Here is a 71029-nt window from a genome sequence, read left to right as displayed (position 1 = left end):
AAGTTCTGCTGCTAATACTCACTCATGATCAAAGTCTGGGAGAGGAGGCTGTTTATCTAACTTATTAAAAAAATGAAAATAACTCAAGCTGCCTTTTTTTTTTTCTTCCTTCCCCTTGGAGGTTATTTATTGGTCTCATTGGATACTTGGTGTCAGTGAGGGTGAGACTGATATGTGAAGGAGACGGTACGCTGACCTGTGTTTGTCTGCGCCCACAGGTTCACGAGAAAGACGTAATCGGTATCGCTCACCACCCACACGAGAATCTGATTGCCACGTACAGCGAGGACGGCCTGCTCAGGCTATGGAAACCCTGAGATGTCAGCTTCACCTTCATGAGGAGGACCCAGAGGGACGCCCACATGGTTATAAAGCAGTTTGTTCAGTTCTTTGTTTTGTTTTTTTTGTTGGTATGCAATAACAAATATCAATTCAAACAAAAAAGACATGTACAAATACATTAATTAGTATATCATATTCTACTTTACAAACTAAATGAGGTTGATTTCGATTGTTGTGGAGCTTCTGATTATATCTGGATTTTCCAAGTTCAGCGACATGGTCATGGTTGGTTTCTATCGTTCTCGTTGATCTATGGCACAGCTCAGTCATCCCTACAGCAGACACAGTTAGAAGTTATTATAACGCACGTTGTTAGAGGCGAAGACAGGAGTCACAGAAAACTGTTGTGTAAATTTCATCGATATGGTTATTTTATATTGTGTTTCCCTCTCCTTAAGCAGGTAATTCCGACTTGTAAGCCCCACCAAAGGACTGTCTTGTTTTAAACCGTTAAGTTTTTCTAAAGTGAACCACCTTATTTTGAGACGTAACTAATCAAATGGGATTATTTTTAAAACTGACAAATGCTCAGTGGGCCTATAGTAACATTTCATGTTAAGGTCTCCTATTTAAAACAAGCAGGGGCGAACGCCAATTAAATGGAGAGTGAGAAGAAAACAAAGTGGCGGTGGAATCTGTGATTGAAATTTGAAAGTTACGTGCACAAACGTCCAAATTCTGGACGTACAAAATTCTCTAAGAACACAAAAAGGTTCACAAAATGTGAAAGAGGAAAGGGATGGAGCTGTGCCAAAAGAAAGAAACTAATAAAACAAAACAAGGATGACCTCATTTAATTAAAAAAAAATAAATCAAAGCAGAACCTTAAAACTTACAGATAAAAAAAAGACATTTCACATAAATGCACCGAAGGTACAAAATGAATAATGAGATATTTCTTAGAAGAAAACTATCTGAGTGCTGAATTTACCAGGTACCTCCAAACTTACCTCATCTGCAAACCTCCCACCATAAACATTTACTTCAAACAGTTTTAAACAACAACAAAGACCAAAATCAGGTCTTGAGGTCTTGTTTTTGTCGGGGAGCTGGAGGATGTTTGGTATCCATGGTAACCACAGCAGTGAGGTAATGAGGGATTAATTAGGGCTTAATTAATGAGACGGAGGAGACCAACCAACGGCCACACGGATCAACGTGATTTGAAGGTGGTGTCAAACTACACCATCTTCACAAGTAGTTGGATTTCACTGACTTATGTATTTTGTGGTTTGGAGATGTTTGTTTTTATTTATGATATTCATAAACTCAGGCTGATTTTACTTCATCTTCCAATCGGACTTGTATTCAAATAAAATCCCAAACTCTTCCGGTAAAATGAAGAAATTAGACCTAAATATATCGTGGCTTCAATAACTGTTGTAGCATTCTCTGGGTCCTTCACACTGTAAAAACTCTTTCCTCATGGATCCAACTTCACCTGTGCAGTTTAAATCCCCATTTTCATCTCTTCTGTCTTGATTAGACATGAAAATGCATGATGGTGAACTGTCGTGAAAATATTGATACTAGCAGCTGCCTCTTGTTTGGGCATAAACAAACAAAATCAGGTATATGATTTGTCAGCTTCGGTTTATAAATGATGCTTTTGTATCTTCGATTTGAAGAATCTGGTTCAGGTGTATTGATTTGTTTTGTTGTCTGTGCGCCCTGCATGCTACCTCAGTACTGTATAAATGTGGTTCGACCATACTTTTAGTACCTTAAAATATGCATGAAGTCTAATAATGAACCTCAATGGAGGCCCAGTGACACAATCTGTACCTTGTGCGTTTAAATATATGTGGTCGCATGCGTGACACAGCAGCTCCCTCTACCAGTGTTTACAATTGGTACTGTTGCGCACCTTCATCTGTCCCTGTACGATCAACTATCTGCCGCTCCACAATGTTTCATCATTGTTCTCTATTTTTGGTATCTTCATTATCATATAATGGATACATAATTATCAATAAATTGAAAGACTTCCACAGCTGCTAGTGTTTGTGTGCTCTTTCCCACCCCCCCCTCGACCAATAGTATCACATTAACTGGAGCTGCCAGGGAGGTCGTGAAAAGAAAGAGCTCAGTGAAGATTCATGGATGTAACGCCTCCGACTAAAGAGCAAACAAACAAATAACTCACCCACATCGACACAACTTTGAAAGTTGAAATGACATTTAATTAGAAAACATGACCACAAATAGGTAGATTCTTGGTCCAGACACAGATAAAGTTAAAAGTAAGACCATAACAACACATATGAGTTGAAATTTGCATTGGACTCCCCTGATGTCATTAAGACTCAAATGTTTGCATCACTTCACAAGAAGTGTCCTATTTTTCATTTTTTTTATTTTTTAAATGTAACCCCTCTGATGTGAGCATGCTTAAATTTTGCATCATTAAAGGCAATAAACAGAAATTAAAAACAAAAACTGCATTATGAAGTCACTTCAAGTTATGATAAGGCCTTGAAAATAGGCAGACGCTTCACTGAGGTATGAAGTTTGCAGATCTTCACCCCTACAGCCCATTTGGCATTTGAAAAGGACGACACATATGGGAAGGAGACACTCAATGGTTGCCAACAACAGTGAAATACAACAATTTGAAATAAGAGTGAGTCTTAAAACAAAAAGGGAAAAAAACCCCGACTAAAGTTCTAATGATTTTAAAATCACACAACTAAAATAAATTCAAAAACAATCTAAAATGGATTCTCTCCTCTTCAGAGAGAATAGGTGCAATATTGCACTTTATAAGCCAGTAGGATCGTTTGACCATGAAGCGCTACAAGATAGAACAACATCAAATGTACTTAATTAGCCCCGTTGGTTTTGTCCATAATTTAAATGACTTCAGTACATTTCACCCCAGTTTGACTTCAATAATAAAATCGTTCATATCTTGCAAGGATGCGAGAGGGAAAACATGCCAAGATGGAATAAGAGCTTTTCACATAAACATGTGGGAATCAAATGACGAAAGGTTGCCCTCAAAGACAAGCGCGTGTCTGTACATCTGACACGACAACAGGTATTACCACACATGAATGACTGCAGATTCACAAGGAAAAGATCATTAAAATTAAGTATTAGTTAATAATAATTTGGAATTTGGTGGCATGAATCCAAATCCTTTCCCTGCCAGACTCGAGGTCTCCATATTTACCTGCCATTGTATTTTAAATGAAAAATAAAAAATAGCCCTTGATAAGGGTGAAAAAAAAAAAAGCCTGAATGCTGGAACTCAGGGTTCACTAAACAACATCCTTGACCAACATCTGAACACTGGACCCTCACAATGAACAAGTGATTCACAACACTATTGAAAAATCTTCTTTTAGTTAGTTAAGGTTGGCATTAAGCTTCTTTTTCTTTAGGCCAACAATAGAAACAGGCAGGCAGTCATTGATTAGACAAACGTGTTTCTTCACCTTCCGAAGCCTCTTGTGACACCAGCCCTGATCTCGACTCACAGTGGAATGAAAACATTAGTAGATCAAAATAAGGTGCCGGAAGAAGACAAAGAATCCCATTCAGCAGGATCCGACTTCCAAGTCCTGGAGCTTAAAACACACGTTCATCTGGAAAATAGTATCATACAACAGGTCTGAGACACAGTTGTAAATGAGCCCGACTCAAAGAAACTAAATCATTTTAAGGAATGAAAAAGGGTGAAGAAAAAAATTAAAATAAAATAAAGGTGCTTTGTATTAGAGAAGAAGATTTAGGTCTCTGGTACAAGCAGTCGTCAGCTGTGGTTTACGACGTCTGACACTGGACATCGCCGGTACTGGCGTAGTCGTCTTCGTCCACATAGTAATACTGAGGCCTGTGTCTCCTCCTGTTCTCCAAGTCGCAGTCCTCCAGGTCGGCGTAAATGTAGAGGTCGTCGTCCATGCTCTCCGACTGTTCGGCGTTCATCTTCTCAGGGAGGTAACTCTCCAGCTCCCTCAGCTTACTCTCGGGGAGGAAGTTGGCTCGGGGAAACACGACCTGGTGGCAACAACCATCAACGCTTTCACGACTGCATCGAAACCGTTCAGGTATATCAGAACGTACACAGTTAATAGGCCATATAGGCATTCAGCAGCGCTGTCAGGTTGGAAGTTTTCAATTAGTGAATTGCACAGTTTGTGTGTGTTAATGTAGTGAAGTAATTCTAAAGTAAATAGTTGCCTCATATATTTAACAGAAAAAAAAGTTTGTGTTCACAAGAAATGTCCAAACCAATAGCGGTCGACCTCAGTGTGAGAAATCTAGACTCAGATTTATTTACTGAAATCTAAATTCAAATCTACACCATTTGCAAACAAAAACTGGGAATTTATTTCATTTTCAAACAGAAACGGAGAAGAAATTAAGCAGATTTCTGAAAGGGATCATTTGTTACTGGGTCTGTGTGGAAATGGCTGTAATAACAATAAGTGTTGGTCCTTTTCCTCTGAAGCTGCTACAGTGGGAAATGAGCATCTATGGTGATACGGGCACTTTGGAGGGACAAAAAAAAAAAAGAAAGACAAAGAATCTATTTTTCTTCTGTGTGTCCAGTTGAGATCCCAAATAAAAAACAATTGTATTAACTTATCCTGCTGAAATAATAAAGCATTATGCTGACAGTTCAAAGATTTACTCATTTGCTGGTAATATAAGCACGGAGGAATTTTAACAGAGCATAAACCACGTAAGTTTTTCATCATAAAGACAGAGAAAAGAATCCAATGTTAGTATTTGCCAACAGGGAACACAAAGTTCCAAGTGTGTGTTTGTGACTGCAACACAGGAGATCAAGCATGCGTGTAAACAAATCACCCCGATGAGTTTCTTTACTGAATTCATGTGTAAAATACAATATAACTGAGACGTAGAAGGGGTTAAGAGATAAAAACTGGATATTGATGTATTTCTTACTGAAAAGTGAATGATGAGGCGTCCTTTTTCAAAAGGTCTGCGATAAGTGGGCATCCCTTCATTCAGGACACACTTCGTATCTCCGGGCTTGATCAATTCCCCTGTGATTGGAACAAAAGTTAGTGATCAGAGAATTGGAAACTGGAAGTAGAGTTTACAGACGCTGCGGTGATATGTTATTAATTTACATCCTCTGTTCAAGGAAAAAAAGTATCGGTTCACTAGTAATAAATCAAACCGACGCGGTACAAATTTTCATGAACATACGCCACTTAATGTATGAAACAACTTATACACACATTTCACATAAATTCATTTGAAAGTAACAAGATCTACATAATTTGCAAATGTACACAAGCTATTTGTTGGAGCACTGACTGGAGCATAAAGAACATGAACAGTGAAATACACTTGGAAAATTTATTTACTCTCTAAAACCGCCTGGCAAATAATATTTTATTAAACCCTCTGGGGAAATGATTTCTCTGCAATCAAACCGTCCTTATCTATAGTCAACCTTAACTACACACATTAGCAGAATCAGGGGCCGCTGGGGTGCAGTGCCTTGCTCGGGATTTGTGAAGAAATTGTTTTTCAAATGTTTGTATCTTTTAAATGAAACGAAACTTAACCCTCAATGGACTGTACCGAATCTAAAAGAAAAAACCCTGGTGAGAGCATCGTCATGGGTTACACTGAGTGGCTATGCAAATCAGCATTCAAATTGATTAAAGAGGCAGCTGTAGTAATTAAAAAGTTGAGATTTACCTGGATGGGATGTGATGAGGAGAGTTCTTTTGTCCAGTGTTGTGACGGGTTTTTTGAAGCCACACAAAGCTTCAACTAGCTGCAGCTCCATGGACATGACGAGGTCCTGTCCCTTCCTGACAGCAGCAGCAGCAGCAAGTGGAACAACAAAACCCAGGTTATGTTATTAACTTTTAATGCAGCGTGAGTTGCTGCTGCTCACACTGGGGTAGATTCAATTAAAAAAAAACAAAAAAACGTATCTGGTGTGAATATAATCGAGTTGAAATTCAAACATACTCCAGAGAAGACAAGAATTGCACTTATAGTTGCGTTACCACTTTAGCATCTTAAAAGTCCAAACGGTAACATATTAAGCCAAAGATGTCGTAATATATGACATAATTACCTGGTGAAAAGTGGATGTTCTCGCATGTCCAGAACAATAACGATATCGCCTGGTTCAAGTCCCGGCTCCTGGTCTCCTTCTCCATGAAAAACAATCTTCTGCCCATCTCTCATTCCTGCAGAATGAAGTCACCAGCCCATGATATATACTGCATACCTGTTTTATGGCAGAAAAACCTACACTGAGGGAGTTAGCTTATTTTTTCCTCACCTTTGTCGATGTGCACCTCTAAGATTTTCTTCTGCCGCAGGATCTTGCGGCCTGCGCATGTTTTGCAGCGGTCCTTGTGGTTGATTCTCTGTCCCTGTCCCTGGCAGCTGTGGCACACAGTGGACACCTGCTGCATCATACCCAGGACTAACTGGTGCACACGGACCTGCACTCCTGTGCCATGGCACGACATGCACATCTGTGCGGCTCCTTTACGACTCCCGTGACCTGCAGATGATAAAGCACCCGTCACTACACTGGATTACAAAGTCCAAGGCTATTTGTGATGGATGTTTGATTTTTGTCCCAACCTATAAGGTGTGGGAACCTCGTGATGAAGAACCAGATTATCTTTTCAGGCTGATCATCTGGATTAAAAGTCTAAAAATTTATATATATATATATATATATATATATATGTGACAATGTAGACAAACCTTCACATCGTTCACAAATGGTATTCTTCTGGACAGAAAGTTTTCTTGTTGCTCCATTATAAAGCTCGTCCAGTGAGACTGTAATCTGATGAACAATATTCTTTCCTGTCATGGAAGAAAACATAAAACTGTCACAAAATGTTAATTCTACAAATGAAACATAGAGAAAGGTTAGGAGATATCGCTATACAACAACCTGAGTTATTTAACAATGTGCTATACGCAATGGCATTTTGATGCATGCATGATAATGACATCTTTATCCGAGCTAGACACACTGAACTCTACTCTAGATTGTTGATGATTAATTGCTCCAACATCTCTGTACCTTTTCGCTCTCTGTGCATCCGACTGCCCCCACCGAAAAACAGATCAAAGATATCCATGGGTGACGCAAAGCTGCCACTGCCTCCACTGGTCCCGCCTTCTTTTATGGCTTTTTCACCTCCACGGTCGTACACCTCTCTCTTCTTAGCATCTGACAGCACCTCATAGGCCTGTGAGATCTGCTTGAACTTTGGGAAAGAAAAAAAAAAGACAAAAATTTAAAATTTAAAATACCACTCCAGTAATGCTGGAGAAGAGCTGTCTAGAGACGATAAAGACAGTACTTACTTTCTCTCCTTCGGTAGGGTTTTTGTCAGGGTGGTATTTCAAAGCGAGTTTGCGATAGGCTCTTTTCAGTTCATCAGGAGTTGCAGTGGGTTTCACCCCCAAAGTGTCGTAAAAAGCAGTTTCCTTCACCATGTTTTCTTTTGATCAATCACCCTCTAAAAGGAAAAAAAGAAACTATGAATACAGTGAAAATCTTTCAAGATGGATAAAGTGACATGGAAACTGGACAGGGGTGCATATTATGTGCTACCTCCAGAGGTTTCCAGCTATTGTTGGACGAGTATATAGACGTCATCAGCTCCTTTGTCAAATGGTGTGGTCAGAACCATCTCCTGATCAATACCGGCAAGACAAATGAGCTGCTGATAGACTTTTGTAGAAAACCACGCACCTTCACAACAGTAAACGTCCAGGGTTTTAACACTGACAGTGGACTCATAGGAATGTCTTGGCATTTCCCTCAACAATTAACTGACATGGACTCATAACGCAGACGTCCAGTATTAAGAGTGTCCAGTGGAGTCCACCTGTTGAGGAGGCTGAAGTCCTTCAAAGTCTGCAGGGGTCTGAACAGAGTGGAGGAGTTCCCAGGGTCAGCGAACTCAACTGTTCAACACCACCGGTCAAATCAAACAGACACCGTACCCTTTATTCGTTAGCCGCAGTTCCACCGCACTGTCTGTGCAGGGATGTTGCGGGGTGGGACGGGTTTTTGCGTGGTCTGACTGAAAAGGTTGTGGATGGTACGCGACCACCGGCTATGATTTTCTGCCGGTACCCAGGTTAAACAAACTGTGGACACACCAAAATGGAAAAAAGCTTTTTAACTGAGTCAACTTTGAGTTTACGCTGTATGACAACTACTATAAGGCCAACATTAATGGCAACCAGAAGAAGAAAAAAAGGTCTATGTGGTCCTGCTATTTAAGAATTAAGAAAGTCTGGCTTGATCGCAGTAGAGACAAAGAGGCAGAGTTGCTTTCCAGCTCAAGCAGCATTTAATCTTTTACCTCCCTTTGAACACAACACTGTGGAACTGAAAATTAATCCAGTTAAAATCCCATACATTCCATGACATAGCCACACGTACGGAAAAGAAGTAACAACTAAACGTAAGCTCATGGAGGAACACAACAGTCAAGAAGTCAATAAACCAAAGTCTATTTGTAAGACTGAAAGTATGCGAGTCAGCACACTAACCACAGCCCATTAAGACAAGTAAATCCAGCATCTCGTCTGTTTTCACTTCAACGGAACAATTGGACGACTAAATTAGTCGCTAAATTAGTGTTGTTGTAGTGGAGAGTGGTCTTGGTCATGGACATTTTCAAGGTCTTGGTCTTGACTACAACACTGGATTGAATACAACCAGCTTCTGGAGAGGACCGACCAAACTCAGTTACCAAAGAGATAAACTAACATAAGCTCTGCCTAAAGCACATAAATTGCTTTTAATTACAAGTGTATTTCAATCTAAATGAATCATTCAATACATTTGTTTACTAAGAAGAGCCAAGTAAAATCGACTTGGTTTGATTACAACCAGTGGGAAAATGTGGGCATACCGATCCATGGCTTAACATCGTGTCTTCCTTATAGCTCACTCTGAAAAATGAACAATGCTGCTTTGTTTTGAGATGAAAATCCATTTGCAATTACACTTTCACTTTCCAGCGAGCTTGTTTTCTGTCTCTCACAAGTTTGACAACATGTTGAAATTAGTGCCGAAGATAATTTGTGGTCTTGAGAGTCTTTGACCAATATCTAAAAGATAAAAGTTTCTTTACAGCCATGTTTTTTGTCTGTATTCTCTAAACTTGTCCGGTGTTTTAGCTGGTAACCTCAGGTAGTAATAACACGAGCTCACGAGGGGCTCAGCCTGGGGGGCCAACAGGCCCAACCGAGCTACTTTAGCTACTCGGGCTAACCACTGCGTACCACTGAGCTCTTTCAGTCATAAATCAAAATTACCAGACGAGACACGGAAGCGTGTACACATGAGCACATTTTCCAACCTTACCTGAAGTGTAGCGGACCGTGGGGAGCTCAGGGGTCTTCAGCTGCTTCCAGAATCTTCTCCGTCTCTTCACCACGCCAAAACAGTCGCACGGTATGACGTCAGAGCTCCTGCGACGGGACTGACGAGTCACCAAAACAAGCGTGGGCTATGTGTAGCTCCGATTGTAGCTCTGCAGTGGAACTCCGACAAAAAAAAATGATAAAATGCCCACCTGCTATCTCGTCAGCGAGGAGGGGGCCCATAAACCCATCAATTTACCTAATTTACAGCCAGTTGTCTTGGGTCGAGGTCCCGAAACGACCATTAAGGACAAAAAATGTTCTCGTCACCAAGGTAATGTTGTTTTTTCACATGAGCTACTTTAGCAGGTAGCTACCCAAACAAAAAGCTCAATAATAACTAAAGATTGTATACCAACTTGTAATAAATGTTCCCATACAGTTATATACATCTCATACATATTTTTAAAATTTTAGGCATACATTTATTTTCCTCTATCAATCATCCATAAACAGACGCTTGTCAGGCGTTTTTGTTTCATTCTTAATTTTTGCTTAAGTCAGTCAATACAGTGTTTTTACTCATTTTTAGCATGCGTTTTTAATCATCCCATTTATTTATATTTATATATATATATATATATATATATATATATATATATATTATTCTTTTTTTTTTTTTTTTCAAAATGGGCAACAACTGACTGTTTCTATGCTGTATGAGTGTTTTTCATACCTGAGTGCTATTTCTTCAGGCATTTTATTGTTCTCTTCTAAACTTTCTACCATCTTTTATATATTCATTCTATGACACGTGTAAGGGCTGCACTTACAAGGTTGTTTTTAAACAATGATAGTAAAGACTTCTTATTTAAAATCTTTGGAATGTTTTAGCTGACTTGAGTGTAGACATAACTGACTACACAATGACATTTTCAATAATATGAAAATGATTAGAGATCACCGTACATTGGTGTTCATGATGTATTTTAACAAACACTTTCCTCTACACTTTCCCCAACTAGTGGAACTGAAAGCTGAATGCAACAAAGGTTACATCAAAGTTAAACAGGTAAGACTAATAGAATCGCAGAAGTTAATCTTGAAATTAATATAGATATTGAATGAAAGTTTAATCTTAACATAATTAAAAGCCTGGAATTAAGAATTTGAAAAAAATTTATGTTTGCCCCTGGTGTGTATATCAGGCTATTCTGAGTGTTTGTATTGCCTTGTTTGTATAGAATTGTTATTTGAATGACTGACTGTTCTTGCTAATTAATTACTAATTACTCTCCCTTCTTCCATCTCTGTACTAAAGCTCGGCTTAAACCCAACCTCTGTTGACTCTGTGGTGGTGGGTAAAGACAATACAGTCAAAATGAAGCCTGGACAGCAACTCCATATTGTAAACCAGCTTTACCCATACACGGTTCAGTTCAAAGAGGATCTTAGTGGCAACCACGGTGGTACCAAAAGACCACGAGAGCCGGCATCAGAGGACAAAGAGAGCCAAAGAGAGGCTCAGAGTATGAAAGCAGCCAAACATGCAGACAAGGGTCCTGTGTCAGTGAGTCCGGAAATAGTCCCAAAACCAAATGTGAGATAAAGAAGACAGTTTGGAAATGTTGATTTTATTAGTTGTACGTCGTTAAGTTCTTAGCGTTTTACGAATCATTTTTTACGATTGCCATGACTACATTGTACAGAAGAAACATGTTACCTGATATTTGTTTCAGGAAAGTGTTGGACATTGGAGCCAAGGCCTGAAGGCTTCAATGCAAGACCCCAAGATGCAGGTAGTTATCGCCAGAACAAATATTAAAGCAGTTTTGGTTTGAAACTTTGATGTACTTGGAATTTGGTTGTATAGTTCATTGTGTAATGTTTTAAATTCAATTAATACCATTTCACTTTTTCTAGGTATACAAGGATGACAAAATAGTAGTAATTAAAGATAAATATCCCAAAGCACGCCACCACTGGCTTGTCCTCCCGTGGCAGTCGATTCCCAGTCTGAAGGCATTGCGTGGCGAGCACTGTGATCTGGTGAAACACATGCAGCAAGTGGCTGACCGGATGATTCAGCAGTGCCCTGATAAAAGCTCGCTGCGCTTCCGCACAGGTTACCATGCCATCCCAAGTATGAGGTATGCAAAAAAACTAAAAACCTTAAAAATACAAATATAATTGTAATTATAATTACAATACAAATATATATATATATAAGTCAAATAAATAACATGATTTGCAATTTTTATGAACCCACATTTTATTCACAATACAATTTGGACAGCTTGTCAGTTGTTGAATTTAAAACATTTTGCCATCTTGGAGAACAATAGCTCAGAGTTGCATTAAAAAACCAGTGGGACAAGTTTCCCCCTGGTCCTTCAAGTGAGCTGTTTTTTAAGCTTTTGCGCTTCGTAAGCGATTCTTTTTATCTATTGTCTTAACCTTTTTGAAATCGACATAATGGTTGACAGTGATGCTTACAAATGATCCGGTCTTTATGAAGTCAAGGGTTTTATCCTAAGGTTGAAGAAACTATGTGAAAAGCATTTAAGTATAAAGAGAATGAGAAACATGTGGCGCACATGTGATACAAGGTTATTCATGTTTACACTCTTCTTCCAGTCATGTTCACCTCCATGTGATCAGCCAAGACTTTGACTCTCCGTGTTTAAAGAACAAAAAGCACTGGAACTCGTTTACAACTGACTATTTCATGGAGTCTCAGGGTAAGAGCAAATTTTATGTGATCTGTTTTTTTTAAATAATGTTATCCAGTTAGGCCTAGATTTATTTGGCCAGTGACACACATCTTTAAATTTGGCCTCTGGATGCACATCATAAGATTAGAAATGAAACAAACAAATGAAATGCCTTTTGAAGTGCAGATTCTCGCATCCAATCAAGTCAAGCCTTGAAATTAAAGCTGAGAGTCTGCACTTTCTCCATTTTGGTTATATAACTGTATCTTGATGTTTTGGTAAATAGATAAAAAACCAAGGCTTGCTTCAACATCCAAATGTGTATGGACCTAACTGTAGGCAGTTGAGAGCTGTTGGATATTCTGGTCACTATAGCAGTTTCTTTTTTCTATGCACTAAGTGCATGCTGTGTTTTTCTTCCCACAGATGTCATTCAGATGCTTGAAAGCAACGGTAAAGTCACTGTGAAAGAAGGCACCAGTGAGATGTTAAAACTACCTCTCCGCTGCCACGTGTGTCACAAAGAGGTTTCCACTATACCAGCTCTGAAGGAACACTTGAAATCACATTTTCCCTGACGAGAACACAAGTTCAAATACAATTCAGTGCTTCAAATGTTAGATATTTGAACTCATTTTTGACAGTTGAATAAAAGAAGATTTGTGTAATGTTAAGTTTTATTAGGTATTAGACTATCAAGGTTTGCGTTGATAGATGTAGCCACACTTTCAGTTGTGATTTGTTCTTACGTTGAAGATGGATGTCAGTTTGTAGATATCATTTATGTTGGATGTTACCCCTTTTCCTACCGAGACAGTTATTCTCAGATTGGATAATTTCATTAACTATCCTGGAATTTTTATGTTGAAATGAAAAATGTTCTGTTAAATGAGTACTGTTTTGTTTAATAAAAAAAGTAAATAATGGTTCCTTTGAATTGCTTATAATACAACTCATTAGAACAATTGGAAATCAAACAGACTTACAGTAGCTTTTTTGTTTCAGATGAGCTCAAACATTCACCACAGTCCTTACACACAGCGCCAGAACAAAATGGCTATTTTAATTATGTCTTCACTTATAAAGTGTTACTTTGGATATGCAGTGTGTGAATGACATTTCTCTTACAGCTCTTCCAATAATAAATGGATGTCATGAGCTAAATTAGATTCAAAAGGATGACTGTCTGTCGCCACCTAGTGACCCTTTTTGTCTAGTTGAAAAGAGAAGAAAGCCTATCCAAATTAAAGATTGGCATTGCTCGGACAATGGTCAGTATTATGGAAGGAGTACAAAATGAAATCTAATAAACATGAAGGAAGTGTTTATTTCTGTGAGAAAAATGTTATTGGCCAGTACGGGGATCGAACCCGCGACCTTGGCGTTATTAGCACCACGCTCTAACCAACTGAGCTAACCGGCCCATGACGTAATGTATTACCACAATAGTGATTGGAACAAAACTAATGCTACAAAAAAATGTGAGCCAAACCATTTTGGTAAATGATTTGTTTATTTATTATCAAAACAAAGTCAATACATAGGATATACAGTATCTTCACAATAAATTTCACTCCCAAACATATATTAGCTGAGGATCCCTTAAAAAAACAACCAAAAAACAATGTTCACAAGTTTGATGATCAATTGATAGTGCTGTGTTAGGGCATCAACGCTGCACAAGTGCAGATGGTCATCTCAGAATGAACTCCCTTTCATCCTCTTCTGGCATCATCAGATTGTCTACAGAGAAATGTGCGTCATCTCCGATACTCTGGAAGAAGTACTCTTCACTTTCACAGCTCTGTGTGCCGTTCGCACAGTCTTTGACTTGTTCCAGCTCAGCACTGTCACTGGCGTTACTATCCTCAGAGCTGATGCTGGCGTCACTGCTATCACTGGCGTTACTGGTGTCTTTGCTCTCGTTGCTTTCACTGCTGGTGCTCTCGCTGCTGGTGCTCTCGCTGCTGTCGCCCACGACAGCAGGAGCAGCAGTTTTGTCACGGCTGTCGGCACTGTCACTGCTGGTGTCACTGCTGTCCGTGGGGTTTCCCACAAGAGGCATGCTTGTATGACTCTTACCGCCGGGGGGGTGGGTGGGCTCACGTGGCTCATTGCTCAGGTTTTCTGATCGACCTGTGGCCTCTGTGCTGTTGTCCACTCCGCGCAGGACTTTGACTACACTTGCAAAGACTCTAAACCAGCTCTAAAGCAGAGTAAAATCACAGCCTTGGGTTATTCAGCAACTTCAGCAAGGACAGGACACACATTTCAAATCAAGTATTCACCTTTCGAACGTTCTCCTCGCTGCCCATGCTGTCGTCTCTTGTCTCATGCTGAGAGTCCACCTGTGGAGAGTGAGCAGGTCACCCAAAGTGATATCAGAATAAGATCAGATCAGAAATAACATTTTGACCACTTGTCTGATATGAAGTCCACAAGACCTATGGCTCTTAAATGTAAACAATAGATCCTTTAAATCCTTTAAGTCACCATGTGGGAATTTCACGGGACCATGAACACCAATGAGCCAAACATGACCTTGTTGATGGTTCAGTGCTTTTCCTTCGTTGGACTACTTTCGATCGATGCTGACCACTGCAGATTGGGAACAGCTGCAGTTTTCAGAGATCACTCTGCAGTCCTCTTTCCATTGCAGTCTGTGCCTTGTCAAACTCAGTCAAATCCTTCCTTTTTTTTCCCAGTTTTTCCCTGTTTCTAACATTTTAACTCTTCTATTTTAAAGATTTCATGTTGTAGAATATGTCCTAACCACTAGTGTTTGCCATGAAGAGGCAATCATTGCTACCAACTCTACATTTCAGTGGTCTTAATGTTATGGCTGATTGGCATACATGTTTTGGCACAATATATAATCTTACCCCGTCATTCTCATCATTCTCATCTGATTGACTATCACTCTCCTCCGAAGTCTGGAAAGAAGAAACACCTTATTTTAGTGAGCAATGCCAAGCAGAAAGCTATTTAACTTAACATTTAACTAGTTTGTACATTCACTAAAACATTGTTTATTTTTTCAAAAAGGCATGTTGTTTTATTCCCTTTTCTGTAGCATTTCATTGCATTTTTAAAAAAATTTTTTTACAGTTTCACACACAACATAAACACCATTTGATGAGTTTCAGGATGGAGGCCCACCTTCTCCTCTGATGAGGTTTCGTTTGACTCCGACTCTGAGCTCTGGATGAAAAATAAAAATAATATTACAGCCCCGTGAGCAGCCATTTCTTTATAAATGTGATGTTTTTTAAATATATCTGTTTGAAAGTCAAACTGACTCACTTGACTCGAGGCGACTTCCTCAGAGCTCTGCAACACACAAAAAGCAGATTTCAGATTAAGTGAAATTTCTCTATTTAAAGTTACTCAAGGAAAAAAATGATGATTCACTCGTGAGCAGAATAAATGTGTGTATTACCTGAAGCTCTGAGGTGTCATTTTCAGCCGATTGTGAAGCAGAGATACTTTCCGTCTGGAAAAGTAAGCACACACCATATTCTGTCTGATTATACTTTCCAACAGCAACACCAACAATTAGAGCATTCATTTAAAATCCATCATTTATGTGAAGCATTGCTCGGGCAAGCCGTTGCTCAATAAAGTGAAGACAAGCTGTGATGTAAACAATAGTTTCTGAAGAGTAACTTGTCTCGTGTGTGTGGAGAAACGCTGCGCTTCCACGCCTATTGTTGAGCTATGCTGTCTGTGGACTTAAACGTCGGTGCCATTAACTAAATTGCGGTGCAGAATAAATATTTCTGTCTGATATAAAGACTCCAGTGGGATGCAGCATAAGCAGAAAATAGGATTCGAGGCCACTTACTGAGTTTGAGTTCTGTTCACTTGAATCTGAGACAGCATCGTGAATGATCTGTCAGGGAGGGGAAAAAAGCACATGGCAATTACAAAGAAATGATAAAAATTACTTTATTCATTCTTTTACCTCATGCGTGCATATAGAATTTATGTTCGATTAATCAAAGTTAATGTAAATATATTTAACACTGCCCGAGCATTATTGCAAACAAGATTGAGCAAAAAAATTATGCTACACTTTACTTCACAAAATGTTACCATAAGGTTCAATCATTATCATTAATATTATTATTATTTATTTTTCCATATACCATACTTACTGGATTGGCAAGAATTGCTCCAATCAGGCAAAATGTTATGATGATGAACTTCATTCTATAACAAGAATATATAAGAATGATTGATTGAGTCATTTCAATATACAATCTATTTTTGCATGAACAAAATCTAAACCTAATTCAAGACTATAAGATAACCTTGCTTGAAAACATCAATTAAACTGTTAGATTTTATGACTGACACACTATAAAGCATACACACTATCTTTAACTGAGAGAGCATCCATAAGAGTTCTAAGATATCTCACATGAAGGAAGAACTGATGGAACATTTAAAAAAACCCAAAAAGAACGAATGAAAACATGCAGATTAATTCATTTAAGATTAATTACCTTTCTGTCAGAGTTAGTGAGGGAGATTAGTTGGTCCTTGTATAGTGTACAAGCAGCAATGTGGAGAATCCAGAGCCTGTTCTGAGCCACGTATAGAAGCTGGACACTAAAAGCACAATGTGTGGATATGCTGTAGGAAACTCCAGGAGTCCCATATATATATAAGTAAGTAACCTCAATTAAGATGATTACATCACTTCCTTCCTGTCGTTTCTCTCTCTCTCTCTCTCTCTCTCTCTCTCTCTCTCTCAGAAGATGAAGTTGCATTTGTTCCAGCAAGAGAGCTCAAAACACCCACCCACACACACACACACACACACACACACACACACACACACACACACACACACACACACACACACACACACACACACACACACACACACACACACACACACACACACACACACACACACACACACACACACACACACACACACACACACACACACACAGAGTTTCCTCCACCCCCTCTCAAGTCTTTAGTGAAATATAGTTTAGCATAGTAAAACATAGGGTTTGTGGTCTCTTGAAAAAACAAACACCCACACAGGGAGGAAACGAGGGCCAGACAAGGTTGTTTCTAATGAAATGGATGTTTTGGACACGTAATTGTGGTCTAATAATGAAGTATGAGGAGCAGGTTGGGGTACTGTGAGGACAACCTCTAAACACCTTGACTCTGACACAGAAATATTAGAAAACTGGTTAAATCTTCCTGATGAACATGACTTGTTCAAACGTCTCATCTAAGTTACAAACACACTATAATGTTAAAAACCTGCAGTAATTTTCATGTATAAAAACTAGAATCACATCAAAAACCAATGTGAAAACCCATTTTGTAACCAATGGCTGTCATTGTTACATGAGGCTTCTGAAATATGTGGTCGTTCGTGGAAATAGGGCAAGTACAGTAGAAATCCTAAATAAAGACGCCTATATTTCCGACCTTAGGCTCATAACTGTTTCCTGGATATCCTTATATGGCCAGGCCCTAAAATAAGATTACAGAATTCCTTGTTTAACCTCACGCTGGATTTCAACTGTGCAAAAGGAACTTGTAATTAGACTGGATGTTCACCAGTCCTGAATTATCCACGAAAACCACACGGGAGGAGTGAGGAGAAGTTGATTGATGCTTGTTATTGCTCGCAGACAGTCAACAAAGTCTGTGCCTTCACCCAAAAGTCACCCAGGTTTTCACTTCGTATTACTGACCCTTTTTGCCAGGCGTCCTACGTACCTGTACAACTGATATTAGTAAAAAAGCTGGACGCTTGTCAGACAGGGAACATAGGTCCTCCATTGTCCTCCAATAACTTTAAACTGTAAACAATTATCCTCTTCAAGCTTTAATTGATCTATATCATTAGCTATGAGAGAAGAAAGAGTGTAGTAATAATCTGTAATAATAATGCAGGTCAGTTATCAGTTGCTCAAATTACCATGACGTTACAAAAAACCCCACATCACATGAACAAATCCAAGAGAAGCAGCTGTGTGTTCAACCAAAGATTACCAAAGTATTCAACCTTGAAAATGACTACAGCTCAGTCGTGCCATTACTCAAATCTTCCGATCGTTTTATGTGATCATCAGTTCCAGTTTAAGTTTTGATTTACCTGGGAAATCTTGGAAAGTAAAAATTTTTCTGCTTTACTGGAAACATTTTTATTAAAAGTCACTAAGGAAAACGGTGTTACTCATAAAATGTCTTGAGACACAACAAGTTGATCGAAAGACGGCAAAAACGTTGGATTTCTTATCAGTGCATCTAATCCTATTCAAAAAGACAGACAGTTTTCAATTGTGTCGCCTAACAAGGCCAATGATTTTCTATTTAAAATATCTAAGCCTGAATATTCTTGACCATGTCCTTTTTATTTCTATAGGTGTTCTTTTGTTGCCATTTCCAAAGAGGAAAGCTCCGGAGGACCTTGAGGTGGAATTGTTTTGTAAACTCTGGGCATCAGACGCCCTCATAAAGACTACACTCAGGTGACCCTGAACCATCTTTCATTTATATTGCAATGAATTTAGGTTGCCGACTTTTCTGAAATCAACGAGTATTTCAACTTTCTCTCTCTTTTCCTCTCTGTGCATTCACAAGTCACCATTGTGTGTCATTGTTTATTCTCCAGTTTGTGCTTCTTCCATCTATTATGTCTTGGTCTACATACATTTGTACAAGTAATCTTAATTCAAGGACCACAAGTACACCCCCAACTCTCTCTGTGATAGTGTTGATTTTTTTTCTTTTTTTATGTAGTGTTCTGTATTTTGCTCAATTTCTACCTCAAGCTTCAAACTTCAACCAACAATGGTTGATGACTGTTCACATTATTTTTTGGGGGGGGAATCATTGTGATGTGAAGTTCTTCATTAAATTGGATTGATTTTAACTGAGCTGCTCAATTAAAAATGGCCTTGGAAAAAAAATGTCAATCAATCAATAGTCTATCCAAAAGAGAAGATTTTATGGTGATCTTCGGGTGAAAAGCTTATTAATGGATATTAAAGTAATTCTTTGAGAAGTATTTGTCGCTGACTTCAACAGAACGGATTTGTTAATATAGTGACATCCAGTGGTCAAGGTTGTGCATGATTTCTGAATTCAATCAACGTATTGACAATGGTTTGGACTGACTTTATTCTGTTGTAAACAGTAGACACTTCCCCAAACAGATAAATAGAAATTCTCTGCAACACAAGAATTTAAGATGACAAAAACAACAACAAAAACAACAACAACCGCAGCAACAAAAATCCACAAACTCTTTCTTGGTATTTAAAAAAAAATAAATGCTTGGATTTATCAGAGTGCTAGTTTTCTATTGTAACAAGTCACCTTTAAAGATATGTGATGTGCAAAATGTAGATTTTTTAGGGCAGATTAAAGGTTAATGTGAGATCTATTTCTCTCTCCCCATATCTCTGTAACCAAAAAGCCCTTCCAAAGTAACCACTGGCATCCTAGACCCTGAAAAAACAGTGTGTGTGTGTGTGTGTGTGTGTGTGTGTGTGTGTGTGTGTGTGTGTGTGTGTGTGTGTGTGTGTGTGTGTGTGTCAGTTTGTGTGGACAGTGTGTGTGCTGTCTTGAATACAAAAGGCGGTCTTCACAGGTTCAACGCAGCCACGTACTGGTGTTTGTGCAGGATTCTCATATTTGTTGCCACTGCCAGCCTCAGGTAATTACGATGTTATATTTATTTCTAATTACTAATTACTTATTATTACCGATTATACATTACATTCTTTTGTAATGCAATTCATCAATGATTGAACAGAAGTGTGGTTGTGTAACATCTTGTTCATTCACTTGTTTGCTGTGACCCTTGTGTGTCGTTTGCCGTATTAATACTTTGATTATATCCCCTTTTCCTGCTTTTACATTCATGCTCTGATGGCAGTGATTATTCTCAAATACACCGTAAAAGATAGTAACTATCAATATTCTGTGTATTAAATATGTGTAAATATTCTTCTCTACGTTGGAATATAGTAAAAAGGCACAACTCTGAATGTTAGAATGAAAAGAGGATAAGAGTGAAGACACAACTCGCTGTTCTTCCAAGGCCACCAAGTCACTCTGTCGGGGTGAAAGTTGCCAAAATGCCACCAGAAGTTGTTGTTATGACTATAGGAAGAGGAATTGCTGCAGTACATCAAAATAATGTACATCTGCAAGGATGCATTCCCCTCATATGTATAGTAAGGCTTTTTCCTGAGCATTACAAGTGATGGGAAGTCAGATCGGTAATGTGACGCAGTTTATAAGTGCATTTTCTCTTGTAGGCTCCTCTTACTGACTGGTAAAAATCTCATCTTTTTCGATGTTAAATCTTTTCAGAACAAAATGTCTGTTTACTATATGATGTCACATTTAAATTGTAAAGATCAGAGAATATTGCTTTAGTTTATCACTATATTTTCATACGCACAGGGATCATGGCTGCATCTTTTTCATGTTTGTTGTGCTGGAACACGGCACTATCATTCCACTGGACCGGCTCCGTGATGTCTGTTTTGTTTCCGTTCGCAGAGACAAAAAGTTTGTGGACTTAGTCAACTTTTTTCCAGTCTGGTAGCTTGTGATGTTTGCTTTAGCGCTGAATGTGACTTTTGAGAGCGAAGCGCATCTCAGAGGCCTTGTCGCCTTGACAACAGCGGAGGCCGGTCCCACAGCCCTGCTTGCGATGAATGTGCTGGCAGCATACAGATGCATTCATCTGTTTCGACTTTGAAAGATGTGCCAAGCTGATGTCTTTGTCTGCATGTGTTGGAAGTCAGAACATAATGTACTGATTGTTTGTCTTTCTCATGTTTGCCTAATACGTTGCTGAGATATCCAATCCTGCACGGACTTATACTGCTGTCGTGTTTGAATCAATTTGACCAGATGCTGTAAACATTCATTTCAATTCAACAGGTATGAGGGCCTGCTTGGTATTTCTTTGCTTCCTGGCAACAACACTTCCCTTGTCTGTGAGTAGGAACATTTCTGTGTGTTTTTTAAGTGTATATTTTGAGATCAAAAGACAATATGAATAATTATTGTAGTTTATCACGTGCAGATGCATTTTAACAAATATTGCCCTTATGCGTAGGCAACAAGCAAACCTCATTCAAAGCATCATGGTTTGCACAAGACTTTGCAAACAGCCAAGGAAAAGGTAAAGAAATACATTAAAAAGCCCTTGAAACATACTGGATGATTTTATATGACGGAGCCAATGCTTTTCATCTCTTTTGGTTTAAGGATTTCATCACAGAGGAGACCAACAGGCCACAGATTTTGCCCACTGTAGTCACATTTCAAACCGGCGACCAGGAGCAGGAGGATGAAGAACTGAGCTCCGAGGACCACACCAACAAGGAAGATGGAAAGTCGACAGAAAAAAGAGAGAAAAGCAGTGCAGTTCTGTTGAGTGAGGAGGAACTGGTGGACCTCCTGAGGGTAGAGGAAGAGGAAGAGGAGGACTCTGCAGAGAGAGAGCAGGAGGAAGAGGGAGATCAAGAGGAGGAAGCTGGGAAGGACAAGATCAGCAAGGCTGTGGAGACGACTGAAGATGAGGAGACTCAGGCAGAGGAGAAGCTGGATAACTTAGAAACAGATGAGATGTTGGAGGAGGAAGGAAAGGAAAAAATGGTGGAAGATGTGGTAGAGGAGGAGGTGGAGAAGATATCCAACGAGGAATGGATGGAAGAACCAGCTGACAAAGATGATCAGATGGCACAGTTTGAGGAAACAGATGGCAGCGCAGAATCAGAGATTCCTGCAAATCTTGATTATGCTGCTGATAGTGGCATTCTGCAACCTCTACACATCCTGTCAGCAAATGTCAAACCCCACACTGATATCCTTCAGTCTGCTCCAAAAATAGATATGTCAGAGCTTGAAGAGAAGAAATCCAGTGAAAAGCAACCTGCCAATACGGCCAGTGATCATGAACAAAACATGCAGCAGACAGAGGCAGCAGACAGAGAGGAAGTGTTGGACCAGAACAACGACAAAGAGCAACTCAGCAAACCTGCAGAATTAAATGTCAAGAAGAAAGAACCCGAAACAAATGTTGACCCTCAAGAACCAAAGAGCAGCGCGGAGCTCGAATCGAGGCCCAGGCCGTCCGGAAAGGAGGAGGAGAAGACCAAGAATGAGAGTGGAAGTCACACAAAGGGAAAGGGAAGGAAGCAAAAGAAAAATCAGAGGGCGAAGAAGCACTCCGTACAGAGGGATGGAACACAACAACAGAACCAACAGGATGCCCCGGAATCTGCCGGAAGCAGCACTGACAACACAGTCCACAAGGCAAAGAGGAGGAGGGCGGGAAAATGGGTAATAGACATTTACTTGCTTTAAAAGATATTTATTAATTTACTACTGGCAATGAACATGTGAAACCTGCTGCTTTTAGTGATGAACTCACACATTACATCAGGGTTTTTGGTTTTTGGTTTCACGGCTGCTAATTATCAGTTATTAACCTACAGTGACTTTCAGATTGAAGCAAACACAGTTCACGGTAAAATAAACCTCCGTAAAGCAGCCACGTACATCATCAGCCAAACAAAACATGTCAGAGTCAACAAACATCAAGACGTACATACGTCTTGATGTTTGTTGACATCAAGACAAAATGGTGAGGAGATACAAATACATGGCCAACAGACATTGTCAGGTTAATGCTTGAAGGGAGCTGTGTTGACTGGAAAATAAACAGGACGTTGTGTTACAGGTTATTTCTACTGCCCCCAAGTGGCAAAGAAAGAAAATGTGGTTAATGATACTGAGATATAGTTTTGCTTCTTAATGATGGTATCATTGGCGAACACATTTCTATGCCGCCCCCCCCACCATTACTCATTAATTGTGCATTTTCTAGGGTCCTTTAGTAGGTGTGAACCCGGTGCAGATCAGAGCCACAGTGGAACTATTCCCCCGGTCCAGGCCTTCTTTTGGTGGAGTAACACATCTCTCTGAAACCCCTGCTGGTTGGTGTTTATTCCTGATCATTTACTGTTTGAAATGTGCTCATCAGCCTCCTCCTCCTTCTATTATTAACCCCTCAGAATACCTAGGAAAATGTGTATTCTACATAAAATAAAGGAAGCAAACAAATAAAAAAAGCCTATGGCAAAGAAGAACCACATGTCAAAACGGGTCACGATGAAAGAGCCAGTAGAGAAAATGTAGATCCTAGAATCAAAGGAAAAGCACAGAGTTTGAATCAAGGCATCGGCATTTGGACAAACACTGCTAAAAAAATCATAAACTTCCTCAATACATTTTTCATTTTGTCCATAAAGAGCAAAGGAAGACAGGAGTCAAATCTCTCATTTCCATTCACTCCACAACTGAACATCATTCTCTGATTCTGAAAATAAGTTTTGTAATTGTTCTGCTTAAGTTTTCTACATAAAATATATATTTCTACAACTATCTTCAGGTTTTAGATGACAAATGGACCTTTTGTGTCTGGTCAGCAGACTTAATACCACATACGGTGTAACGCACTATTCCAACAGTCTTACAGGGGAATCTGCTGACAGGATCATTTCGCTCAAAATTCCCCATGACTAGTGACCCTCGGTTTTACGGTCACTACCAAAACACAGGCCCAGCAGGCTTAAGGAGAGAATAAGTGAGATCAAGTTGAATCTAATCACTATGCCAACTCTAATGACAGGAATGTAGAGAATAGAGTGGCGTGGTACAGCAGGTCGGTTCTCAGTAGGATGAAAACAAACCACAATATACAATCATAATAATATTATTAATATATCTTTTTTTAAAAGGTGGATAAGATTGCAATTTGTTCTTCTTCTCTTCCAGATCCATGTGCAAATTTCCGGTGCAAACGTGGGAAAACATGCAAACTTGATGCCGACAACAAACCAGGCTGTGTGTGTCAACAACCATCAGAGTGTCCTCCCGGTCTGAATGAATTTGATCATGTGAGTACTCGACATCTACTGATGGAAGTTTGAGTTCTGACTGCTCCAATATCTTAACATTTCTTTTTTTTTGTTGTTTTTGTTTAGGTCTGTGGAACAGACAATAAAACGTATGACACATCGTGTGAGCTCTTTGCTTCCAAATGTAACCTGGAGGGGACTAAGAAAGGACACAGACTTCACCTAGACTACACTGGCTCATGCAAATGTGAGTTTAGAACACATAGCACCTGAATGGTTTGCAGCAACAACAAAAAAATGAAAGAAAAAAGAAAAACCCACAATTTGATTTTGCTGTTTTTCCATCTTTCAGTGATACCTTCATGTGAGGACACTGAGCTGGTCCAGTTTCCACTACGAATGAGGGATTGGCTGAAGAATGTGCTGGTGCAGCTGTATGAGCATGATGTGGTGACTCCCGGTTTCCTCACTCCCAAACAGCATTTCAGAGTAAGAAATGTCACTCCAATAGTCACATTTAAAACAGTCTTTTCAAACTACAGTACAGGGGAGTGAGTGGCCTGCATGCTTTAGACTCGACCAATTCTGATTAACTGACATTATAAGAGCCTTGCACCTCTCATTGCTGGTTTAGTTACTTAAATGAGAGATGATAATGCCCAAATACATTTAAAAGATGTAGACCAGTGACTACTTGTGTGAAAGCTTCACCACTTTATTATTTAGATGCCTTGCTTTTCACTTTTCTTTGCAATACCACAGATACAACCTGAATTTAATACGATTCCTGTTTGACTTCATACTTACTGTCATTTTTGTTTTTCATTTGAATTACAATCCATAAAAGTGAATTCAAACCTTTTCCTAAAAAAAATAGGTGATTCCCCATGAGAGCAACACAAGCCAAAGAGATACTACCGTTGATAGATATTTTAAATATTATTTACTACAAGTGCAGTTAGGAGATGTGTGCTTGCATTTTATTCAATAAAGACACAAAACTGTGTTTTTCTGTCCATTTTAGGTGAAGAAAATCTTTGAGGGTGAAAGGCGCCTCTACGCTGGTGATCACTCTGTTGAGCTGCTCGCACAGGACTTTGAGAAGAACTATAACATGTACATCTACCCTGTACACTGGCAGTTCGCTCAGCTGGACCAGCACCCTTCTGACAGGTATTCCGACTTTATAGAAATATTTTGTGTGTATAACAGTTCTTACAACCACCGTGACAAGCTTGAGTGAAACTTAATTTCTGTTCATTTTATACAGGTTCTTGTCCCACTCAGAGCTGGCCCCCCTCAGGGTCCCTCTGGTGCCGATGGAGCACTGCACTTCGCGCTTCTTCCAAGAATGTGATGCAGATAAAGACAAACAGGTGTCCTTTAAAGAGTGGACCTCCTGTTTTGGTATCAAGAATGGTGAGATCAACCTCATGTTTGTCTGCAGCAATGCCTGAGAGAGTAGTTTTCAACTTGGTAGTAAAATAAATTTATGGCCTTGTGTTATAAAATGAAATACATGATGACTTCATAAGCAGTAAGGCAACTATTCACTTCAGAAATGATTTATTATCACATTAATTAAGCAAAAACATTGTGAAATGCTTCTTTTGTTGTATCAAACCACATTTTCATGATTGCCATTGTCTTACTTAACCTTTTTTTATTTTATTTTTTTTATCTCCACAGAGGATATGGATGTCAACCTACTTTTCTGAGCTTTGTTTCCAATAGTATCTACTACCCAAGGTTGTGAAAGCCACTTTATTACACAACCATTTAAAAGAGGGGCCTCTATGAACCCTTAGGCTCCTGATATTCCAGATAACAAATTCCCAAAAACATTCACCGTGGGTCTGAGAGCAAGACCTCCACCAGCTTCCTCCATGCACTGTACTGTGGCTGCCCACCAATGTGTCAATTTGGTAAAGAAATTACAACAAGGGGATTAATAAAGTAAGATAAAAATTAAAAAAATAGGAAAAATGTATCAAAAATATTCTGTTGAAACTAAATTTGGCAAATTCAGTTTGAAGACGCTCACTTAACTCCTCCCGAGTAACAATCATCACTTTTATCGTGTGTCAGGCCACACTCGAGCATAAAAAATATTTTTTCTGTGATTTAGATTAAACTGTTATAGAATCATTCATTAGATTAAAAACTTACTATTTAGCCACACTTACCCGGAATCTGTTTTCTGATGTGCTGAAAACCGGGGTTAAGTTTATGAGCGCTTGCTTGAGATAAAAGGTATTTACACTTTAATCCGTGATTTGTATGCTATATTCATGTACTGCGGGAGATTCGTTTTGAGAGAATAAAAGTTTTGTAGATGACTTTGCACCTTTTTGTTTTACTAATAAATGTCAATCAGTTGCTTTGTTTCTTTTTTTTTGGTAGCAAATGCTGTAAATGTCTTTTGATTTTAATTGTTGTCTTGGCTCTGACTCAAGATTCATGGCGAGCAAAGCACATTGCATTCACAAAATATTTCAGTGTCGATTATGCTTCTCTGTTGCTTTTGAGTTTACAAATAAAGTAATTTTATCACACATCCTGTGGACCTACAGTAACATCATTTTATGCTCTAATACCATTCTTATTTTAATGGCCAGTTTCTTTGTGAACGTATGATATGAATACACATTTTTTACAACAATGGGCGTGGGACTGCAAGTCACTGATACCTGGTTTTGGTTTGCCACTTAATCCTGAATAATGGTTCTCTGGAAGGCAACAAAGCAAAAATAGCCACCAGCTTGGTCATGATGATTATAGCGGACTGCTGTTTGGAGATAAAGAGCTGGACTCTGATTGGACGTTTCTCGGTGATCACAGAATCAGTCGTTTCCTATATAAGCCAAGTGTGAAGCACCAGTTCACCTGTCGACTGATTGCCATCGCTGAGACAAAACATGTTCTGCACACTGTGGGTTATTTTTCAGGCCCTGGCTGTTGTGGTGGAGGGTGGTGTGTCTTCAGGGAGTGCCGAGGCACTTGCCAAAGGGGGAGCTATGAACAACGGAGGAACAGCAGCCGGCAACGGTGTCAATGCTCAAAATGGAGTTCCACTGAATGGTGAACCCATTGTGGCACGGCTAGTCCAACTTGGAGGGTCACTTTTTCTTCAGCCATTGGGCAACTCTGTGGTTCAGGCCCCTGTCCAGCAGCTCATTCCCATCACAACTCTCCAGCAAGGTGGGGCAATTGTCACCGGGCAGGCAGGTGGAGCCACTGTGAATCTACAAGGGCAGATGGCGCAGCAGGCCGGTGGTGGTCCAGTTGTGCTCTACACAGTTCTGCCTGGAGGAGACCCTCAGCATGTCCTTCTGACGCCTGGCCAAGTGCAGCTGATCTCTGTGCCGGGGATAAATAGCCAACAACAGCTGAGCGGAGCTGCCGCTGGTGGGATCTTGAAGGGCCGGGCGAGGTTTCAGCGATCAGCAGCAGCTCGTCTCAGGAGGACTCAGACTCCTGTGGCGAAGGAAACGGCAGCTGAAGAGGAGGGAGAGGAGGAAGAATGCTCCGGGAACGGGGCGGAGGAGAAAGAAATAAAATAAACCGCGCAGCTTTTGCTGAAGTATTCCTGATTTGATGCTACGTTCCTGATTACAGACTCTGTCTTAACGCTCATACAAATCATTGTCAGTTTTCAACTAACGATCAATAAATGACTGAAGTTTGAACTGGTGTTTATTCCTTTATCCCGACATCATCTGAAGTCAGAAATATCAAACTGTGGCCGAACACAACTCCTCCGTGGCATCAGCCAACTTCATGGGTGGGGCTCCTCTGCCAGCTGTTATTTTTGTGTAGGCGCCTGGTAAAATAAACACAAACTACTATTTAGAGTTACAACATGCAACATGGTGATTTGGGTTTCTAAATGTCAAAAAACACCCTGGCTTAATTACTTACATCAACATTAAATTCCTTTGTGATTTAGAGCTGAATAATACATATGAGTTCATAAAATCATCTGAAGTCCTCAAATTATGGCCGAATCTAAAAATGTAATTTGTCTCAGTATAAAAGTATAAACAGGAAGAGACAGCTTCCTAATTGGACCTGCATGACAGTGTTTAATTAGTGTGTGAAGCTCCAGACCAGACTACCACGCAGGGTGTTTACCTGAGCCGCTGTCGGCTGCCCAGTCAGCAGTTTAAAAAAAGTCAGACAACCTCAGCAAGTGACAAACTTACCCGCCAACCACACAGGAATGAATATAACAGTTCAAAACATGGCGGTAAAATGTACTGCAGGGATATAACATGTTGTGTATTTTGGTTTGCCATGAAAATGTCATACATTGATGTATTGAGAGATGTATTTATTTATTTATTTATTTATGGCCACCAAGGCTCAGTTGCGAGTAATGAAAATGTGTTTATTCTAAGTCTGTAGCAAGTGAAAATCTTCTCCAGGCAATTATACTTTAAGCGTATCACAAATTATACAGAGAGGAATGTCTTAACATTACATCATGATACAACAGTCAGGAACATGAATTTGGTCCTCGAGACGTGCGCCAAAGTGAAAAACGTTACTTATGCTAGCTCCTTTCCTCAGAAACAGTCTGAAGTGAAGGTTGCGCGCGCGCGCACACACACACACACACACACACACACACACACACACACACACACACACACACACACACACACACACACACACACACACACACACACACACACACACACACACACACACACACACACACACACACACACACACACACACACACACACACACACACACACACACACACACATCTTGCAATAGAATCAATTTGAATAGGACAAACTGAAATGAAGTGTAAAATGGCTAAATGTAACAAAAAGTATCTAAGTATATATGTGTGTGTGTGTGTGTGTGTGTGAAGAGGGAGTTAGAAGTTTGGGATAGAAGCAACATTTCACTCTATTTGTCCAGGTTCTTAACAGTGTCAGTGAGGGCCTGACTCAATCCTTAATCTTAATCTAATTGCAACATTATATGTAAGTTATAAGTTTTCCTCTGCAGCGTTGTATGAAAGACCCACGTGGGAGGTCAGGCCCCACAAATGTAGTGCACTCCCAGTTTAATTTTGTCCCTTCAAGAGAGAAAGAGAAACACAAGACTGCACATGCAGACTCAGATCGGTACACATGTTCGTCATGGTCTGATCAACAAGAGCTCATGGTGGTGATGTCAGTTGTTTTGGTGTTGCTGTCACAACCCGCAACATTTAAAAAGGTTCAAGCTGGTCTAAGTCAGAAGCTTCCTGAAACCTCAAGAAAGCCACCTTAAAGACACTGACTCATTGTGTTTCTTTTTGTGGTCATTCTACTGTATCGAGAACAATGGCAAATGGCAAAACACAGACAAGTCTCTTTGAAAGATGGCCACACACAACTTATATTTTTTAAATTTTGTATCGTAAAAAAAAAAAGAAGATGTCATGGCACATGTTACGATGACACACAGGTGACAAATATAGTGTGTGAACAAGACCGTGTTCTCCTCTCTAACTGGCCAATAATAATCCCTGAGACTGATAAAAACCTGTTCTAAATAGAGACTCGTATTGTTATTCTGTTTGGCACATGTGATCTGAAGCAACAGCAAAAATATATAAGGCCAACAAATTTTGCTTGTGTCTTTTTTTTACAGGTGTCGAGCTGCAAAATGAAGTTTGGTCTCATGACAGTACTTTTTGCAGTCATCTGCTGTTGCCATGTGAGTAAAATCTATCTATCTATCTATCTATCTATCTATCTATCTATCTATCTATCTATCTATCTATCTATCTATCTATCTATCTATCTATCTATCTATCTATCTATCTATCTATCTATCTATCTATCTATCTATCCCAGTAACATCTTGTGTCTTTACTGTTTGCAGGCTGATGAAGGAAAGGTGAGCTACTGCACATACAGTCAGTCTATGAATTCTTTGCTTGTTTTAGGATGATTATCTAAATTCGGTCGTTGCCAATAAGTCGCATTTCCTGCCACATGCAGACCAAGAGGTTGCTGGCCGCTTTGAATGGAGGAATGCTTCCAGTCATGAACGGAAGACTAATAAATGGAGCAAATCCTGTGTTGGTGGTTGGAGGTCTGAACCCTTCTGTGGCAGGCGGTGGAGGAGCAGGATTCATCGGGCAGCCCCAGTTTGCTCAGGTCAGTCCATCAGTTTGTAATTGGAGCACTCCGTAAAAGGTTTATCGTACTAATCGTACCACTGTGCCTTTGAATAGACATGCATTATTACTATATAATATATGTTCATATACAGTAAAGCTAACCTTATAATTCTGTAATTCCCTTTTCACAGTTTGTTCCTGCTTTTGGTGTCCCAATTCCAATCCCTAATATGTATCCTCCCCCTTCAGTCAATGCTGTAAGTGTGGTGCATAAACTGCAGTGGTAGAAACGACACAAAACTCAGCTGACATTGTCTAATGGTTTATAATGTCACAGAAAAAGATCTGGTCTGTTCTTTATTTCTCTTTTTTAATACCAGGTTCCTTTCATGGCAGGTCCACAAATGGCCCCAATGATTCTTCCCCAGCAACGCATGATGGTAAAAAACAACCTAATTTCATACAGTTCATCATATGTAGAGAAACATCACCAGAATGACTAAATCTTCTTTTCTTGTCTTTCTTCAGGGGTTCACAGGTGGTGCAGTGCCGCAGCAGCCTCCCATTCAGCCCGACCTCTTCAGAAGATTCAGGGTAAGAAACAATATTTCAGTTTTTTTTTTTTTTTTTTTACTGTAATTCAACTGAGAACCACATGAATGGAAACTACACAAGTTCAATGTTGATCTTTGACTCCCCAGCGTCAGATTGGAAGACCTGAGAAAGCCTTAAAGGAAAATATGGATACTCAGGTGAGACAGTGTGAATCACATTCAGAAAAAAATAATTTCCACTTGCGATGTAATTTCATGTACATGTCTATTTTGCTCATTCTGAAGTGTTTCTGCCTTTAAGATCTAACATGTCTCTATTAATCATGATGGAAAGAAAAAAATAAATTGAACTGTTCATTATTTTGTTATAACGCTTAGTGAATGTATTCTTAGCCTAACTGTTGCAGGCTGTATATATCGACCTACTTCAGATTTGTATTGTCTATCTAGCTTATCTTGTGAAACAGATGATCAAATCTGACATTCAACGATAAATCACCTTTTGTTGTGAGACAAATGTTCGCAAGAGAGTTTCTAGGCTTGATGGTAATCGAACAATTTCAGTTTGTGGTTTGCTTTCTTATGGAACTTCTGGAGAGTTTGATTTGATTGCCAAATTTATTTTAGTCAATTCTGGTATAGAACAAACAAATGTATTTTATTCTCCTTGACCACGACTGAGAAATACTGTCCCAGAAGCATATATCTAAATTTATATCAACAATTTATTATTATTTTTTTTTAAATCAGATCCCAGCTCCTACTGAGTCCATAACGACAACAACTGTTCCCTGTGATGAACGTCATGAAGATAATTAAGTGGCCGCTAACAATGAAAAAATGTGTTGATTTCACACTCCACCTGATTTTTGTGATTTTCTTGATATCCATGAACAATGTGAAGCAAGTTACAGTATTTGCCTTGATTTTGTGAGACATATAAAGATCTCTACTCAAAATAAAACAAATGAATCTGTTTATATGATTGCTTTCTAATAAACGAATTGTGTCAATATTCAAGTCTGTTTTTCTTAATTACACACATGTATAAACTGCAGTACTTTTTTTTCATTAATGAACTCGAACCTGAATATAATCTCACTGGTCAGTTCTTTATGTGAAATGGTGAAGAGCGTCTGGAAACGATGCAAGAATTCAGTCTATTCCGTTAGAAGGGTATCTTAGATAGCCTATTATATGTTTAACTTATTTCTATTTGTTTTTATATGTGGGTATTTGTCATATTTGGCAACCCTACTATCATACAAAAGGGATAGTATCATATATAAAAAAAACATATCCATTCAATTTCATGTTGTTCCAGTACAACGTGTGGATTTTGATCAACAACCAACCTAAAGTTGAACCAATAGCATTCTGATCCCGTTAACATGAACTAAAATACCTATTCAGAACTGTTGCACTGGATTGAATAACATCAGCAGAGAACACTTCGCTCTCAGAAAGCTGATACTGATGATTTTCTAGATTTATGTCTACTTGAGACGACCTACAAGTGGAATGGGAGGCAGAGTGTTCGTTTATCAGGCTCCTAAGACTTTCATATTGAATAAATCTTACAGTTAGGGCTGGATTAGGTCACCCTCGATCATTTTCTATTCATGCTATAGGTTTAGATTGCTGAGAGATCTGCTCTCTCACTCTCAAAATGGTCATATTTAAAAAATAAATAAAAAAGGTCATATTTTACTGTGACATATGACTAACGGTCTATCTCTCTCATGTAGTCTATGTTCTCTCTGCCCTCTTTATACATTCCTGCGATAATCTCTGACAGTAGAACGAAAAGTTTGTAATCTGAGCATTCTGCCTCCATCTAGTCTGTATCAAGTGGATTAGCCTGCCTTTGTTTGCCTGGATCAGCAGATACAATTGAGTGTTTTCTTTCTATTGTTATCAGTGTTTGTTCATGTAGAATAGTTATTTCTTTGTTAAAAAATGCCTTGAGATGAGTATATGTTAATGCTGCTATATTAATAAAACTGGATTGAATAACTTTGCACTGGTGGGCCTGTTACAGTAAAGTGGCCGGTGAGTGTAAATACTAGTGGAACTCTACTGCCATCTAAAGGAAAGTCAGCACAATATGTTGAATAAATCCTGCGCTTCATCTGAGTTTCACTCCCTGTAGCTGTGTCAGGAAACAGTGGTGTCCCAACAACACAGGCCCCACAGTTTTAAACATACAGAATGACAAACCACCAAGATTAAAATATTAGCTCCTTTTATAGATGCTGCCTTAATATGCGACAGTTAAAAAAAACAAAACAAAAAAACACAGGACAACCAACAACAGCTACAACAAAACAACATGTCTACAATAAAACTGAAGCAGTTTAAATCAGTATAAGCTGACTCAGCTTCATATCCATAGTAATCTCAATGCTGGTTTTCCCCTCATAGTTCTGTGGGCCCTTGAGTAGTATTTCACACTCAGAAGAGAGATTCCTGCCAACAAACAAACAAACAAACAAACAAACACGGCAAAAACATGCTAACTACATGCCGAAAGGTCACCAACCCCTGACTCAATTGGGGGATCTTCCCGTGCTGAAGCGAGAGTGCAACCCACTCCTAAAGTGTGTGGCCACAGTGAAAAAAAAAAATCACACTTTTTACTCTGCAAAGCACACATTTAACATGAGGTTTCCATGGTCAACCAGTAGTGCTGATGATTAGTCAATTAGATGTCAACATCGGTGCAAGTGGGATGTGCAACATATGACAAATGTCTGATCATAAGAACCCTCTTTTTTTTTTTTTGCAGTTTTTTTTTTTCATGACACGCCAGAATTCCCTTGGGTGCTAATGTCCATAATTATGCATTGAACTGCTCCACCTTGAAATATGCATATAACCTTTACTTACTGAAAAAGCGCATTGTGTAAACGTGACTTAAGTGAAGATTTCATGCTTATAAGAGAAATACTTCGACAGTGAGGTGACTTCTCAATTTCTATATGTGAAAAAGTGCACGTGAACACTTTCAAATGAGCTTCTTCAGAGAATTAACAGCTTAGACACAGGACATGTCATGGCGTTTAGAGACATGACTTACATCTAATGACATACTTAGCTGGCCTGTGTTGTAAGAGTCTGAGTCTGATGCCATGAGAAATGTCTGTCACCCTGACCACACATTGTCTGGATGGGTTGATGGTGCACCATAACAGTCTGCATGGAGAGAATTTATAAGGGATGTGGACAAGGCGAGGAGGCATACGCAGTAAGGACGAGCTCAACCAGAGAAACGGTAAGAGAAGTTTGCAATGCTCAAAGATTTCTGTGAATATCTTCTGTCTGTGTAAAGAAAATTAGCCTTAGTATTTTATGGGCTACACATAAAACTGCAGCTGTTTGGACTTTACTCATGTTTTAGTTAATTCCTCCAGGACACCATGCAGCTGCAAACCACTCTCCTGATCATCTGTCTACTGAGCACAAGCTTTGCTCTGCCAGTGAGTTATATCCTAATATAGCTGTATGTTATATGCAAACTGTGCCTCACTTGAACTCAACTTACTTTTTCTGTGTCCGTTTTATACAGGTCCAGATTGGAATTATTGCAAGCAATAGCAATGAGGTAGATAAATGTTAATAAATGAATGCATGTCTGGAGGCAGGTCAAGTTTCATGTCATTTACGATGCAATATTTGACATAATTCAGGATTTTTGTTTTTGTTTAGATTCTGAGACTCAATGGACTGACTCTTGCAGCTCTTGCTCAAGCACAGGTACAGACTGGTGGGCCCAAAGCTGCCTTGTTAGATGCTCACAGACAAATGTTTGTCCTCTTTGGCCAAGTACAATTAATCACATGTTTAATTTGGGAAATATTATACAAACTTACACAACACTTTTCTATTCTGCAGGGCTCATTATTACCGCAGTATGTGCTGCAGCAACAGCCTGAGGTGTTGCTCACCCCACAGATGGTGAACTTCAACCCTCAAATGGCGGGTCCTTTTGGCCCCCAGGGGCCCCAGCTGCTTTTCCCAAACCAAGGCAACCAGCTCACACCTATGATTGTCCCCAATGGCCAGCAGGAGCAGCTTGGGCCGGCACAGGACCCCAACGCTCCTAACATCCCTCAGCAGGCCCAAAACCCTGTGCAGGTACAACAAGGCAGCCTGGAAATGCAACATATGTGTTAAATTACTTTTTTTTTTATTCTTTGGAGCTTTTGCATTTTCCTTCACACTCCTACTGAAAAATATCAATTGTTTTAATTATCTTGTAGATGTATCCCCAGTTTCAATATCCATCTTATGGATTCCCCCAGCTTCACAGGCAGCAGGTATCAGATTAAACTTACCTACTTATGTGAAAATGTCTGTATCTGAAAGCTCAAAAGCTGATTTAATCTTCTGTTGTCATCACAGGGCTTCCCTTACTTCGTCCCTCCATATGGCTACCCCCAGCAGAGGAACACCGCCGTGCTGCAGCCCAACAATGGCCAGCAGAACCTGGAAAGAACCACTCAGAGACCACAGCTTCCTCTGCAGGTCAGGCATCAAATATTAATAGAAACTACAAGCTATGATATTTGCATCATCTTGTATCTGGAGGCGGAATAAAAGTCAAAATCAAAATTTGAGCTTTGATGGCCTTCACAGGAAACAGTGATTATTTAAAGGCACCCTTAATAAGCAGGGGGAGAAAAATATCCATGGCGCACATAAAAAAAACCAACACATTTCAGATCTCCTAGAGAGAAAGGTAACTCACAGACAAAACCTTCTGATGATAATAACATAGCAGCAGATGTTGGGTCATTACTGTGTGGGTGTCTCAAATGTGGTGCGATGTGAACTGTCTTTCTTTCAAACCACACAGACTCAGCTGTGGTTTGTCCAAAGTGCTGAGTGATACTTTTTCTAACTCGGGTACGATGTGTAGTATTTGTTTATCTGCACTATTCATCTAAATGAACTTGTTCATAAAGGCCTGATTTACTTTTATATGAAAATAACGCCTATAACTAAAATTGTCCTTTGATTTTAAAAGAGCCTCTCAGCAAAAAAAGTCCCACTTTTATATAAGTTTGTTTTCATTATCACTATTCCCTCTAACTTTCCTGCATCACCTTTGATTTTAGCAGGCCTCCAAGCCAAAGCCCCAGACAGAGAGGGTAAGCAATCCCTGAAACTAAAAATTCCGTTAGTTTAGGTTATTTACTGTGTAATTTTGTAATGTTGCCTCTCTGTGATTTATTTCAGACATGGCCTCTGGAGACTCAGAAAGATTCTACAACAATCCCCCCTGATCCTCGTGGTGATGCATCTGGCCCTGGGATTGATGAGGTACATTTCCTTTACCAGGATATTCCAACTTTTCTTTAATCATACTGTTGTACACACAGTAGTTTGTGTTGTGCCTGTGCTGTATCTAATTTTGAATGGTGACACGGCTTCTTATTTTTCTCTCTAGGGTAAGGTCAACTTCCCCTTCCTGTTTGAGCCTTAGGAAAGAGCCTCTTTGGAAATAAAGTCATCAAGGATGAAAAGATCATCTTGTGTTTGGCCACATTTACAATGAGTTTTGTTCAAATTTGCTCCTTGTCTTCATCCTACCAGCTTCTATAACAGTTTGTCCAATTGTTTTTCATAATACGCCAAATAAATATTAATAAAACTACTTAAGCCAAATGATCGTGAGTGCTTTTTTTTTTTTTTTTTTTTTTAAATCATGGTACATATTCTCGACAAAAACATGAATTCAATAGAAAATTCTTACTGTGTGATTACACTTTTGGATACAACAGAGATGACATGACTGACACCATTTCAAACACCGGGTGCCAGTTTATATTTAATATGAACTCACTCAGCACAAAAAAGAAAGCTTTTAGGGTGACAATTATAATTACGATTAAAAAAAAGACTCCAGTGGCATAAGATGGCGCATGTGGTGTTTGAATAGCTGGCATTACTACAAAAACCTTTGTTAAAGGCTGCATGAAAGTTGCATGAGAGAATGGGAAACTTACATGACATACAGTACCTGGGCTTCGAGCAAAGGAGACAATTGCTTTTAACAGAAAAATGAAATGAGATCATAATTTTTCAAATCACATTTTTCGTCCAATAATACACAGAGCTTCACAAGCTTAGACATATATATACATATTTTTATCTTGTGAAGATTTAAGGAGATTATCGATTGTGTCGTGTTGTGATTGAGCTTCACATATTGCTAAAATAAGGATGATGAAGTATCAAGTATTACAGTATATCATAGTGTGTTCAGAGAAGATCTGTCCAAGCCATAAGCGATAACAAAATATATTAACAGAAAGTCTAACAAAACGAAATATGTACAGTTTCCATTTTAAGTACAGGTCCATGTTTTTTTCTCCCCTTCAAATGTTTAAAGTATCACTAAGAGATTAAAGAACATTTTCTACCTTGTGATGGTGAGGACATTTACCACCAAGCTACAGATCATCGGTTATTAGTATAAAATGTGTGACCAAATTCATATTGTATTTCGAATCACTTACATTTGGCATCACAAACATTTTCTCCTCCTGAAAGATTTACAAGAAGTAATCTATTTTCAAATCACGATGTATTGTACAACATAAAGAAAAAAAACAACCATATATTTATTATTTACACCCTTACAAATGTATGGTAATGACATTTTATGGATACACAGAACATATTTAAATTGAAGATCTGAAAAACAAAAATGCAAAAACTGGTTTGGATTTTTTTATTTACCAGAAATGTCATTTATTTTCATCCATGTATAATGGCAAGATGATGTCATAATGTCAGATTTAGGGAGAACATTAAAGACCTATTTTGAATAAAGGATTAAAGTTTATTCCCTAAAATAGGACAGAAAACTAAAACTAAAATCAGCCCAATTACTTATAAAGCATAAAGAAAATACAGATAATAATAGTTATTGTGCTGTGCTAAGTTAGGAAACCCATTCGCTGTTTATGTACTTTGGATCTCATGTACTTTGCAGCCTAATTGATCAACAACTATAATCCAACTAGCAGGTTAGCATATGATAATATTATTTTGCCTCCCAAAATATAAAGTTAGTGGTGAGGATGTCTCGTTGCTATGTTTTCTACTAGTTTCTTGTATATAATCACTGAAACACAATATAATAATTATGTATAAAAAGTAGCAGTAGTCATTATATAGCAGTTACCCAGGAAAGTCCCCAAATGTCTGAAGACTCAATGTTATTTTTTGCAGCTTGTTCACGTTTAGTGAAGCTCGAATCACTCTTGTATGACTCCAAAAGCTAATGTTGATGATCCAGTTATTATCTGAAACCTGAATTATTGATTCAACTATAGGTACCACTAATATATGAATGAATGATATTCAGGACACAGTGTGAGAAAACCACATTTTCTGCAAACAACACGAATGGTAGTCTGTCCCATTTTGCACATTTAGACAATGAAATCTGATTATCTTCTTCATCATCACAAATTAACTTTTAATTAAGTGTTACTCTATCATTTGCTTAAAACAAAAATAAAGAGTGTCTCCGCAAATTGTGCCGTAAACTTTAAATTGTCTCTCAATTAGGATGTTTTATTAATGTGCACAAAGCTGCATCACGGGCAGTTTGATGATTGAATCGCTCATTGAGTTCAGCTGCATTTTTGGTCTGTTTAACAGTCATTAATATTAAATAACCTTTAGTATTTTCAACATCAAACGCTGAAATGCATATGCGCCTGCAAAGCAGGATACTTTTTTGGCAGTTGTGCAGAACTCGGCATCAAAAGCAACTGTTCTTAAAATAAACATACTCATGAACTCATGACAATGAGAATAAGCAGCCAAACTTTTGTGATAATACATCAACATGCACAGAAAACATGAGGCAGGTTTAATTTAGTTTAAGTTAATGTCTATTTAGGACCATAGGTACATTTCAGGAACTCTGGGAGTAAAATAAGATTTGGTTGACGTTGAAGCGGAAAAAAACAGCAGCTCCACAAATATTTTAATGTACAATAAACTTAATAATTAATGAGAATATCAAAAGTTGAGTTAATTTCAGTTACTAGCACATGAGAGGAGTATGGTACATTACAGGTAGTACACACATTGCATAGAAGACTTGTAACGTACCAAATCTAAACTGGATCCTGTTCTCCTCCGGCTCTATTATATCTGCTTTAATTGTCATAAATTGGGAGGACAAAATAAAATGAGAGAGGGATACTTATCTTAGAGTAGAAGTCGTTCACAGAAGCTGAGCTGCGATGCAAAGAATCTGAAGAACCTCCATCGGAATGTTTGAGAATTCAAAATTGTTTCTTCTTTACAGTGAGTCACTCACTGGGTAGCACTACTTTAACAATCTCCTGCAATGTGCCAGAATGGATGTTGCTGGTAAGATACATATTTATAACAGACAGCTCATCTTGAGACACACAACATATTAGAATACCACACGTGAGTCATTCTCAGATTGTGTGCAAAGCATCTCTTACTTCACATACAGTTTGGCAACATTTTCTTTATCAATCTTTTCGGCAACACATAATCCCCTAATCATCCGGTTAAATTATTGTGCAAATGTCTGCTCAAATCATTGCGACAACTCGGTGTAGTTCAGCAGTGGGGAAGTGTTCATTTTATAGACTCGCATGAACGCATTCGCTTCACTTCTGCGTTGATTCAAATTAATAAACCGAGTGATTAGAGAACCGGCATGCTTTAAAAGTCAATCCTCTCAAAGCATACAGTGTGTGGTGGCCTTGAGGTTAGAGACATGTGCCTGTGCTTGAATCCCACTTCAAACAAGTTACTGACCAACAGAAGCTACTGGGTGACTGCACAGCGGCAGGCTCTCGCTCCCATCCCCGCCTGGAAAACACTGGAAGAACCTAAGCGGAGTGAAATCCAATCATAGGAATCTGCAATTGACCAGTTGTGGGAAGCCTGGTGTAGTTAACAACAGCAGTCAGTCAGGAGACACAAAGGTCCAAAGTTTGTGGGGATATTGGGAGAACTATGATTCAGTATGAATATTCGAATCATTAATCTAGAGGAAGGAAGGAGCGCATTAGCACACTGGGCGTTACCCGTTTGCCCAAGCCACAAAAATTCCTTGACTTCTAATCATAAGACCAAATATGTGTGGTAATTCACTATCGGCTGGAGAGCCGCAAACCAGCAGTAATACCAGTTTTTTTCTGACTAGAATATAAATACGGTAATCATCTTCAAATTTCAGACAAAGCCAAATGACATTTATTGTTTTCAAATGGGCCAATATGTGTGCAACATGTTCAAGTGGACTCATCCGGATGTGGTTTATGTCCAACGTTTCCACATTAGCCCCACCTTTTCTATGTGGTAGTGGGAGATTTCTTAGTGATTACAATTTCTCAACAAAGCGTCTCCTGGAACTGTATATAAGGAAAGTTCATCACTGGGAGAGACACCAGAACAACCTCCTGGATCCTCTAAGAGACAATCTGCTCCAACTCCTAATACGGTAAATATACATATGTTTCTTTTGTTTTGTTATGAGAATATTTAGCAATTGTTTTTAAAAGCTCTGATGAATTAGTTTTCATTGGGGATAACTTTTCAAAAACACCTCTTCTTCGTTTCGACAGATATAAACCACTGACACCATGCTGAAGGTTGTGCTTGTACTTGGATGCCTCCTGAGCACCATCCTGGCTAAGCCTGTTAGTGAGACAAATTTATAATTCATCTAAGATTTCAGTTTTTACATGTACATTAAATGATGCATTTAATAATGTCGGTTTTCTCCAGATGGATCAGGTGCACAAGCGAGTTGCTCGGTCTAGTAGTAGCAGCTCTGAAGAGGTGAGTTCCTTCTTTAATTTCTGATATCTTAACAGGCGTAAACATCAGTGGTTGGAAAATTTCTTGGTGTCAACTGTCATTGTTTGCATGAGTAGCAATTAAAGTACCATCGTGAAGTCTTTATGTGACATTTTAGCAGATTTGATAGCAAAGCGGTTTTTAGACAATTCTTCAAATATGCATATAGTCATTACTGGATCTGATTTGCTTTATTTTTTTTTTATGAAGTCTTCCAGCACCAGCACCAGCACCACTAACCAAAGCCTACTCCAGTTTATTGCTCTGCTCATCCAAGCACTTGCAACAACTACAACTGCAGCACCCACGACCACCACAGTTGCAACAACTGCAACAACTGCTGCACCTGCAACTACAGCTTGATCATGAAGACGTCCGCAATTCAACAGGAGATGAAAATGTGTCGAATGGACTTTTGACCTCAACTTTGTTTTGTGTCAAATTGCCACTTTGTGGAGAGAAACCATGACTGTAGTTTCTGTGTATTTAGTTTAGTGTAGCATGCAGAACAAAAGTCTTTGTCCTCTGTACTACCTGCTAAATAAACTTCTTAAACTCAAATTTGTGTACTCAGTATGGCCATTTAATCCAGTGAAATGTTTCCATAGCATGGCGGTGGAGATTTTGAGAAATGATAAAGCTGAAGTTTAACTTCCAGTTAAAGTTTTAAAAAGAGTAGTGATTGGAAGCCAGAGAGCGAATCAAAAACAGAAATACTGCATTTTGTAAAGGTTATTCTTGTAAAAGGAAAGAAGGTCAGGGGTATACTTTCTTATTTTAAGGTGAATATAAGATGTTACTGATGCCGAGCAAAATTCAAGCAGCGAGTAGCAATACAAAAAACCAAAACACTGACAGCTGAGCCATGACAATAATAACAGTAATGTCAGTAATGGGATGCAAAAAGAATGAATAGAGAGATTCTGACATCGGTCCATTAGGCTGCACGTAATGTTTTGTCCTGCCCATTAGTGAAGAATTTAATTAGAATGTAGGCAATATTAAAAAAAGAAAATCAATGTGTTTTGATGGTCAAGAGCAAATCCACAAAATGTTTTCTATAAGGCTGCAGTTGTGGGAGGCTGAGGCCAATCCCAGCTAATGGGTGAGAGCAAGGTGCACAATCGACAAGTCGCCAGTCAAACACAGACAGACAACCTCTTTAGGGTCACCAATTAACCTTAAATGCATGATTTTGGACGGTAGGAGGAAACCCACACACACACGAGGAGAACAAGAAAACTCGGTCCCATCATGTGGTCGGAATTAAATCACAACTGGCAGAAAGTACCTGTTACAAGGAGAAAGTCAGTAAAAGAAAGATGGAATAGGCGGATTGCATGTAATGACAGTCATTTGTAGCTCCCAGTTTAAGTAATTTTACAAAACAAAAAGGAGGTCCAAACAGATACTGCCACCATAAAAACTAACAAGGGGGTAGTAACTGACTGCTATCCAAACAAAGCAGAAATTATTTAAAACAAAAAGCTGCTCATACACTAGGTCACTCCAAATAAAGTTACAATTAACAGAAGTGAGAAAGTTACACAAGCAAGTCCAAAAGGCAAACAACAGGACTACACTCACACAGATCAGCAGTGGGCTGGAACGAGTAACAAAGGTCGTCAGTGAAACACACGTTGGTAAAATAAAGTCACAGAGAAAAAGGCGATAGAATTCAAAATCACGGCAGCTGGCAGTTGCGCTCAACAAGTCGAAATTTTACAGAAATTAACACGAGGCAAAACTTACACAGAGCAGAATTCACAAGACAGACCAAGTAATGCAACCACACACGAATGCTTCCTGCTGAGCAGACGCATGCCAGCCGCCCTGGGGATCCAGCTAGACCTGGTTAAATAGTTAAAATTAATAGTTAAATCAGCAGCATCCTCCAATCAGAGGGACCCACATCAGGACAGGAGAAGGAGGAAGTCTGGAAGGACAGTCCTGCCTTCTTTTTTCCCCCACTGCAAACCACACATATTCAGCACAAAGAGGGGGGAGATTAGGCAGTACAGCCTGTGAGCTGTAACATCACCCTGAATTAAAATGCCTTCAATTTATCGGTCTAAGCCAGGTACAAACGAGAAAAAGAACATACATCTGCTCCTTTCGGTCTTGTCTTCTAAATGTCAATAAACATGATCTGATAGTTTGTATTCCATGAAGGAGTAAAAGTATCCCTCACATCCAGAAAATGGCAACCTAACAATAATAAAGAACGTTAACATTAAACAAATATCATTAGTGGAAAACGTGCATTCAAGCTTGTTCTAGTGCACAACGTCACTTTGGGATTTAAGTGCTATTTTCTGGAATTTCCTCTTTCAAGAGCTCTTTTATGTCATCTGTCCTTATTAAATCCCCAAATAATTTCCAAATATCTTTGTAATAATAGTAATAGTAATAGTAATAGTAATAGTAATAATATGTACTTTTAATGTGAACTGTAGCACAATGGTCAACTCGGGTTAAACATGTAATGTATAAAGGGGTGAAAAGGGAATAGCATCTTGATTGACTATTAAAAGAAAGAAAAATGTTAGCTCTTCCATTTATTTGGTATTATCATTTGTAATAATAATAATTGGACATTGCATTTCAATTCAAAGAGTTATTAGTAATAAGTAGTTTCAATATAATTATATTGTGGGGGCGCCTTTGGGATGTTGGCACAAAAGATTATGGGATGATATTTTCCAAGACTTTGTCTTTAAGTTTAGTGCAGTTAAAGCTGTTGGTTCTGTATTTCAGCTAATGTCTCATCGTCATCTGTTATTGCTTCATCATCCATCATATTGCCCTGCTCATCATTGCGGGTTGTTTTGTAATTGTGTGGCACCGTGAGTGAGAGGGATGCTGCCGCCGAAGAAAGCCCACTGTATTGTATGTGTTCGAATAAATAAATCCTAGTTACGAAGTCAATACAAGTCTCAGTGGTCCAATAATATCACTTTCTACTAAGTCATCAGTGTTGGTGGTGACATTATTTCTGGATGTTGTGGTGCCCCCTGGTGACCAGGGTGCTTTTTAGCATTTCCCTATATTACCTAATGGGAGAGCCAGTTCTGCCTGCCCATTCTGTAAATTCAAGGGTTGATGATGAGGTTCATATTGTGTGAAATCTGTTTGTCAGTTTTCTGGTGAGACTGTTTGGCATGTCAGTTACACGTGACTTGCCCGTTGAGTCACTAACAAGTATCAAAAAGAAAAATCAAGTTTCACCAAAACCCAAATGGTTAAACAGATGGGGTTTTGTTTCCACATTAGCCCCACCTTTTCTATGTGGTAGTGGGAGATTTCTTAGTGATTACAATTTCCCAACAAAGCGTCTCCTGGAACTGTATATAAGAAAAGTTCAGCACTGGGAGAGACACCAGAACCACCTCCTGGATCCTCTGTGAGACAATCTGCTCCAAATCCTAATACGGTAAATATACATATTTAGTTTTTTTATGAGAATGTTTATCAATTGTTTTTAAAAGCTCTGCTGAATTAGTTTTCATTGGGGATAATTTTTCCAAAACACCTTTTCTTCGTTTCGACAGATATAACCACTGACACCATGCTGAAGGTTGTGCTTGCACTTGGATGCCTCCTGAGCACCATCCTGGCTAAGCCTGTTAGTGAGACAAATTTATAATTCATCTAATATTTAGGGTATAAGTGGTCTTACATGTGGATTAGTATATTTTGTGATCATATATAATGGAATACATTTTTTCTCCAGATGGATCAGGCAGAGCGATTTGGTGCTTCTCACTCTGACGAGGTGAGTTTCTTCTTTAATTTCTGAAATCTTAAAGGTGTCAAAACTCTCTTTCTAATGGTTTCCCAACATATAGTCCCCATACTTGGGAATGACGCCCCAGAAATTAAGAAAATTTGAAATCTTTCTTCCTGGCTTGCTTTATTTTTTAAAAAGGAGGTTGGTCCAATGAGAAAATCAGAAATCAAACCCTATTTCGTGTAATCGAGGGTTTATCCAATCCAAATCAAGGCAGGCCCTCCCTTTGACCCTCCCACAATTAGGCAGCTCTGCTCTGGCACATGGCACCACGAGAGGAAGTTGTTCCTCCTTTTCCCAAGATGGGCATGTGTGGGTGGAGCCAGTCCAGTTCATATGATCCAATATTCAGGTGGATGAAAATTAAGCAAAAGCTGGATTTGAGGCAATAAACTTTGAATACAATGTTGTTGGACCAATGAGACCATGTGAAGGTGTTGAAAAGCTTCATGATATGTCTCCTTTAACATGAGAAGACATCAGCTGAGCACCATCCTGGCTAATCCTGTTAGTGTGACAGATTCATAATGAATTCAATCTTTCAAAGTGTTTTAACAAGTAGTTGACTAATATATATAATAATGTAATTATGTATAATTCAATTCATGTTTTCTCCAGATTGATGGTGTGCACAAGAGAGTTGCTCGCGCTGACTCTGTAGTGGTGAGTTTCTTCTTTGATATCTGAAATCGTAAAATCAACATCAGTTGCTGTAAAAATCTGTATCTGAGTCTCAATTCAAGTACCATTTTAAAGCCTGAGTGGCATTTCAGCAGATTAGATAGCAAAGCTGTTTCAAACATTTCCTCAGAAATGTGTTGCCATTACTGGACCTGATTTACTTTTCTTTTTTTCTTCTGTTTTTTTGTTTTCAGTCTTCCAGCAGTGGTCCTACTGGTCGCCTGTTTTTCAAGCACCCGCTGTTCCAGTTTGTTATTGCACTCTTCCAGGCATTGGCAACAACCACCACCACCACCACCACCACTGCAGCCCCCTCAACTACCACTGCAGCCCCCTCAACTACCACTGCAGCACCCACAACTACCACTGCAGCACCCACAACCACCACTGCAGCACCCACAACCACCACTGCAGCACCCACAACCACCACTGCAGTACCCACAACAACCACTGTGGCAACCACTACGACCACTGCAGCGCCCACAACTACTTAATCAGAAAGAAGTCTGCAATTCAACATGAACGTAAAAATCCATGTAGTCTATAGACTCTGTATTTCTATTCTCACTCTCTTAGTTTAATGAGACATGCAGATCATAATTCTTCAACCTCTGTACTACCTGCGAAATAAACTTCTTAAATGCCAATATGTGGACTCAGTATGACTATTTACAGTAATGCCAATCAACAATGCTTTCCTGACATCCAGATTAAGGTGATTTCTTCTCACTATTAATCATTACTCTAAAACTTTTACTTCAACTTCAATTTAATCTCTTCTCATGACTTCCATCACCATGCTATGGAAACATTTCATGAGATTACTGTAATTCCATCCAGAGCTTAACATCCCCTGGACTCTGGACTGGTTTAGAAGATTCATGAGGTAACAGGCTGTTTTTTTTGTTTTGTTTTTCAAGCCAACATCCATCACTGTAAACAAAGAGTGGACAAATCAATGACCATGAGTAGTTATGGGAAACCGTACTGCTTTAACTGACTCAAGGGTTATTAGTCATTCATCCGAGTGAATTGGGTCAGTTACACATGCACATTTCCCTCCTGATTCAAAACTCGCTTGAGCCGAGTCATTTGCGCATCCTCACCATTTCCACCCACTCCGGGACCTGGATGCTCAGCTGAACAAAGCTTCATGTTCTCATGACAGCCAAGTATGAAGCACAGGGTAGCGCCATGTATTTGTCACAAACCAGGACCGGATCCAAATTACAGACTCTAACACCAGTTATCAGTTTAACAAAAAGTTTTTTTTCAAGGTATCCAAGGGGAGATCCAGGCGGAGGTCAGATCGTGAGCTCAAATCTAAAAAACAATAAACAGCAGTACGAGAAGGGCAACAAGGATGCTGGATGTCTGACACAGACAAACGTCACAAGCACACACACACAGACAAAAAGAGAAACAAAGGGGAACCTGACAGATTTAATAGTTTCCTGGAATAGAATATAATGCTGAAACACTTCTGAGGGAAAAGGGAAGTACACACTACAAGTACACACTAGTCTACATTATTGGTGATGTTTTTGAGGTTTATTGGAAGCAGGAACAAAATTAAATGATTATAATATATATATATATATATATATATATATATATATATATATATATATATATATATATACATATATTATTTGTACTCCCTTACCACCAAACTGCTAAAACTGGAGGAAATACTGTTAGAATATTTACTTCTCCTCTTGCTCTCTTTCCCTGGCTCTCATGTGTGTTGTGTGTGTGTGTGTGTGTGTGTGTGTGTGTGTGTGTGTGTGTGTGTGTGTGTGTGTGTGTGTGTGTGTGTGTGTGTGTGTGTGTGTGTGTGTGTGTGTGTGTGTGTGTGTGTATATTACAGTATATTATTGCCACTTTTTTCATGTGATAAGTTTAAAACTTGTTTCTAGAAATATTCAAATTCTCAAAGTGGTGGACCTGCACTCTAACAAAACCCAGACTTATGTTAGATGTGTATTAATTAATTAATTTAATGTTTTTATTATTTTGCGAATCTTGGAGAGAAACAGTTTCATGCAGAGCTAAAAGGACGTTATAAAAATTGTCTTTTAATTTAAATATAGTCTCTGTGTGTTGAATCGACATTAATTCCGTGGTTTTCCCTCAATAAATATCCATTACAAGTTTCAGTCTTCAGTAAAAAAACAATGCTATTAATCACAATTAATTACAGAAAATTGTGCAATTAATTAGTATTTTTTTTAATTATATATATATATATATATATATATATATATATATATATATATATATATATATATATATATATATATATATATATATATATATATATATACATACATACATACATACATACATACAGTATATATACAGTATATATATATACTGTATATATATTCTTTAAAAAACAATCTCTACAAATCTTATTGTTTGGCCTCCAGAATTCACAGGAATGGTTCCATGTGTTGGAACCCAACATAACCCCTGCGTAAATATTACATACATACATACATACATACATACATACATACATACATACATACATACATTACAGACATAAATATTGGTATATTTCTAATGTTGAACACAATCCTGGATTGTTCGGCTTCTGCAGGCTTATGTACATTTATTGATATGTTTCTGAACTTTGCTATAAGCGTTTTCACGGCCTAAGATACAAAGACTAGTTTGTCGTTTAAGGAGCGAGCCGAGTAATAAATGCCTGTTTCAGCAAACTGACCTGTGTTGTTGCGGAGAGAGCTACTGTGAGCGTGGGGTGAACGAGAGACGGAGTAACGGCGTGGGTCCTGACACAGTGGAGACTGAGGTCACGCTGTGCAACCAAGCTCCTCGTTTACAGGATTGTGAAGTTAAGACTGTGAAGAAAGTGCAGCTTTTAATGTCAAAGTCAAGAAGCTCCCTGCCACACCTGCAACTTTAAGCACTGTGGTGTGAGAAGTGGTTTGGTTAAAGATAAACATGAATCCAAGGACTTTTAATCTTGTAATCCATCTTGCTTCACTCGGCCTGCATGTCCGAAGCTATGCTTAAAGTGACAGCATGGATTAAATGTCATCATGTCGTGTTAGGGGCAATTCTGTGAAATGTGATTGAATGAATGAATTATATAAACATGTCCACTGTCTAGTTAAACTTAATTTGTGTATCGTCTTTGGTAAAACTAAACCTAACGGCAAGGCAAATTTATTTAAACAGCACCTTTCAGACACAAGGCAATTCACAGTACTTTACAAGGAAATAAAGTAAGTACATTAAAATAAGGCAGTAAAGAATGTCAATAATAAGCGATTGAGATTATGAAATACATAAAACAAAGCTATTAAGAAAGGCATAAAAAGGAGAATCAATAAAGTATAAAGACAGGTGATCGTTAAAGGTTAGTCAAGTTAGGTTAGTAATGGTTAAAGGTGTTTATACAACTCATGTAAAAATTGCATCTGATTGCAAGTGCAAGTGATTCACTATGCTTTTAAGAATTTTTTGTCATGATCAAGGTCTATATTTGGATATTTAGGTCAAGGTTATTTGCCCTTTGTCTTGTTTTTAAAGTACAGTCAAATTGAAGTTACATTTCTTAACAAGGTCACAAACACTTGACTCAGTTGCAGCCTACATTTGCTTTAGCAAAAGTTGACTTACTTAATCATGCAATAATCAGTCCTATTATCGCCAGAAGATGTATGACACAAATTGTGAAACTTATCATAACGACACTAAGACGCCAAGAAGCTAAATGGGAGAACATGAACACTCACAGAAAAGGGAAGAGAACATAAAAAACAAAAGCTCAGAAACAGCACGACAGAATCCACTACGAGATGTTGAGAAGTCAAGCCATAGGCGAAGCGATACTGCACTGATGAAGCCGCAGAAGATGAGCTCCAACAATCAGCTGAGAACGTTCGATGTTCTTACATCTTGTTCTTACATCTTCTGATGTGAAAGCCGTTAATGAAGATTTGCTTCGTGTACAAGCTCGCGGACCAGACAAATGGCATAGAGCTGATACACGCATATAGCACTTTCAGAGATCAAATCCTGAAAGGCAGAACAACAACTGACAGAACTCACATCAGAGCAAGGAGAATCTTATCTTAATGTTAAAATCCACTCAAGCATACATTTAATCAAAAAAGAATTAAAAAAGGAGCTGCAGCTGAAGCTGCTGCATCCTTGCTGAGTTGGACGAACAAGAAAAAGAAGTAATAGAACTTCATAGGTCAGAGACTGAGAACCTGGTTAGACAACAAGCTCTTCCAGGCAACTATAGAACAACTGAATGTCTTTAAGAGAGCAAGAAGTTAAATCCACCAAAAGCTCGAGTAAAGGTCTACGTTTAAGTAAAGGTCTTGCATTGTTCACAAGAGAGCCTTTGAAATTCAAGGACTGGCAACTGTTTGTTTAAACATTGATAGACGGATAAAACATCCCAAAGAATGAAAATACTTAGGTGGCACCACAAAAATGGCAGTTGAAGGATTCTCCTTGCTGGGTAGTGAAGCATATGACTTGGCTTGGCAGCTGTTAGAAAAAGTATTTGGAGACACAGTCACAATCAAAAAGTCCTTCAGAGACAAGCTGCATTGATGGCCAAAGATAAGTTCTAAAGATTGTTCTGAACTAAGAGATTTTGTGGACTTCCTCAAGCTGCCAGGCAGCACTGCCTCATCTTTAGACACTGGAAGATCTCAATGACTATAATGTGTGTCTGACAATTCTGCTGAAGTTCCCAGATTAGCTCGTGTCTGGTTCAGAGCTCAGACAGACGGAGCTCAGACAAGCAACTGCTGCATACACACCATTCAAAGTTTTGGTAGAATTCCTCTCAAATGAAGCAGATCTTGCTTGTGAACCCACATACCGGCTATGCAAGGACAGAAAGGTGTTGAAACTGAAAAAAATATAATAAACAAGCATGCATGAAATCAGACAATTCAAATAAAGACACTGGCCATTTTCCAGTACCCATACCTGTCCATACGTGTACCCGTGAAACGTCATCAGTGGGAGACCAAGTACTGACCCAGTTCTTAGGCCGTTTCTAACCGAGAACGCATGGAATACCCGGATGTATTCTCTCTCCGTCCACTTTATCGAGGATGCATCCACCCCGGACCTGTGTAGGCTTGGGAAGACAAATTACCCATAATGCATTTGGCAAGAGAAAGCGGAGGAGACCCGCACTTCCGAGGACGCCCTGCAAGTAGTTACTCGTTCACTTACTGTGAGGGCCACACCCTCTCCCAAAGGCGACACTGCGGCTCTGCCTTTGTCGATCATATCTGGGGTATGGATGTCTTTGCTCATGCGCAGCGCAGTCAGTTCCTCAATATGAAACTCATTTACGTAAAAAGGCAGGTCGCTACGCTGCCTTTGGACGTAGCCGTGCTATGCTAAATACTGTACGTACATTCACAGTGCATTCAGTAATTGTTACAGCGCTGCTACGCTCTCCAGCTAGTCGGCAGGTTAACAGGCTGGAGTGACGGCGCCAGAGACGATAAAGACATTTTCACAACTTTCTTTTTTTATTTTATTTTTTTTATTTTTATTTTTATTTTATTTTTAATTATTTATTTTTTTTCCTTGCCCTTGTCCTGTTCGGCAGCTTGGGCCAACAATATGATGTGATTGAGAGCCTTCGGAGTCAGAACAGTTTTGGTCTTGCAACAGGGAGAGACCTGGAGTCTCCTCCTGTTGCCTTCTCCGTCAGAAGTTGGCATGGCTGCCGTACACGACCGGGGGGAGAACGCACAAAGAGAGAGAGAAGAGAAAAGAGAGAAGAAAGTTTGAGGGGGGAGGGAGGAGGGAGGAGGGGGGAGGGGGTAGGGGGATAACATACAATATCCTTGTTGTGCTACATATATTATTTGCAGTTATCACACTGATCCAAATACTTTCCAACTGTTTTTTGATTAAACCAGCCTGAGCAGCTCTATCTAGACAGTAAAATGATTTCTTAGATTAACCAGCCTGAGCAGCTCTATCTAGACAGTAACATGATGTTCTAGATTAACCAGCCTGAGCAGCTCTATCTAGACAGTAACGTGAAGCAGGAACATGAATTAACAAAGAGGTGACAACAAAAGAGGAACATGATTTGTTAAAGTTTGAGCAAATGATGACAGAGAACAAGCAACTTCAGAAGCACCTTTCGTGAGGAGTGGAAGTGTGTGTGTGTGTGTGTGTGTGTGTGTGTGTGGCTTGTCCACTGGGTGTGACCGGAACTGTTGTGGGGGGACCCATGGCGACACCCCGGGGTCCGAGGCCATCGGGCCCGGACACCGCCACCCCGGCAGACGGAAGCCCCCCAGGCCCGGGGAGACCCCAGCGAACCACCCCAGAGAGCCACGCCCCCGCCCAAAAAGCACCAGGCGGAGAATGCAGAGAGGAATCCCCCCAGGCAAGAGGGGCCCACAAGAGAAGGATCAAGGGCACAGGGCCCCAGGCCCCGACCCAAGCCGCCAAGCCGAGAAAAGGCCGGAGTAGGGCCCCCGGGCCGAGCGGGCCGAGAGCCCCCCCAACCCCGGCGGCGAGTCCCGCCGCACCCCCGGGAACAGGCCCACCCACCACCCCCCCCCAACCCGGCAAGGCAGAGACGGCCACAGCCGCCGCGCCCCGGACCAGCCCCGCCCCGGACCAGCCCCGCCCCCAGACCCAGGAAAGCGAAGGCCGGCGCAGGCCCCGGTCGGAGGACAGTCAACTCTACACCCCCAGGAGCCTCATATCCCACCCGCCCCATGATCCTCCCCCCCGATCTTCCTGGAAGAACCCAACCCCTGACCCACCCCCCACCGACACCCACCCCTGACGCAGACACACACGCACACGCACACGCACACACACACACACACACACACACACACACACACACACACACACACACACACGACGGGGGGGGAGTAATGACTCTCGCCCACCCCGGCCGCCGGCCAGGCCCCCACCCGGCCACCACGGTATCCCAACCTCCACCAATCCAACAGCAAATGGAGAAGGAGCACCGCACCCCAGCCCCCCCACGAGCGCCACGCCCGAGGGAGCGCGCCCCCCGCATTCCAGCCGCACTCACCCCGGGCCGGGGCGGGACCCCAGTGGGAGGTGCTGGGAGGAGCCACGTCTCCCGCCCTTCCCCTGCCCTATATGTGTGTTGGATGTATGTAAGGGTGTGTCTTTGTGTTTTGAAGAGGTGGATGCAATGTGTGTGTCTATGGTGCAGTTTAAAATTGGGGGGTAGCGGGGCCCGGGCGTTCTACCGCTGACAAGGCAGAACCCCGAAAGCGGCTTACCCCCTCAAGACCCTGCGTGACTAAGTGTGGTTAAAATTGTGGGTGGTGCAAAGTCGGGGGAGGACCCAGACCGCAGTTAAGTAGCCCGGACCCCCCACCTAGGCACCGCCCCACTGTTCCCTATTGTGGAGTAATATAAGGTGAGGTAAGGCAGGGAGGGTTCTGAGGGAGGGGGTCCCCCCGTCGCTAGGACCTTGGCCCAGCTGGACCCCCCGCGTTGCCCCACCCCACCCCCGAGTGGCCGGCCTAGGACCCGGGGAGCCACCCCCCCCCAACAAGGCGCCGTAAGGGGACCCGGGCAGGGAGCCCCCACCCCACCCAACGGCCAGACAGCAGAGTCCGAGACCCGCAGGGCCCAGTGCGAGCCCAGCCGGAGGCCAGTGGCCAGGGCACCCCCCCTCATTCGCCCACACCCACACAGCCCCACCCCCCAACCCCCACCCCTCAACACACACACACACACACACACACACACACACACACACACACACACACACACACACCAGGCCCTGGAGGTCACTCTCAGTCAACCGTCCATCCAGAACCCGAAGCCCCCCCGTCCCCCGCTCCCCCCAATCCGGGAACGAGGCAGACCCGGAGCGCGGCAGCAGGGGCCAACCCGCCCCACCGGGGGAGGGGGCCAGAGGGAGGACCCACCAGAAAGGGGGAGGCCCCGCACCCCCAGGGCCCGGATGACCCGCCCCCAACCCCCCCCCCCAGCCGACAGCCCAGCCGGGGCCCGACGCCCAGCCCCCCCACCACACCCCAGCGGGCCCAACCCCGGCCCAGAGCAGAGCCCCCCCCACACCCCCGCCCAGGACTCCCCAGGCCAGGCCGCAGCCCCCCAGCATAGACGCCAGGACCCCCCCGAGCCCACAGAGCCACCAACCACCAAAGCCACGACGCCCCAACCACTGACGGTCCCCAGAGCCCGGGGTGGAGCCACCACCCCCCCACAGGGCTACATGGTGTATTTGATTATTGGAGACCATGTGGACTCAAATTGTGTCAAATGATTTTTCCTACCAGCAGACATTCTCTCCAATGTGATGTGGTCTAGAAGTAAGTTTTTAAATAACTTTATATTCAGATTACTTTTGGATTTCCAGTTCATGAGGATCGCCTTTTTTGCTACGCTTAGGGAAACCAGGAGCATGCAGGACTCATTTTTTTCTCTTTTAATCTCTGTGAGATCTCCTAACAAGCAAAGTGAAGGTGAGACTGGAATAGGGTGGCCCAGGCATAACGATAAATCTTCACAAATCTTTTGCCAGAACGTTTGGACTGGCTTACACAGCCAAAGTGCGTGTAAATAGGTATCGGGGAGATCACCTGTGCAGTTTGAACATATGTTAGTGGGAGTGAGCCCCATCTTGAACATCCTTTGTCCTGTGTAATGAACTCTGTGAAGGACCTTGTATTGTATGAGCTGTATATTGGGGTTTTTGCTCATTTTGAATGTATTTGTACAGATTTCTGACCAAAATGTTGGGTCTCTGTTGATGTTGATGGATATTGAGATATTTGAACCTGACAGGATTGAGATAATTTTAGAAAGAGGTTTAGGTGCTGAGATCTTCAGGAGATTTGTCACTGTCTGAGGTAAGTTCAGGTTAATCTGTTCTGGTTTGAACTTAGTTTGTATTATTGACTTAAGCTGAAGATATTCCAGATAGTTGTTTTGACTGATGCCATATGCTTCTATTAGCTCATTAAATGGAATGAAAGAGTTATTGGAGATAAGTTGTTCTAAGTGTCTTATTCCTTTATTTTGCCATCTTGCCATCTTCACAACTTTCTTATGATGAAAAACGCCAGCCTTTAAAAGATGGAAGACCAACACCTGAGCTAGCAGACCTTCAGCAAAGGAAAGCTCAGACAATTGTTCGTACTCTCATGTCAAATTGCGCTGCAAAAGTGGTTTCAGCACCACAGACAGCTCTGCCATCAGAGTTGTTTTCATTTTCTCCGTGTTTCTGTGTTTCCAACATAAACAACTGTGTCATGAGATATATCTTGTTGGGAGAGTATGCAGACTGCTATTGAATAATTGTTTAAGTGTCTTTAATGGTGTTTAATGATCTTGATTTTGTTAGATTAATACTTGCCAGCCGAAACATAGTGTAGTATCACGGAGCTGATCGCAGCAATGCATAATGGGAGTTGGGGTGGAGATATATTAGGCTTTTTAGTTTAGTTTAATATTTGGAAGTTGGCAACTAGGAGTGAAGAGAGTTTTGTGTGTCATCTCATCCTGCCATGGTGTTTGGCATCAGTGACTGTAAATATAACTGTCTCTGCTGACTGCTTCTTGCACGAATGGAAAAGCACATATGTGTATAAATGTGGTGCAACATTATACAATGTTAAATTGTCATAAGTGTCATTGTCAGTGGCCTCGATTTGTGACATCCTGCTTACCCAACCCTAATTCTCACTGCATGTTGTTGCTGCTACAAACACAACACAAGATGATATTCTAACATACATGGTCTGTAAAAGAACAGGCCATCTTCTAACACAGTGTAGAAAGTTCATTGTTCATTGAAAAGACCATTTGTGATAAGTTTGTAAAGACAGAAAGGCTTTGTTTTGGATGCTTGGAAACAGGTGGGCATTCAAGAAAATGTGAAACAAGAGCACATGTGAAAGGTGTCAGAAAAAACTGGACATGCAACATGTTTACAAAAGGGAGAACACAACCCAAGAGAGAAGATGGTAGTTGAAGAAAGAGTTGCAAAAGTGACCACTAATACATTTACACAAGATTTGATCGTCTAATATCAGGAACTGCTTACATATGCACTTTTAGACACACAGAGCAATACTACAGTCATCCTAGGTGAAGTAGCTCAAACCCTTGATGCAACGAAAGACAACATCAGCCAGATATATCCAAATTATACAATTTAATCCAAAAAATGGCCACCCGTCTTTTGACTCACAAGAAGGAGAAGTAAGCTCGACTTTGAGACTGAATTCTGACGAAACATAGCAGTGTGCAGTTTAAAGAGTCCAATCTAATCCATCTGCAATAGACACTGGCATCTTACATTTCAAGGTTTATACATAGATTACATTACAGGCATATTAGAAAAGATGTTTGTAGGATCAAACAAAACTTGCCCTTGAGGTCACCATAATTAACGCATTTTGTTTCACTTTGGAATTGCCCGGTACTTGCGTCATTCTGGCTGGCCGCCTCTGGAACCTTCTCTGCTATTTTTAATATAGAAATAAACCTCGACCCTGAAATTGCATTGTTTGGAGAAGCTGCACTCATAAGTGCTACAGCCTTTCTGTCTTTAAATGTCTGACATTCAATGTTGATTTTCTGTGCCTGTCTGTCCACATCTGTCTCTGTTGGTGTGTTTTGGAACTCTGTGTGCTCGTACATGTATGTGTGAAGCTTAATGTACATTGTTAAAACATAATGCCGTGAGTATGAAAACATTTCAAAAGGTAAAAAAAAAAAAGGGTTAGAAAAAAAAAAAGTACAAATACCATTCTTTTTCCCATTGGTGTGCAAGTGGTGATGTTGTTAGGTTGGTCACGTCATCACAGATGGAATTCATTTGGATAACAAATTAGAGCAACATGGCAATACAGAGTGTTCTGCATCAACAAACATGAACAGCCACACATGCACAAAACTAACAAGAAATTCAAATAAAAAGAATAAGAGATGCATGCACAGATGCACAACAAATTTACATTTATGATTAATGAATTTCAGTAAAAACCTTTATACTAAAAGAGGTTTTTACTCATTTTAAGAGGACAAACTTACACAAAAGACACTTAAAAAGTGTTCCATACCAGCCAGTCATTTAGCCCTGATATCCTCACAAAGCTCACAAATTGCATCAGCTGGTGACATGTAAGATTTTGATTGTTTCGTTGTCATACCCCCCAAGAAAAGTTGCTCCAGTAGGAACTTTTGGCATGTCAGTTAGACGTGAAATGCAGTTGAGTAACTAGTATCAAAAAGAAAAGTCAAATCTCACTAAAGGCCAAATGGTTAAACAGATGTGGTTTTGTTTCCACATTAGCCCCACCTTTTCTATGTGGTAGTGGGAGATTTCTTAGTAATTACAATTTCCCAACAAAGCGTCTCCTGGAACTGTATATAAGAAAAGTTCAGCACTGGGAGAGACACCAGAACCACCTCCTGGATCCTCTGTGAGACAATCTGATCCAAATCCTAATACGGTAAATATACATATTTTGTTTTTTTATGAGAATGTTTATCAATTGTTTTTAAAAACTCTGATGAATTAGTTTTCATTGGGGATAATTTTTCCAAAGCACCTTTTCTTCATTTCGACAGAACCACTGACACCATGCTGAAGGTTGTGCTTGCACTTGGATGCCTCCTGAGCACCATCCTGGCTAAGCCTGTTAGTGAGACAAATTTATAATTCATCTAATATTTCTAATTGTTCTTACATGTGGATTAGTATATTTTGTGATCATATATAATGGAATACATTTTTTCTCCAGATGGATCAGGCAGAGCGATTTGGTGCTTCTCACTCTGACGAGGTGAGTTTCTTCTTTAATTTCTGAAATCTTAAAGGTGTCAAAACTCTCTTTCTAATGGTTTCCCAACATATAGTCCCCATACTTGGGAATGACGCCCCAGAAATGAAGAAAATTTGCAATCTCTGTCCCTGGCTTGTTTAATTTTTAAAAAGGAGGTTGGTCCAATGAGAAAATCATAAATCAAACCCTATTTTGTGTAATCTGGGGTTTATCCAATCCAAATCAAGGCAGGCCCTCCCTTTGACCCTCCCACAATTAGGCAGCTCTGCTCTGGCACATGGCACCACGAGAGGAGGTTGTTCCTCCTTTTCCCAAAATGGGCATGTGTGGGTGGAGCCAGTCCAGCTCATATGATCCAATATTCAGGTGGATGAAAATTAAGCAAAAAATGAATTTGAGGCAATATACTTTGAATACAATGTTGTTGGACCAATGAGACCATGTGAAAGTGTTGAAAAGCTTCATGATATGTCTCCTTTAACATGAGAAGACATCAGCTGAGCACCATCCTGGCTAATCCTGTTAGTGTGACAGATTCATAATGAATTCAATCTTTCAAAGTGTTTTAACAAGTAGTTGACTCATATATATAATAATGTAATTATGTATAATTCAATTCATGTTTTCTCCAGATTGATGGTGTGCACAAGAGAGTTGCTCGCGCTGACTCTGTAGTGGTGAGTTTCTTCTTTAATATCTGAAATCGTAAAATCAACATCAGTTGCTGCAAAATTCCTTGGTGAGAACTGTCAGTGTTTGCATGAGTATCAATTCAAGTACCATTTGTAAGCCATCAGCAGATTTAATAGCGAAGCTGTTTCAGACAGTTCTACAGAAATGTGTCGTCATTACTGGACCTGATTTACTTTTCTTTTTTTCTTCTGTTTTTTTTTTCTTCAGCCTTCTAGTCGCCTGATTCCCCAGAGCTCGCTGCTCCAGTTTATTCTTGCACTCCTCCAGGCACTTTCAACAACCACCACTGCAGCACCCACAACCACCACCGTGGCAACCACTACCACCACTGCAGCACCCACAACCACCACCGTGGCAACCACTACCACCACTGCAGCGCCCACAACCACTACCACCACTGCAGCGCCCACAACCACTACCACCACTGCGGCGCCCACAACCACTACCACCACTGCAGCGCCCACAACCACTACCACCACTGCGGCGCCCACAACCACGACCACCACTGCGGCGCCCACAACCACGACCACCACTGCGGCGCCCACAACCACCACTGTTGCAGTTGCAACCACCACCATTGATTCTGCTGCCGTCGCCGCAGTAATCGCCCAGGTTGGTCTTACTCCTCTGCTCCTAACAAACAAAATATAACCACCCAAAAATAAAAAATGAACACAATGTAAAACCAGGTAGTGAATTAGATAGCTTTTCTATAATCACATCATATCATTTTTCAATGACAAAAAACTAAAGTGTTTTTCACAACTTCGAATCAAGAATTTTCTTTAATCATAATGTTCTTTCTCTTCTTTAGCTTCTTATTGCTTTAGGAAAATAGTTTCCCGCCGCTGCACCAATGACTCCATCTACCACAAGTGCTTTGGGAGAGTGAATGAAACTTCTGTTGATTGACATCGAACCACTGACAACTGATTTCAATGACTGCAAAGTTTGGAAATTAACATCTGTTCTCCTTTCGCCATAATAAACTGCATTATGAAAAATGTGCTGCTTATTGAGTTTTTGTTGTATTCATGTTATTTAAAAAGTCAGTGAGATGTCAGCTGTGCTCAATGAATGGTGATTTGGTGATCAAACCTGATGAGTCAGCTGCAGGTTCTGGAGTTGAAAATCATTCTAAACAAGCAGCTGAAAAGCTTTAAAATGTTGGATTTTCGGTCTTCCCCCACAGTTGAGATGTGGCATGACACCGATCCCGTGCCAATACTGCTCAACAATCTACCACAACATAGTAATTATCAATGTTAGTTAACACTATAATAATGCCTGAACTTGGTAGCCTGACAAAACATATTAACAGATGTACAAAGGCTAACAGAAAAGGTCAAGGATTGATTTATGAATAAAACTGGACAAATACAACAGGCTCAGTCAACTAGTTCACTAGAAAATAAAGAGTGTAGCGGTTACAAACAATCTTAAATGTTCACGTTACAGAGCTGGTAGCAGCACCCGGCATTTGTAAAGAATTGGCAGAGGCATTCATATGAAGACCGTCACTAAAATCACAGGACCCAGCAATAAAAGTTACAGAAAAAAGCATATTTCGGGCGTTAAATATGAGACAAGATTTGTTCCTGGAGAACCCTTATTTTAGCTTCCATCCATCCATCCATCCATCCATCCATCCATCCATCCATCCATCCATCCATCCATCCATCCATCCATCCATCCATCCATCCATCCATCCATCCATCCATCCATTGTTACTAAGTGTGAAAGCAAGGTGCAGCTTGGATGGGTCTCCATTTGTCCAGGTTACTGGTTGATAGTTTAGTGTGAGTCCAGTAGGACATGTTAATATTTTGTTTTAGAGTTAGCAGCTGCACATTGTGTTTATTGGTTATTTTTATTGGCACCATGTATGAAAGGCAAAGCTGTTGTTTTGAGTATTACAGTGTTGCCACAGTTACCTTGAAAGAGTAATCCGATTACAGATTCGAAGTTACTCATTTAACAGTAACTTAGTTACTTTATTGATTACTCATTTTTCAAAGTAAGTAAGTTGGATTACAAGTTACTTTTTACTTTTTAATTACTTTCAGCAGCTGCCGACAACGACCCCATATCAACATACAAATAACAAAAAGTCAGATCTTTACTATTACTGGTATTTATTGACCCGGAGATGTAGTTAACATGTTACTAACTAACGCGTTACCGGCATTTCTGGTATTACAATATGCATGACATGTCATTTTTTTCAGTTGAACTAAGCCCGTTTAGTAGCAGTTAGAATAATGGTTTACAGTGAATGTTAATACAGATAATCACAAGTGTTCTTTTCTTGTCTCTGTTGTTGAAGTGGAAGAAATACAACCAGTCTCCATCACAACTACGACCCCTGTTGTCTGATCCTCTTCTCTCTACATGACACCCTGCACCGAGAGCAGACGTAACCTTTGGGTTAACACAAACACTGGATTTGTGGATTCTTGGCCTTTGCCTTCACCGTTTTGCCTCTACAGATGCTCTGACTTTTTTGTTCAAGCCATGCTTGACATTATATGGGATCTGTAACAGTTGAGCCAGTAAAAATAAATGTATTTCTTAAAGTTGCAATGCCTCATCTATCAATCTAAAATACTCAAAGAAGTATAGAACCTAATAGTTGAAAGTAAAACGTATTGTAATAGTAACCTACTGCTGTACCAAGGGTGGAATCTACACCCAATCTCTGCCTGTCCACATGTGGAAGTGTCCTTGAGCAAGACACTGAACGCCAAACTGCTCCCAATGGATGGACAAGGTGCCTTGGTTGGAAGTTGCCTACATTAGTGTGTGAATGTGTGTGAATGGGTGAATGTGACTAACGATATAGAGTGCTCAACTGCTCAAGCAGATGAAAAGTGCTATAAAAGTGAGATTTACTATTTACTATTTACCAATGATTTCATTGAATTGTTTCGAGAAGAGAGAGCATTTTCTAAAAGAAAGGAGTCTGTGAAGGCCCCATCATATATCGTATCGTTTAAGAACTTGAGGTTGTGCTGAAAAAAGGGACAAGGAATATTCAAGATAAACACTTTAAATAGTGAGATATGAACGTAAAAGCAACAGCAGTGATAACAGAAAAATGTAGTTTCAGGACCCAAAGGGTTAAAGACCATGTCACACCGCTTCATGCATTCACTCACCATCAAACATGTTGGTGAAAATATTCACAATAATAATGCTTTAACAAAAATGTTATTTGTTATTGAAATACAATCAAAGCGCAACTCACAGAGAAACATTTTCAAACACTATTACGTAACGATAACATCAGTAATTATGATATGCTTTTACTGTTCATTTGGTTTCTATGTTAAATTATGAGTTGGTGATTTTACCGACGTATTATTTTGTTAAAAGTAACTTGGTTTCATATCTCCTCAAAATAGTATTTGCATGAAGTGACCATAAACTGTGTCTTTTTTTGTTACTGGAAAAGTGGCCACAGTGTGTGAAAAAAATAAAAGAATGGACAGATGAAAACAACTTAATGCAGGTAACACTTACCAATTATATATTGGTCTAAAATTGTTTTATCTGAATAACGTATATTTACGTTGGTGGTTGTAAAGAGAATCTTAGGGGGTGTGAGACTTTTGCAAGCTACTGTAAGAAGGAGCTGCTCAATTACAAGGACATCTTGTTAATTTGATTCTATAAAAAACATTGTCAAATAAAAACAAAGATCATCAGCAGTGATGTTTGTTGCGTTGTTGCGTAGCCCAACAAATAGAAGAATAAAGGCTAACAGAAAATAGGTGATTGCATTAAAAACTAAATGAACACTGATAGCTACTATAGATATTGAGCAGTGTTGGCTTGGGATGTCAGCTGTGCTCAATGAATGGTGATGTGGTGATCATACTTGGGGGATGATGAGTCAGCTGCAGATGCTGGAGTTGGAAGTTGTCATAAACAAGATGTCCTTCCCTGATATTTTCTCACACCCGCCCCACTGGGAACTTGTCCCTGTTCAGAACTATCCAAGGTAGTCTCACAACATCAGATATGCTGGACTGACACTGCAGAGATAAGCAAACCGTACTGGTTCACCGCGTTCGATAAAGTTTGATTGATTGAAAAGTTTTAAAATGTTCAGGTCGTCCCTGAATGCACTTGGCATGACACTGACTTTTTAAATAACATGAATACAATAAAAACTCAATAAGCAGCACATTTTTCATAATGCAGTTTATTAAGGGGAAAGGAGAACAGATGTTCAACAGATGCCATTGAAAACAGTTGTCAGTGGTTTGATGTCAATCAACAAACTTTTATTCACTCTTCCAAAGCACTTGTGGTAGATGGAGTCATTGGTGCAGCGGCAGGGAACTATTTTCCTAACCAAGAAGCTAAAGAAGAGAAAAAGCATGGAGGTTAAAAGTAGTGAAAAACACTCATGAAATGTTTTGTTTTTTTTGTCAAGAAAAATAAGAGGATGTGATGACAGGTAAAGATAACAGGAGAATAGGAGTAAGACCAACCTGTTGGATTAGTGCGATGAGGGCAGCAAGATCAACGGTGGTGGTTGCAGCAGCAGTGGTGGTGGTGGCAGTGGTGGTGGTGGCAGTGGTGGTGGTGGCGCCGCTCTGCGAGAAATCAATCAGATTTATGATTATTCATCAAGCCTTAGCATCAAAATGCCTGCCTCAAGAAAAGAAAGAAGAGATAAGAAATGGAATGAAACAGACGTTTCCACTCAGATGTATTCAATGATAAAATCTAGCAGGCAGAGAGGAAACTCACCTCATCAGAGTCGGTGCTCGTGCCAGATTCAGAGCTGCTTGAACGAGCAACTCGTCTGTGTTCCTCCTCAGACTGTAAAGTCAACCCAGAAGCTGTGAGCATGTTGTTTAGACAACATCGCAACAGGACAATGATGCAGTGTTATTCAGTTTTACACTCACGGATTTGGACAGAGCCAGGCTCAGGAGGCATCCAAGCAGAAACACGACCTTCAGCATGGTGTCAGTGATCAAAACTGCTAAACAGATGAAAATCTGGACTGAAATATCAATAGAAATGAAATATCATAAACCAACAGCACCAAATAGAGACACACTCCCAATGAAAACAACAAATCATAGTCACCTTGTCGTCTTCACAAAGTTGACAATGTCACACAGATTGTGAGAATGTTGTACTGAACGCTGAGCGCTGCTTATATACAGTGAGAGAGGTGGATGTAAATCCATCTGCAAACTACATTACCAAAGGCGGTAATTATTATTAGGAAATAATTCACCACCATGTTTCAAAATGATGAACTGTATTGGTCAACGTGAGGAAAGTGTGATTATTGTTATGAAATTATCAACCACCCCTTGTCAAAGTGAGGAAACAAATAAGCCGATGACCAGAGACACATGAAACATGACATTGGTGGATCATGAAGAAACTCCAGAAATCACGTGTGTTAAAATGTTCTACCCAGTTTTGATTCTGCAGCGAACATCATGTTACCGAGCACTTTTTGTCTAAAGTTGAGTCAAGAATATTTTTTAAGAGATCCATGTCTCTGATGGTAGTTTGCTTTCTCTTAATAAAGATTGATCCTGACTTAATTTGCCATTTGATGTCCACTGGCTTGTTTTGTATTTTTTCCTTTTAGTAACTTTATTTTTTGTAGTGCTGAAAACAGATTTGCTTTCCACAGCAGCCGGCATCTCTTCCTCTCTCTGGTGGTAGTTTGCTTTCTCTTGATTGAAGATTGATCTGGACTTAATTTGCCATTTGACGTCGCTCAGTTTCGCTTTTACAAAATGTTTGCTGCGTTTCTACCAAACCTTTTCAATTATTATAACATGTCAGATGAGGGATTCATTTAGCCAACATGACGCTACATCTTGAAAGATGGTACCCACGCCCCACACTCACTCTTTGCACCCCTCCTCGGGCAGGAGGCCGCCGAGCATCAAGAGCGGTAGCATCAGACTGATGAGCAGCTTCTTTCTGGAAGCTGTTAGACTGATAAACTCCGGTGGTGTTTTCTCACTCTGCAGCACTCACTGACATTTCAAAGGCCTATTCAGCTGCAAATGTCTGTTCTTGGGGAAACATTTTGAGATTTCCCTTTATAACCTGATGAGATATACCAATATAAATTATAGTATTCAGTATTGGTATATTATACGATTTTTGTTCTCACAGCTAAACATGCCTCATGTTTGTGAATCTAATGATGACTGTTAATATTTTGGGATTTTCTTCATGATCCACCGATGTGACGTTTCAGGCTTGTCTCTTGTTATTGACCCATGTGTTTCCTGACTTTGATGGTGGATCATTTCCTAATCATAGCTACACCCTTCATCATTAATGTTTGTAGATGGATTTGCATCCACCTCTCAAACTGTATATAAGCAAAGCTCAACTTTCAGTACAACATTCTCTCAATCTGTGTGACACAGTGCCAACTTTGCGAAGCCGAGAAAGTAACTATGACTATCTGTTTTATTCTTTTTGTTTTCATGTGATGTTGTTGGTTCAGTGCTTTCATTGATATTTCAGAACTCATTTTCATCTGTTTAGCAGATTTGATCACTGACACCATGCTGAAGGTCGTGTTTCTGCTTGGATGCCTCCTGAGCCTGGCTCTGTCCAAACCTGTAAGTGTGAAACTACCAAAGACTGTCAGTGTTCTGCTGTGTTGATATCTAAGCAACCTGCTCACAGTCACTGGGTTGATTTTTTATAGACTGAGGTGGGACACAAACGGGTTGCTCGTTCAAGCAGCTCTGAATCGAGCGGGTCTGATGAGGTGAGTTTTCTCTCTGCCTGCTAGATTTGATCATGGAATACATCTGAGTGGAAACGTCTGTGTCATTACGTTTTGTACTTATCTTTTTCTTAAATGTGATTATAAATGTCGCTGATTTTTTGCAGACCACCACCACCACCACCACCACTGCTGCCACTACCACTACTGCTGCCACTACCACCACTGCTGCTGCCACCACCACCACTGCCGCCGCTACAACCACCACTGTTGCCGGTGCTACAACTGCTGCTGCGACCACCCTCTCGCCTCTCCAAATCTTCTTAACGGTTGGTGTTACTCAACTGAAACAAAGGAAATAAAGTAAAACACAAGCACTGGAGTGATTTTTTGTTGTTGTTTTGTTTACATCAGATATGATCATTTTATTAATAGTAAACAACCATCCTGTATTTGTTTGATTTTTAGCACTCTATGTCAAGAAAATGTGTTAATCTAATTTTCCTCTTTCTCCTTCAGTTGCTTGCTCTTTTGGGAAAATAATAACTGACTGCTGCACTACCAGCTCCGTCCACTACAACTGTTCGAACAAAGATTAACATGGCTCCAACAACTAATTCCTGTTTTCCATCATTCTGCATGAATGAGTGTTTTCTTCTTCTTCCAGCTTATAAAAAACCCATTGAAATGAAAAAGTCATTGCTCTTTGTAGTCACTCCTTAATAAACTTTGCAAATTAATCCATGCTGCTCACTGTTTTTTATATATACCTTAAAGTTTTTTCTTTTTCTTTTTCTTTTATGAATTCAGTTGAATTAAAAGCATATGATGATGACGGAATAGGACAATGATACGATTTAGTGAAAATAACATGAAAAAGCACATTGAAAGAGAGGCATAAAGCAATAACTCTCAAAATATAAAACACAAACAAATAAACAGAATATTTCACTCCTAAAATGATGCTGCATTTTCTGTTTTTCAAACATTTGGAGTTGATTGGTTAGCAAACTCCCTTCACAGCAAGAATGTCCCTGATTTGACTGGTTGGGGACCTTTCGGTACAGTTTACATGTTACTCACAGTGTATCTGTGGATTTTCTCCTGGCACTCTGAATTCATCTCATAGTCCAAAAACATGTAGTTGGGGTTGATTTGTGATCCTGAAATCACATGTTTGTGATGTTGTGATTGTGTTTGATTGTCATTGACTCTGTTCTTTGCTGAATTGATGACCTCTCCATCATCCAGGTTTTGGTGAAATACAACAATTGATCGATTTTATTGTGAGAAACATCCTCACTTCATCAAAGCTCATGACAATTTTTACTATCCAGTTTGTTTCTAATCTCTTGTTTACATTGTTAATCTTCCTCATTCATAAAACATTAGCTTTTATTTGCTAGAAATAATTCATTTTGTTTTATTCTGATAGTAAATTTTAGCTGTTTAAACCATTCTTCTGTGGTGTTACAGGTCAATTTTGACCCATCCTCCCCCCTCTTTAAAAATAAAATAAAATAAAATAAAATAAAATAAAATAAAATAAAATAAAATAAAATAAAATAAAATAAAACAAAATAAAATAAAATAAAATAAAATAAAATAAAATAAAATAAAATAAAATAAAATAAAATAAAATAAAATAAAATAAAATAAAATAAAATAAAAAATAAATAAACAAACAAACAACAACAACAACAAAAAAAATCAAATACAAGAAGTGGAAAATATTGGCTCGTACTTTGACCGTCGCCTCACACTCCATGAGCAGAAATGTACGCACATACCAACGGTAAATGAAGCACTTCGCCTGAAAGTTAGTGGAGGCTCACTCCCGGCACCTGAATGTTAAAATTGTTGGCTTTTAACATTCAAACCGATGATTTTATTTTTTTAATTAAAGAGTGATTTATGATCTGGTACTAAGACCGGAGTGAAGCACATTTTCTTTTGTAGTGAAAACAAAAAAAAAGTTTTCATATTGTTCTAACTGACATTCCTGACAAAGTCAATCAGCTTCCATTCACAAAGTAAATTTATGTGGTACTTATAGGCATTCAAAATCCAACAGAGGCCAGTGGTGACGTAACACGAGAAGATGGTTGACAAGATTGAAAAGAAAATCTAGCTGGGTGAGTCCAGCTTCAGTCTAGCTCACTGGGCCAGGCTTGTTTGTGTTATAAATTTTGAGTGTTTTGCTTTATTTCAATCTTTTAATGCTCCTCATTGATTTGTCACGTTTTTTTGTTTGTTTTATTTCCACCATCATTGTCCTCTTCGGTCATCATCATGTGCTTTTAATGAAACTGAATCCATTAAAATAGTTTGAGATATATACTTCTCATATGAATGATGAATGAAATATATAAGGAAAAAACAGTGTGCAGTGTGGATTCATTTGCAAAGTTTATTAAGAAGCGACGACAAAGAGCAATCGTATTTTCATTTCCGTGGAGTTAGTTGTTGGATCCATGTTAATCATACAAATGCTTCTTTCACTTCGTTCGAACAGTTCGAACAGTGCAGCAGTCAGTTACTATTTTCCCAAAAGAGCAAGCAACTGAAGGAGAAAGAGGAAAATTAGATTAACACATTTTCTTGACATAGAGTGCTAAAAATCAAACAAATACAGGATGGTTGTTTACTATTAATAAAATGATCATATCTGATGTAAACAAAACAACAACAAAAAATCACTCCAGTGCTTGTGTTTTACTTTATTTCCTTTGTTTCAGTTGAGTAACACCAACCTGTATGATGATTTGGAGAGGAGAGAGGGTGGTCGCAGCAGCAGTTGTAGCACCGGCAACAGTGGTGGTTGTAGCGGCGGCAGTGGTGGTAGTGGCAGCAGTAGTGGTAGTGGCAGCAGTGGTGGTGGTGGTGGTGGTGGTCTGCAAAAAATCAGCAACATTTATAATCACATTTAAGAAAAAGATAAGTACAAAACGTAATGACACAGACGTTTCCACTCAGATGTATTCCATGATCAAATCTAGCAGGCAGAGAGAAAACTCACCTCATCAGACCCGCTCGATTCAGAGCTGCTTGAACGAGCAACCCGTTTGTGTCCCACCTCAGTCTATAAAAAATCAACCCAGTGACTGTGAGCAGGTTGCTTAGATATCAACACAGCAGAACACTGACAGTCTTTGGTAGTTTCACACTTACAGGTTTGGACAGAGCCAGGCTCAGGAGGCATCCAAGCAGAAACACGACCTTCAGCATGGTGTCAGTGATCAAATCTGCTAAACAGATGAAAATGAGTTCTGAAATATCAATGAAAGCACTGAACCAACAACATCACATGAAAACAAAAAGAATAAAACAGATAGTCATAGTTACTTTCTCGGCTTCGCAAAGTTGGCACTGTGTCACACAGATTGAGAGAATGTTGTACTGAAAGTTGAGCTTTGCTTATATACAGTTTGAGAGGTGGATGCAAATCCATCTACAAACTTTAATGATGAAGGGTGTAGCTATGATTAGAAAATTATCCACCGCCCAATTTCAAAGTGAGGAAACACTTGAGCCAATGACCAGAGACTCGCCTGAAACGCAACATCAGTGGATCATGAGGAAAATCTAATAAAATATCTGTCAATATTAGACTCAAAAACATGAGGCACGTTTAGCTGTGAGAACACATCCAAGCTAAAAACAAAAAAAAATGTTTTGTTTTAAGAGAATTTCTTTGTATTTATATTCACTTCGACAGGATTTAAATTGAAACCAGAAAACATTGAAGGTTTTCCCCAAGAATTGGATAATAAATGGGGTCAAAGCAGACAGTTGCTGACACACTTGGAAAGCACCGAATGATATTTACAAATTAATGAGGGTGTAAAAACACAAACACATTACACCCAAAAACTCCACGGGATCCCCATCTCTTCTCGGACAGACTACAAGGTCTCCCTCTTCACTTATCATTGCAAGAATGGAAACACCCCCCCCCTACTCGAAGTAGCTGCTCACCACCATGCTCCCTCCGACAGCGCCAACTGTCTCCATGTGCCCAGAACTATATTCTGCATAGCTTCCCTGCACACATGAGAGCTCGCTAAACCCTGCAGAGCTTCAAGAAAGAGCTAACAACTTTTCCATGCGAAAAGGCCAATGACCTTGCTGAAACTCTTTCCCTCCTTTTAATGGTTTTAAATAATCTTGTTGATGCCTGCTATTATTTGATACATGTAACACTTTGAGGTCTTTTTTATTATGCATAATTAATTAAATTGATTAATAAGATTAACACATAAAATATTCTTGACTCAACTTTAATCAAAAAGTTCCACAGGTGCACTAGATAACATGTTTGCTGCAGAATCAAAACTGGGTAGAACATTTTAACACACGTGATTTCTGGAGTTTCTTCATGATCCACCAATGTCATGTTTCATGTGTCTCTGGTCATCGGCTTATTTGTTTCCTCACTTTGACAAGGGGTGGTTGATAATTTCATAACAATAATCACACTTTCCTCACGTTGACCAATACATTTCATCATTTTGAAACATGGTGGTGAATTATTTCCTAATAATAATTACAGCCTTTGGTAATGTAGTTTGCAGATGGATTTACATCCACCTCTCTCACTGTATATAAGCAGCGCTCAGCGTTCAGTACAACATTCTCACAATCTGTGTGACATTGTCAACTTTGTGAAGACGACAAGGTGACTATGATTTGTTGTTTTCATTGGGAGTGTGTCTCTATTTGATGCTGTTGGTTTATGATATTTCATTTCTATTGATATTTCAGTCCAGATTTTCATCTGTTTAGCAGTTTTGATCACTGACACCATGCTGAAGGTCGTGTTTCTGCTTGGATGCCTCCTGAGCCTGGCTCTGTCCAAATCCGTGAGTGTAAAACTGAATAACACTGCATCATTGTCCTGTTGCGATGTTGTCTAAACAACATGCTCACAGCTTCTGGGTTGACTTTAAAGTCTGAGGAGGAACACAGACGAGTTGCTCGTTCAAGCTCTGGATCGAGCTCGGGCTCTGATGAGGTGAGTTTCCTCTCTGCCTGCTAGATTTTATCATTGAATACATCTGAGTGGAAACGTCTGCTTCATTCCATTTCTTATCTCTTCTTTCTTTTCTTGAGGCAGGCATTTTGATGCTAAGACTTGATGAATGATCATAAATCTTACTGTTTCTCGCAGACCACCACCACCACTGCCACCACCACCACTGCTGCTGCAACCACCACCGTTGATCTTGCTGCCCTCATCGCACTAATCCAACAGGTTGGTCTTACTCCTATGCTCCTGTTATCTTTACCTGTCATCACATCCTCTTATTTTTATTGACGAAAAAACCAAAACATTTCATGAGTGTTTTTCACTACTTTGAATCAAGATAGTTTTTTTTAACCTCAATGCTTTTTCTCTTCTTTAGCTTATTGCTTTAGGAAAATAGTTACCAGCCGCTGCACCAATGACTCCATCTACTACAAGTGCTTTGGAAGAGTGAATGAAAGTTTGTTGATTGACATCAAACCACTGACAACGGTTTTCAATGGCTGCAAAGTTTGGAAATTAACATCTGTTCTTTTGCCTTAATAAACTGCATTAGGAAAAATGTGCTGCTTATTGAGTTTTTATTGTATTCATGTTATTTAAAAAGTCATTGAGATGTCAGCTGTGCTCAATGAATGGCGATTTGGTGATCAAACTTGTTCCTATTAGTTTTATTATGTTCCTGTTGCTATTATTTAAATTTTATCAAGGCACCTTGTTTGTACGCTGCTTCTATACAAAGTCCGTACGCAGCCTTCACCAGGTGGTGGCATCACTTTTACTTGTTGGAATGTACGTGGGCTGGGGCATGTACTGAAGCGAGCTAAAGTTTTCTCTCCTTAAAATCTCAGTCTGCTGATATCGTGTATTTACTGGAAACACACATCAGACCCACTAAGGAAAAGTTACTTTGATGCAGTCGGGCCAATCAGATTTTTCAGTCCACATTCTCATGTAAAGCCAGAGGGGTGGCAATTAGAATCCACAAAACGGTTCCTTTTAGACAAGTTTCTACAATAAGTGATCCAAATGCTCGATTTATTTTGGAAACTGCCTACATTTACTCATTTCATGTCACGCTCCTTAATGTGCACGGTCCAAATTTCGATGACCCAGCTTTTTTTTTTTTCGCCAGATATTTAACTTACAGTCCGATCTTTCTGAAACACATTTAATTGTTGGTGATGACTTTACCTGTGTGCTGGATAGCTGTTTGGACAGACCCACACAGTCAAGTCAGTCAACTCCTTCCTCCACAGTTTATTTAGTGACTTATTGCCCTCTATGAATCGAGTGGATATTTGGAGGCTGGTACATCCTGCGGATAGAGACTATTCTTTTTTCTCACAAATGTATAAGTCCTTTTCAAGAA

At 39.8% G+C, this 71029-nt stretch overlaps 7 protein-coding genes across 7 annotated transcripts in view; 5 read left to right on the top strand and 2 right to left on the bottom strand.

The window, feature by feature from the left end:
- The window catches only part of LOC308109654 (WD40 repeat-containing protein SMU1-like), a 9536-nt gene extending 7202 nt beyond the window's left edge, over positions 1-2334 (top strand). Inside the window, exon 12 of the mRNA XM_080463361.1 lies at positions 219-2334. Coding sequence (XP_080319487.1) covers positions 219-317 — 99 coding nt within the window. The 3' untranslated portion in view covers positions 318-2334. The remainder of the gene's footprint in view (positions 1-218) is intronic.
- Positions 2335-2506: 172 nt separating this feature from the next.
- Positions 2507-9791, bottom strand: dnaja1 (DnaJ heat shock protein family (Hsp40) member A1). The gene is made up of 9 exons (XM_080463359.1): positions 9698-9791; positions 7678-7832; positions 7391-7577; positions 7063-7167; positions 6626-6853; positions 6416-6530; positions 6028-6143; positions 5260-5360; positions 2507-4344 (listed from the first exon to the last, which is right to left on the bottom strand). The coding sequence occupies exons 2-9, from the start codon at positions 7807-7809 to the stop codon at positions 4111-4113; spliced, it is 1218 nt and encodes a 405-aa protein (XP_080319485.1). The 5' UTR covers positions 7810-7832; positions 9698-9791; the 3' UTR covers positions 2507-4110.
- A 29-nt stretch (positions 9792-9820) lies between these two features.
- On the top strand, positions 9821-13316 carry aptx (aprataxin). Its single transcript, XM_080463360.1, has 7 exons — positions 9821-10030; positions 10722-10768; positions 11018-11296; positions 11436-11495; positions 11620-11846; positions 12334-12437; positions 12837-13316. The coding sequence occupies exons 1-7, from the start codon at positions 9901-9903 to the stop codon at positions 12986-12988; spliced, it is 999 nt and encodes a 332-aa protein (XP_080319486.1). The 5' UTR covers positions 9821-9900; the 3' UTR covers positions 12989-13316.
- Positions 13317-13891: 575 nt separating this feature from the next.
- On the bottom strand, positions 13892-17166 carry scpp1 (secretory calcium-binding phosphoprotein 1). The gene is made up of 9 exons (XM_080463362.1): positions 16919-17166; positions 16568-16622; positions 16255-16302; positions 15850-15903; positions 15714-15740; positions 15570-15611; positions 15293-15343; positions 14699-14758; positions 13892-14616 (listed from the first exon to the last, which is right to left on the bottom strand). Exons 2-9 carry the CDS (start codon positions 16619-16621, stop codon positions 14104-14106), a joined length of 849 nt encoding a protein of 282 aa, XP_080319488.1. The 5' UTR covers position 16622; positions 16919-17166; the 3' UTR covers positions 13892-14103.
- A 4186-nt stretch (positions 17167-21352) lies between these two features.
- sparcl1 (SPARC-like 1) lies at positions 21353-26896 on the top strand (the record flags this gene model as incomplete). The annotated part of the gene is made up of 11 exons (XM_080463634.1): positions 21353-21406; positions 21529-21594; positions 21681-21900; positions 21991-22757; positions 23305-23413; positions 24255-24376; positions 24464-24584; positions 24690-24826; positions 25362-25510; positions 25608-25756; positions 26027-26896. 11 exons carry the CDS (start codon positions 21353-21355, stop codon positions 26053-26055), a joined length of 1923 nt encoding a protein of 640 aa, XP_080319760.1. The 3' UTR covers positions 26056-26896.
- Positions 26897-34427: 7531 nt separating this feature from the next.
- Positions 34428-36688, top strand: odam (odontogenic, ameloblast associated). The gene is made up of 9 exons (XM_080463370.1): positions 34428-34500; positions 34590-34625; positions 34730-34777; positions 34916-35158; positions 35284-35340; positions 35426-35548; positions 36142-36174; positions 36263-36346; positions 36474-36688. The coding sequence occupies exons 1-9, from the start codon at positions 34441-34443 to the stop codon at positions 36507-36509; spliced, it is 720 nt and encodes a 239-aa protein (XP_080319496.1). The 5' UTR covers positions 34428-34440; the 3' UTR covers positions 36510-36688.
- A 20126-nt stretch (positions 36689-56814) lies between these two features.
- LOC308109661 (uncharacterized protein) lies at positions 56815-58897 on the top strand. Its single transcript, XM_080463372.1, has 6 exons — positions 56815-56872; positions 56991-57060; positions 57164-57205; positions 57838-57882; positions 58106-58510; positions 58713-58897. Exons 2-6 carry the CDS (start codon positions 57004-57006, stop codon positions 58734-58736), a joined length of 573 nt encoding a protein of 190 aa, XP_080319498.1. The 5' UTR covers positions 56815-56872; positions 56991-57003; the 3' UTR covers positions 58737-58897.
- The last annotated feature ends 12132 nt before the right edge of the window (positions 58898-71029 follow it).

Source organism: Lipophrys pholis (genome assembly GCF_963383615.2).
Source record: "Lipophrys pholis genome assembly, chromosome: 5".
NCBI classification, from domain to species: Eukaryota; Metazoa; Chordata; class Actinopteri; order Blenniiformes; family Blenniidae; genus Lipophrys; species Lipophrys pholis.
The sequence above is the reverse complement of the archived record's forward strand: the minus strand, read 5'-3'. Positions and strand labels throughout refer to the sequence as shown.

Coding starts and splice junctions, on each gene's coding strand:
- dnaja1 (XM_080463359.1), bottom strand. CDS start 7,809: ATGGTGAAGGAAACTGCTTTTTACGACACTTTGGGGGTGAAACCCACT. Junction 7,578..7,677: donor ACCCTACCGAAGGAGAGAAA/GTAAGTACTGTC, acceptor TCTTTCCCAAAG/TTCAAGCAGATCTCACAGGC. Junction 6,531..6,625: donor AGAGGTGCACATCGACAAAG/GTGAGGAAAAAA, acceptor TTCATTCTGCAG/GAATGAGAGATGGGCAGAAG.
- scpp1 (XM_080463362.1), bottom strand. CDS start 16,621: ATGAAGTTCATCATCATAACATTTTGCCTGATTGGAGCAATTCTTGCC. Junction 16,303..16,567: donor GAGCAATTCTTGCCAATCCA/GTAAGTATGGTA, acceptor CCTCCCTGACAG/ATCATTCACGATGCTGTCTC. Junction 15,904..16,254: donor GTGAACAGAACTCAAACTCA/GTAAGTGGCCTC, acceptor TTACTTTTCCAG/ACGGAAAGTATCTCTGCTTC.
- LOC308109661 (XM_080463372.1), top strand. CDS start 57,004: ATGCTGAAGGTTGTGCTTGCACTTGGATGCCTCCTGAGCACCATCCTG. Junction 57,206..57,837: donor GTGCTTCTCACTCTGACGAG/GTGAGTTTCTTC, acceptor TGTTTTCTCCAG/ATTGATGGTGTGCACAAGAG. Junction 58,511..58,712: donor TCGCCGCAGTAATCGCCCAG/GTTGGTCTTACT, acceptor TCTCTTCTTTAG/CTTCTTATTGCTTTAGGAAA.
- aptx (XM_080463360.1), top strand. CDS start 9,901: ATGCCCACCTGCTATCTCGTCAGCGAGGAGGGGGCCCATAAACCCATC. Junction 11,496..11,619: donor TGCAAGACCCCAAGATGCAG/GTAGTTATCGCC, acceptor CACTTTTTCTAG/GTATACAAGGATGACAAAAT. Junction 12,438..12,836: donor CTATTTCATGGAGTCTCAGG/GTAAGAGCAAAT, acceptor TTCTTCCCACAG/ATGTCATTCAGATGCTTGAA.
- odam (XM_080463370.1), top strand. CDS start 34,441: ATGCAGCTGCAAACCACTCTCCTGATCATCTGTCTACTGAGCACAAGC. Junction 34,626..34,729: donor TTGCAAGCAATAGCAATGAG/GTAGATAAATGT, acceptor GTTTTTGTTTAG/ATTCTGAGACTCAATGGACT. Junction 36,175..36,262: donor CAAAGCCCCAGACAGAGAGG/GTAAGCAATCCC, acceptor GATTTATTTCAG/ACATGGCCTCTGGAGACTCA.